The following is a 72,089-nucleotide window of genomic DNA, read 5'->3' on the forward strand; positions in this document are numbered from 1 at the left end:
ATAGCCGCTGCTGAGCGGCATCCCCCCGCCCGCTTCGATCGCCTTCGGCGATCTCCGATCAGGAAATCCCGTTCATGGAACGGGATTTCCTGGAGGGCTTCCCCCGTCGCCATGGCGACGGGGCGGGATGACGTCACTGACGTCGGGACGTCATTGGGAGTCCCGGGCCACCCCTCGGCGCTGCCTGGCACTGATTGGCCAGGCAGCGCTGGGGTCTGGGGGGGGGGCGCGCCGCAGCAGATAGCGGCGATCGGGCAGGGGCCGGCGGCGATCAGAGTGCTGGCGCAGCTAGCAAAGTGCTAGCTGCGTCCAGCAAAAAAAAAAATTATGAAAATCGGCCCAGCAGGGCCTGAGCGGCACCCTCCGGCGGCTTACCCCGTGTCACACACGGGGTTACCGCCAAGGAGGTTAATCAGATCACTGCTGCTACACCCCAAACGTGAAACCCATTCAGTAAATACTCAGCTGATGGGGCAGAAAAGTGAAAACCGATACAGACACCAAAAAAAAAAAAAAAAAAAAAAAAAAAGTGGTCTCATCTCTGGTTTAGGACACTGCCTAGCCAAGTGATCACTGCTCAAAGAAGGCAATCAACTGCCACCAGCTTACGTGCTTTGTTCTGACCCCTTTAGCAACAGCCTGGCAACACCACTGATAGGGCATTATTGCACTTACTCATACCCATTGTAAACGCAAATGTGAACAAGTGGAGAGCACAAGAGAAGGCGTGAGCAACAGTGGCCATTTTGACAGGACTGCATCTACCTCTAGACGTGCAAGGACCTGCACTATCAGGATGGAGAAGATCTTATCTGAAAATATTTGAAACTAAACAGGAAAAATGTATGGGATGCCAACGGTGTTTGTCTGTATTCTGGGTTTAGAGGTCTTGTTTGGTAACGATCATGTGACCAGGTGGATAATCCATTGGGTAGACCAGGTGGATAATCCATTGGGTAGAAGCCACTTTATTACAACTAAAAAAGTTTTTGTTCCCGGGCACCTTGTCAGGGCACATAAAGATGGTGGTCTCACTTGGCTGGATTTAAGCTTTTAATAAGGGGACTTCAAAATATCTTAGAAAGCTAATACTACCCAGTTCCCATTGTTTATTCAGCCACCATTTGCTTACATGTTCCAGGATTTGTGGCAGAAAACACTTCCCATCTCTGCCTACTACTGCCTCCAAAAACACGAATGTTGAGCAATGCGATAGCACAGTTCCATAGAAAGATCAGAAGTCCAATGATTCAGGCCTTCAACTACATCTGCTGAAACAGTGGTGCAGTGGATGGACAGTCTGGGATGTGTTACACTAGAAGCAGCTAGAGAAAAGAGGGAAGTCCTTTTAGTGTACGATTCTCACCCAGGCTCTCCCGTGGACTCCGAAAGCAGCACGCAGGGGTTCAGTGAAAGTGGTTGAGAAGACATGCAAGCATTTCCTAAGCTCGCCCAGCTGGTAGAAGGCCAGGTGTCCAGCATCATAATCTAGATAAATGCCCAAGATTCTACAATCTTTCCTACAGTGCAATGGTTGAGCATAATGTTCTTGGGAACCATGCAGAATGAAATATTCGGTATCGCAAACACCGATACACCACGACTTTTCACTTTCTTCGAAGCTGGAATTTTCACCCTTTCTTTCTATACTTTCGTAACACACTCCAACATCCACGTATCCAGATTCACTGACTTCCACTTCCCAGTAATGTCTCCCAGTGGAAAACTCTTCTAAACTCAAAACCTGTTGGTATCTGGAAAACCGCTCTTTCACATCTCTTCTGTTCTGGCCCGTGGTAGCGGAGGATGCGGTTTTCAGGTCATGAGATAAAGCCACCAAGTTATGGGCTGATTTTGCCTGCAGAAAGAGTTCATTCACCTTTTGTACAGGGTAGTTGGTTCGAGATTTCAACTTCAAGAGTAAATCAGTTAGCGAGGTGTTCAGCACAGTCAAGATCAGAAAATCATCAAGATCAGTGGCAGAAATAACCTCCATATCCTGGCAATCCCTTGCCGATTGCTCAAGTCGCAATTCATTTATTATTGTGGCAATCCTACCGGGACTCAAAGTGGCCATTCTACTCGGACTCCCAGCCGCCATCTTAACGGGACTCCCAGCCGCCATCTTAACGGGACTCCCAGTGGCTACCTCCTTGGACTCCTCATCCTTCTGAGCCTCCAGCTGCTGGATCTGATCAGAGATAGACAGCAAGATCTGCTCTTCCTGTCTTGAGATCTCACCCCGGACTTTGCCTTCCTCAATTTCCATACATCTCCCGAGGTCATGAAACAGAGTCCTGATTCTCTTCTTTTCATCATCGGCTTGTTCCTGTAATTTTTCCTTATAGCCCTGCATAATCTGAATTTTCTCCTCCACTGTTCCTTCTCCTAGACTCAGGTTTTGAAAACTACGCACAAGTCTCACCTCCTCTAGGACGCACATGATTAGTCCTTTACGTTTCCCAACTAGAGAGCAGGGCGCACCCTCACACACGTCGACCTTGAATGTCTTATAGGTGGAGTGTTTTTTAGAACACAAGTACTCCGAGGGTTCCACCACCATATGGTCCACTTTCTTGTTGTGGGCTTGCAAGTGTCTCTCACACATGGAGGTTTCACAATAGAGGCACATCTTAACAGCTGGAACGGGATAATGCGTACAAAACATACAGAGGATCTCCGTCTCCTCCTGCTGCCCAGGCAGGACATTTTCCAGCGTAGGGCGAGCCGAATACTCCCTTCTACAGTCTGGACAAGAGTAAACCCCTCCGACTCCCTCCTGTTTATCCAGAAGGGACACAATGCAGTTCAGGCAGAAGCGGTGACCACACATCAGTGACACCGGCTTTGTATAAAGGTTCCAGCAGATTGAGCAGCTCCGAACCTCTCCTTGAGCAGCAGATTCCATCCTGAAATACAATAAAGTGAAAGGAGTATGCATTTAATTTCTGGATGTGGAAGGTGAGGAAGTTTCTTGACTTTCAAACTGAAAAGCCAGCTACAGCCTGGTGCACACATCCAACTTTGATTGGTGAATTTTACCACCTCTATGAAGTAGGAGAACTTGCCGGCACAATCTGCTCACAGTATTCAAACTCTAGTCAAATGAAGAAAAGGATATTTGGGCACCAGCAGGTTTGCAGAGCCATCCCCATAACACAGACATGCAGATATACAATGGCCTAAGGACTCTTTCACACTAGAGGAGTTTTTCATTTTGTTTTTTTTTAAACACTGGCAATTTTTCAAAATCGCCCTGAAAGAGCTTACAACCTTATTTTCTATGAAACAGTTCACATGTCAGCGGTTGGTTTCCATTCCGCTCAGAAAAGTGGTGCATGGGCCATTTTTGAGGAGATTTTGCCTCAATGGAAGGTATAGGAAAACGCAAACGCTCACAAAAATCGCTTTGTGCGATTGGGTTTGCGTTTTTTTAAGAATAAATACATTGTATTTTTTTCTTTTCAGGATCAAAGAGAGTTCACTTCCTGACTGTTGTGGAAGGAAGTGTTAAAACGCAATCGCTCGGCAAAACCGCTTAGAAAAACAGTTCAGAAAACAAAACCCAAACCCCAAAAACCCCAAACCAAAAACCCACCAAAACACAGCGTGCAGGTAATCGGAAATAAAAATTGCCTCAAAAAACGACAAACGGACGGACACGCGAACGTAACGCAATGTGAACAAGGCCTCATTATCCCGTTCCTCTGAGGAAGCAAGATGTACTTGTGAAACGGCTGTTAGGCAATTGTATATCTGCATGTATCTGTGTGTTATGGGGATAAAATAAATTGGTAGATGGCTCTGCAAACCTGCTGGTGCCCAAATATCCTTTTCTTCATTTGACTACAGTTTAGGAGGCACAGAAGGTATCCACCTACCCCTCAAAGTTTGCTGGCAAGCATCTAGTGGTGATCAATCCCTTTTCTTTACTTTGAAAGTATTCAAAGTCTATTGGCCCTCATACTACATGAGGTGGTAAAATTGGTCAGAGATCGGCCAATAAAAATTAGATGTGTGTAGTGCATGCGCTTTTATACTTGAATAATATTAAACAGTCTAATTGCAGGCCTGAAATGCAGTTAGGGTCCATCCACGCTAGAAGTGCTTTAGCGATAAGCATTTTTTAAAATCGCTCCCATTTACTTTAAAAAAAAAAAAAAAAAAAAAAAAAAAAATAAATAAATAAAAAAATCGCAGTAAAAATTGTGGCAAAAATCGCCGCAAGTTTGTGTACGTGACCACGAAACCGTGGCGATTTTTCCACGATTTTTACAGAGATTTTAATGAAAGTGAATGGAAACGATTTTAAAAACGCTAACCACAAAACGCTCAGAAAAGCGCTTCTGGTGTGAATGGGCCCTAAAGGCTGGTACACACACCCAATCAGTAGCGGATACCCCTTTTACGTGAGAAATCTATTCCTTTTCACAAACAGACCATCAGGGGGCGCTGTATGACTGATATTGTGGTGAAACCCCTCCCACAAGTAAAATTCGAACTTTTGGCAGTTTCCGATCTGTGAACCTTGTATTGTGGGAAATAGCCATTTCCAACTGCCAAAAACCATGCAGCAGCTACATCACCTGCCAACAGTAAAATGTTCACTGGAGTTCCTCTTTAACTTTGATCATACTACATGAAGGTGGTAAAATTAGTGATTGGCTAATCAAAATCAGGGATGAGTGATGGATTAAAAACTGATTGAAATCCGAATGGGTTTTATTCGGATTTCATGCAGCTTGGAAGGCAGCGTGGGAGGGATGACAGAAGGCGCATGCTTGGCAAGTTTAACCCCCTCCCTTACACACCCGTTCAGCTACAGTAAGTAGGAGGATGAAATCCATTTTTAATCTGTCGCTCATCCCTGATCAAAATTGAAAGTGTGTAGCCTCTTTTCCATGGACTGTTGAGTTGTGTGCTCAGCAAGCAGTTATCAGGCAACAGTGAGCAGTTACCAGGCAGTAGTGAGCAGTTGTAAGTGTTTGAGAGGCATTTCACTGCCTATCAACAGTCTGTGGAAAAGAGGCCTGCATCAGGCTTTAGTTTGTAAAACAACTCCAAGGGAAAAAAATAGTTCTGTATAGAGCGATACAGAGTTGGGTATCTCTTTTAAAGGATACCCGAGGTGACTTGTGACATGATGAGGTAGACATGTGTATGTACAGTGCCAAGCACACAAATAACTGGGTTGTTCCTTTTTTTTTTCTCTGCCTGAAAGAGTTAAATATCAGGTATGTAAGTGGCTGACTCAGCCCTGATTCAGACAGGAAGTGACTACAGTGTGACCCTCACTGATAAGGAATTACCTTTTTTATCCCTTTCTTGCTCTCAGAAGCCATTTTCTGCTAGGAAAGTGTTTTATAGTCGGAATTTCTTATCAGTGAGGGTCACACTGTAGTCACTTCCTGTCTAATGCTACGTACACACATGCGACAACGATCGTTCGTTGAGAACGACGAACGAGCTTTTAATTGATGAAAGAACGACCTGAGTAAAGTTAGTTTTTAAATGTGTGTAACGATCTGATCGTTAGAACGAACGTTACATCACGTAAAGCAACTATTGCGCCTGCGCATAAAAATGAGAAGTTTCAGGGAGAAATAGTGAAATGCGCATGTCAAGCCTAGTACGAACGACCGTTTGCAATGATGTACTACTTTTGCAAACGATAGTCATTGGTTACAATCCGCCGAGACAGAACTTTCTTTTGTAGCGATTTGGCTCGTTTGTCGTTTGCCTTAATAGTCGGTGGTTCGTTTTTTGTAACGATCGTCGTTGGTAAAGATCAGGGAACGATCGTTACAAACGACTATAGTCGCATGTGTGTACGCACCTTGAGTCAGGACTGAGTCAGCCACTTACATACCTGATATTTAACTCTTTCAGGCAGAGGGGAAAAAAAAAAAAAAAAAAAAAAAAAAAGGAACATAGCATAGTTATTTGTGTGCTAGGCACTGTACATACACATGTCTCTCTCATGTCACTTTGGGTATCCTTTAAGGGCCAATTACCCCTGAGTGTGTTTTATGATGCAATTCAAATTGTAAAACACTAAGGAAACTTTAAACTAATGGAAACCACTGGGGAAGGTTTCCATTACGGCCAGTTCACACAAAACATCACAATTTGCCACCATTTGCATTTTTGATTCCTGTTCAGGTTGCATTCATAGTGGGACATTGCGGAGCTGTGTGATAAATTCTTCTGAAACAGCTTACGGGCAGCACTGCAATGCTAATCCTATGGGATGTTCACAGTGCAACGTTAGCGTTGCATTGTAACATATAGCGTTATGGTAATGCACTGCTGCAGTGCGTTCCCTCTAGACGCAGATGTTACCAGGTACAGGAAAGCATACTTTACATTGCCTGTATGCTTTACTGCTACTACTGTATGCGACTGTTATGAAGCATTAATGTGCGTTACAACTTTTGTTGCGTTGTAATACTGCGTTGGGACTTTAACATCACTAGAATAGAAAAATCTTTATTGTCATTGTAACAACCGAAATTGTACAACGAAATTCTTAAGTGCAATTTTCCAGCAAAAGCATTACAACGCAACGTCCCACCGTGAATAAGCCAAAAACGAGAATAATCGCCTCCAAAGCGCTGCATTGTGATTAATACAAGTCACAAACGCTGCAGAGAGAATGATCCCATAGGCATACATTATTAGCAGCGCTTTGCTTATTGCTGGCGGCCAGCAAAGCGATGGAAAGTGCTTAAATGTGAACCAGCCCTAGTTGGGATTGGCATGCCTGCCGCATCAACTTATGCTTGACTAATAGCCTAGGCTGTAACATTACCAGGAGGCAGTGTTGCTCAAATCTGAACTTTGGGTGAATCCAGATAGTTGCTATCTGGATTTCACCCAGTTACCTGTGGGGGGGGGGGGGGGGTGTCAATCTTACCGGTCTGACGTCTTCTTTGGTTCATCCCTCGGTGCCTCTCCTACGATGCGTTCCACGCGCGTCACCTGAGTACAAACACTTCCTCCTTCAACCTGGAAGGAGGAAGTGTTTGTAATCATGCGAGAGCCGCGTGGAACGCTTCGTGGGTGGCGCCGAGGGAGACACCGAAGAAGACGTCAGAGAGGTAAGATTGACACCCACGCCCAGGTGATTGCAATTAACAGGGTGAAATCCGGATAACAACGATCCGGATTCACCCAAAGTTCAGAGTTGAGCATCTCTGCCAGGAGGGCGGGGTTTACATACCAATATATAGATTTAGGGCTGGTGCACACCGAGCGGCTTTTTGGGCGTTTTCAGATCCGCTTGCGGCTGCGGATCCGCTTGGTCAATGTATCTCAATGGGGTGGTGCACACCAGAGCGGGAGGCGTTTCGCAGAAACGAATCCTCCCGGGGTGAGGCATTTTTTGGATTGTGGATGAGTTTCTGCCTCAATGTTAAGTATAGGAAAAACGCAAACCGCTCTGAAAAACGGCAGTTCAGAGCGGTTTTGCAGGCGTTTTTGTTACAGAAGCTGTTCAGTAACAGCTTTACTGTAACAATATATGAAATGTACTATACTGAAATCCGCTGCAGCAATCCGCAAAACGCCATAGAAAAATTAAAAAAAAGCATTTAAAAATCTGCTAGCATTTTGCAGATCTGCTAGCGGGTTTTGGTGTGCACCAGGCCTGAGAGCCAATGCACACCAAAAACCTCTAGCAGATCCGCAAAATGCTAGCAGATTTTTAAAGCAGATTTCAGAGAGATTCTAGGCATGTATAGAGACGTTTCCTAAACATGCCTAGCGTTTTTTGGAGCGTTTTTGTGTAACAGATTTCATATATTGTTACAGTAAAGCCGTTACTGAACAGCTTCTGTAACACAAACGCCTGGAAAACCGCTCTGATCTAGCGCTTTTCAGAGCCATTTTCCACTGTCCTATACTTTAACATTGAGGCAGAAACGCCTCAGAAATCTTTAAAAAAAAATGCTGAAGGACTGAAGTTTGCATTTGGGGGGCAAAACGAGCCGCTCTGGTGTGCCCCATCTCATTCACTTTCATTAGCCAAGCGGATTTTCACCTGCAAGCATTTTAAAAACGCTTTACAACTGCTCTGGTGTGCACCAGCCCATAGGGAGTGTTTCCGATGCTGAAAACGGGATAATTAAAGTAAAAATGGGTTTCTTGAATAATTTACTACATACTTTGACATGTTGCTGCAGTTGCTCCCACTGATCTATTTTCAATGCTGTGTATATTTGCATACAAAGTTTGCATAGCGCTACATCAACTTGAATTATTTGCATCTTATTGACCACCCTTAAGGCCACATACACACATCAGACCATAGTCTTTGGAAAATGAAAGATCACAGACCAATCTTACCACCCTTCATGTAGTATGAGAGCCATACCTACACAGTCTTTTCTATGGAGCTGAACTCCCCATCAGATACAAATCTTAGCAACATGCTGCACACACAGATGCGGTACAGACACAAAAGATCTATAGCTGCAAAAGATCTGTTCCTGCCAAAGATCCGTTCCTGAAAAATGCATTCATAGCCTATGATATCTGCCAGGGCCGGGCCGAGGCATAGGCTGGAGAGGCTCCAGCCTCAGGGTGCAGTGTAGGAGGGGGCGCAGAATTCATTCAGCTGTCATTCCTAATTGTGTATGAAGCAGAAAGAAATAAGAAAAGGGGATACATAGCAGTGACTGCAAGCCAGATAACTAGATATTAAGGTGTTGGGGAGGTTGTGGGCCCTGTGGCACCTCTTAGTCTAATAGCAATCAGTGTGTGACAGCTGGGGTGGGAGGGATGGAGGGGCGCACTTTGGTGTCTCAGCCTTGGGTGCTGGAGGACCTTGTCCCTGCTCTGATATCTGCAGATCCTCATACACACCTTGTTTAACAGACATTCATCTGCAGATCAGACAATCATCTGCAGATCTGAAAATCCATCCTGGTGGATCTGATCTGCAGATGAATGTCAGTTAAACAAGGTGTATATGATGATCTGCAGATATAGACTATGAATGCATTTTGCAGGAACAGATCTTTTGCAGGAACGGATCTTTTGCAGATACTGATCTTTTGAATGTCTACAGCATCTTTGTGTGCAGCCAGCATCTTGCAAAGATTTCTGTCTAATGGGGAGTTCAGCTCAATAGAATAGACTGTGTAGAGTATGGCTCTCATACTACATGGAAGGGGGTAATATTGGTCTGTGATCTTTCATTTTCCAAAGACTATAGTCTGATGTGTGTATGAGCCTAAAGACTATGGTCTGATGTGTGTATGTGGCCCTAGACTGGAGTAGAGCTCCAATTACAGGGAACATTGGACAATTTTTCCGTAAAGGGGGAGAGGGGAGAGGGAAGTAATATTGGTGCAAAATTGAAAGTCGGAATCTTTCCTCTGTACATTTGCTCCTCACATATGTATGTTCCAGATCATCTTGCACATAAAAGTGAGGCCTGGAAGCCACTACAGCGCTTTTTTGAGCCTTTAGGGAGCGCTTTCAATCACTAGCGATTTCCATAAACGCTCTGCCAATGTAAATGGATTTGACAGATTCCACAGTAGTGATTGCGATTAGCAAAGTCGCAGTCGCAGGGCATGCAGCATTTTGGGAGCATTTGTGCTGCAGTGTAAATGATTGAAACGCTGGAAAAAAAATCGCTCATGAAACGCTACACAGCGATTTGTGTGCAATTTTAAATTACTGAAAAAAATTAGAATTAAAATCCCAAATCGCTATCACAATCGCTGGCAAAATCTTTACCACTTTTTTTTGTGTTGCAATGCTGCCTTGTGACTGACCAACCTATTGACAGTTTACAAAGATTTTTATCTGATGTGTGTAATCAGTTTACTAGATTAGACTGTGTAGGTATGGCTCTCATACTACAAGGAGATGGTAAAAATTGGTCTGTGATCTTTCATTTTCCAAAAACTTCTCAGGTGTTTACTTAGCTTCAAGCTGCATACGTTTGCATAATGTTGCATCAACTCAAAATTATTTGCATCTTATGGACCATCCTTCCTGACAAGTGCTGAATTAAGGTGCGTACACACATGCGACTATAGTCGTTTGAATTGATCGTTCTTCGATCATTTCAAAACTACGATCATTTAAGAAAAAGCAGCCAACGACCATTAAGTCTAACGACGGACGAGCTAGATCGTTAAAAACGAACGATCTAGATTGGCATATTTTTTCCAACGACGATCGTTTGCAAAAGTAGTACATTGTTGGAAACGGTCGTTCGTACTAGGCTTGACATGCGCATTTCGCTATTTCTCCATGGAACTTTTTATTTTTATGCGCAAGCGCAATAGTTGCTTTATGTGATGTAACGTTCATTCTAATGATCAGATCGTTACACACCTTTAAAAGCTAACTTTACTTAGGTTGTTCTTTCCTCAATTAAAAGTTTGTTCGTCGTTCACAACGAACGATCGTTGTCTCATGTGTGTACGTAGCTTTAGGCTGATCACTGAGATGCAAATAATTCAAGGTTTATGCAAATTCTGTATGCAAATATATGCAGCTTGAAAATGGACCAAGCAATTTAAACCATGATGGGGCTTGATTGGTCAATTTTCAAGCTGCATATTTTCGCATACAGAATTTGCATAAACCTGCTTGAACTCAGAATTAGTCGCAACTCATTGTTCTTCGTTATGCTACCACACAATACAATTTTCTGTTAGATTTCCATTTCCCTGCCAGATCGATATTCCAACACATCCAATCTTATCATTTGATTTTCTGATCTATTTCAATTCACTATATCCATTCATTGGAATCTATTTACATTCAATATGGAATTCCACCAGAAAAAAAAAAAAAAAAAAAATAATAATATTCAATCAAAACTAAGATCAGGCATGTTGGAAAAAAAAATTCAATCTGGCAGGTAAATCTAACAGAAAATTGTATCGTGTGCACCTAGCATTAATGATGGATAAAAAGATACTAGTTTTCCTCACTTGGATGCAAGTTTACTACAAGCTGAGCACAGTTTGGAATTGGGCAACCCAAATACCCTTGCAGCCAATTTTGCAAATCCAATCTGCAGGCAAGTTAAGAAAAAAATAGCATCTGATTGATCCTCTAGCAGTTTATCCTTTTCACATCCAATGACATTACTAGCAGCCACTAGAAGAGAAAGAACTTATACAGAACCCTCTCCAGCCAGTATAAAACCATAAACCACTCACCTTCTCTACAAACCACTCGATAATTCCTGCAAACACTACACTCGTGACCTGCAGGCAGCTGGACACTGAACATGTTCATAAGAGTTGAGGGGTGGGGCTAAACACCTGTGCACAAGAGGGGGTGGAGCTCAACATAGGTGAACAAAGACTGGGCAGGCTGGGCCAGTGGCCACATACGCCTCCATTTACAACAACATGTGCAGTAATGAAATGTAGTTCCAAAAATTACAGCCATTGGTAATTACTGTTCCCTCCGAATTCACATAAATTTTACAGAGTGTAAGTCCAGCAAACAAAGTTCAAAAGGCTCTATACTATGGGCTTTATTCTCAAAGCATTACCGCATTCGGTAATGCTCTATCACCGCACAGAAAAGCAGAGTTCCGGACCAGTGAGGCAAATTACCGACTTGTGTCATTTCACAAAGATTTCCGCATTTAATTTACCAGGGAAAAGCGTTGGGTATTTTGCTCCAGCTCACAGCAGCTGATAACTGGCTCCCCCCCCCTGCTGTCTCTGTGCGGAGGATTTGACAGACAGCCTCTCTGGGGAGAGCCAGGCAGCCAATAGGGAGAGCCACACAGCCTACTTCTCCCTGTGATTCGATGCGAAGGTGTATTATCAGGTGGGTCTTTCAGTGTAACAAAACAGAGGAAGGAGAATTTTCAAAAGCCATCCATGTATCCCTTTAGATGTGCATATTTGTATTGTAGCATACAGAAGAGCTCCCCCTGGTGGCTGCAGCACATCTAAAGGGATAACTGGGATGCACAGGACATAAAACCTCATGCAGATCCTTGCCTGCCCACTGCCCTGATCCACACTGGTAAGTGACACTTAGGGCTCATTCACACTAAGGGCGTTTTTGCCCTTCTTGACCTAAAACCGGTTACACCATGCGTTGCTATGGTGTAGTTCACATTAGGGTGTTCGGTTCGCTGTCAGGGCACAAAAGTGGCGCTTGGGCCATTTTTGAGGCGATTTTGCCTCAATGGAAGGTATAGGAAAAACTCAAAGCACTCACAAAATGCTTTGTGCAGCGACTGCATTCGCGTTTTTACAAATAAATACATTGTATTTATTCTTTTCCGGATCCAAGAGTTCACTTCCTGACTTGCGTCAGGGAGCGAATTAGAAAACCGCTTAGCACAAAAACGAATCACCCACCCAAGCTCTGGGAATCGAAAAAAAAAAGACGCCCAATGCTAACAACCACGCAAACGAAACGCAATGTGAACGAGGACTTACCGAGCAGGGCTTAGTGAATTGAAGCATGTTTGTTCGGTAAATTACCAATCTTATGCCACATGTGGGAAAAATTTTGTGAATTTGGAAAAAAAGTGTAAAATACCGCATGAGGTATTTTACCAAAATGGCCATTGGGCTCTATTCATAATAAGCAGTTCGGTAAAAGCATTTTGGACGGTAAAATACCTCATGCGGTACTTTACTTCTTTTTTCCTAAATTCACAGAAGTTTTCCCCTCATGAGTCAGAAGTTCAGTAATTTACCGAACAAACATGCCTCAATTCACTAAGCCCTGGTTGGTAAGGCTGGATCCACACTATATGCGCTTTTCTGAGCGCTTTCTGAGCGCTTTTTCAAAAATCCCTCCCATTCATTTTCATTGAAATCAAGGTAAAAATCACGTAAACATCTAAAAAAAGAATCACAAGCGCTCAGGCTGGATCCACACTAGAAGCACTTTTGTGAGCGATTGTGATTGCTGAGTGCTTGCTGAGTGCTTGCTGAGTGCTTGCTGACGCTCTTACCCATTCATTCATCAAAATCATGGTAAAAATCACATAAAATACAGGTAGTCCTCGGGTTACGTACGCCCGACTTACGAACGTCCCGCCGATACGAACGGCCGATCCTGTTGCAATGACGTCATTTTTCCGCATGGGGGAAGTTTGAAGAAGCGGATTCAAACTTCCCCCAAGTGCCGGCGCATGCAGCAACAGCATTAGACTCACCTCGGAATGAGTCCAACGCTGTCTGTCCTCCTCTCGCCGCATCCAGCTCCCTCTAGCCGCGTACAGCACCGCTTCCTGTATGTCATGTGACATACAGGTTCCTGTAGGTCACATGACATACAGGAAGCGGTGCTGTACGTGGCTGGAGGGAGCTGGATGCGGCGAGAGGAGGACAGAACAGACACCGTTGGACTCGTTCGGAGGTGAGTCTAGAGGGACAAAGCAGATGCACAGGGGGGCAGAGAGAGGCGTACGTACAAAAAGGGCGCGGGGTGTAAACGCTAATTAACAATTAATCTTTAATAGCGTTTATAAGAATAGTGTGCTATATTTCGTTTACAAATAATGTTTAACAAATTTATAAATCATTAAATAATGTTTATGAAATCGGCAATTGTGAAAACTTTAATCTTCCCTGTTTCAAAAGTGAAACTTATAATTACGTTTATTAAAATAACGATAATATATGATTAATTGTTATAATTGTATATTATTGTGAATAACCTTCATTTATGGTTTGTTCTTATAATAAAATCTGAAAATATTCTTTATAACGATGATATAAATATAACTACGTTCGTAATAAGTGTTATAAAACATTAGTAAATATTACTAAAATTGTAGTAAAACTATACCTAAGCCTACTCTCACACAGAACCCTCTCTGTACCTATCCCTAACCCCTAGACCCCCCTGTTGGTGCCTAAACCTAAGACCCCCCTGGTGGTGCCTAAACCTAAGACCCCCCTGGTGGTGCCTAAACCTAAGACCCCCCTGGTGGTGCCTAAAACTAAGACCCCCCTGGTGGTGCCTAAACCTAAGACCCCCCCCTGGTGGTGCCTAAACCTAAGACCCCCCCTGGTGGTGGCTAAACCTAAGACCCCCCTGGTGGTGCCTAAACCCAAGACCCCCCTGGTGGTGCTTAAAACTAACCACCCCAAAGCCCTCCCTGTACCTATCCCTAACCCCTAGACCCCCTGGTGGTGCCTAAACCTAAGACCCCCCTGGAGGTGCCTAAACCTAAGACCCCCCTGGTGGTGCCTAAACCTAAGACCCCCCTGGTGGTGCCTAAACCTAAGACCCCCCTGGTGGTGCCTAAACCTAAGACCCCCCCTTAGTCATCGCTTTATTATGTGGATAATAATGTTTTACAAATTGTGACTCCAAAAATATATTCCAATTTACATTACGTACTGATCGCTTTATTTTGTGAATAAAGTTTTAAAAACAGTAAGGGATAAAACTTTAAATAAAAAAATATATTGCAATTTACATTACGTACTGATCGCTTTATTTTGTGGATAATGTTTTAAAAACAGTAAGGGATAAAACTTTAAATAATGTTTTAATTATTTAAATAAGATAAATATGTTTAGTATTTTCATAAACGTTATTCGGCACGGGTGCATTTTAAAAAACGTAAATCACCACAAGCTCAGTTATAAATCATTAAACATCTCCGGGCGCCGTTTGTAAACTTTATTTAGCTCCGGGCGCCGCTTGTAAACTTTATTTAGCACCGGCGCCCTTTTTTCCCGCTCGGCGCCCATTAAACGTTATTTATTATGGGAGTGAATGGCGGCGCCCTTTTTGTCCACTAGCTGCCTGCGCCCTTTTTTCCCAGCTAACAGAGAGAGGGCAAAGAAGCACAGAGGGGGAAAAGAGGCACAAAGGGAGCACAAATGGGGCAAAGAGGCACAGAGAGGGCAAAGAAGCACATAGGGGGCAAAGAGGCACAGAGGGAGCACAAACGGGGCATAGAGGGACAGAGAAGGCAAAGTGTGGACACAGAGGAAGCACAAATTGGGCACAGAGGGACAATGCGGGGGTAAAGAGGAAGTACAAACAGAGGGGGTCAGGCCCGGCCCTAGACTTTTTGCCGCCTGAGGCAAACTTTGAAGAAATCGCCCCCCCCCCCCCTCCTGCCAGCCCCTTGCAGCCATCCTGTTCCGCGCCAGTCCTCAACGATCCTCCGTTCCCCACTGCGCGCTAGTTTGTGTCCCCAACAGGCCACTGCACCTGCGCAGCTCTGGCCACTTGTATCTTTGCTCGCGTTTCTGTCTGCAATAGTGTCCTGCAAAGGCGCAGGCTGCTATTGTGGACGGGTAGGCAAACAAGGCTACGTGTGGCAGGGCCGCGCAGGCGCAGTAGTCCATCAACTTACAAGTCGACTGGATCGAAACTAGCTGGCGGCGGGAGAACAGAGAATGGTGGACCGTGGAGGACCAGCACAGGACCGGATGGCTGTCCCCAGGTAAGTGAAACACTTTTTTTTAATTTTCAGGTCCGCTTTGATGGCTCCTAATGGCTGACTGTACTGTCTGTAGGCAGAAGGCATGTAATTTGATGGCCAGGCCATGATGGTACAGCCATTATGAGCAATCATATCTGAGGAGACAACGCATGTGCAGGAGCCGTTTCCTGCACGCGTTGAATAGGCTGCGGCGTGTCGTCGGGAATCTGCGGTGCGACGCTGAGTAGCGGCGGTAGTAATTCATTAACCCGACGGGAAAACGCCAATTTCCGGCGATACAATGCTCCCGGGTGCGTCGTACCGCAACGCATCGAAACGCAGCGCCAGGTGTGATAGGTAAAATGAAAGTCTATAGACTTTCATTTTATCTTCGTCAACGCAAAGTCTCCATGCTTAAAAAGGGCTCTACTGTGAAAGAGTCCTACCAATTATGACTAGAGATGTTGCGAACAGTTCCCGAACCGTTTGCCGGCGAACATCTCAGTCTCCCTGTGCCCTGTACTACTTCCGGGTCGCTATGACCCGGAGTAGTACGCCTGCGCTGGCGCGCGTCCTAGATCGCGCTCCTGTTGCCGGGCACTTTCTGCGCATGTGCGTGATGTCATAAGTGACGTCACGCTCATGCACAGAGAGTGCCTGGCAACAGGAGCGCGATCTAGGGCGCGCACCACCGGGCCAGTACAGGCGTACTTCTCCGGGTCATAGCGACCCGGAAGTAGTACAGGGCACAGGGAGATTCGCCCGGCGAACGGTTCAGACCATCTCTAATTATGACATGACATGCATGATGCATGATGCATGCTAAAGGACAGTGTCACTTACTGTGGATTTCTGCCTCTCTCTGGTCTGTGTCACTGGCTGAGTGCCACAGCAAGTTGGTCTCACCCTCAATTCCAGGGGACCACCAGGAGCCAGGGGGCACTGTGACACATACACACTGGCACTGTCTCTGTCTGTCACACACGCAGGGCCGGCCCGCCCATGAGGCGGGCTGAAACTTTTGCCTCAGGCGGCACTTCTGGGGGGGCGGCACCCGCCCGTCCTTGAGTGTGGGGGGCCGCCCGAGCTGGAGGGGATAGCGGGCAGGAAGGGGGTATTGGCATAGTGGCGGGGAGGGGGGGTCGGACCCCCCCCCTCCCTCGCCTGGGTCCCCCGTCCTCTGCTCCCTTCCAGCTTTAAAAAGTTAGACAGTCCTTACATGCCGCTATCCAGTCCTCGCCCACCGGCAGCCGTAATCATGCCTGCACGCAGCGCTGCAACTTGACAGCAGCTGCTGCGTGCATAGGCGGCGGGGGGCGGAGCGATTGTCTCTGCAGCCCGCTGGAGATCTGAGGCTCTGACCACGTGGGCGTCCGCCCGGGTGCACTTATCCGGCGAAATTATCCTGCCTGTGTGATCGGGGGACAGAGAGGAGGACAAGTTGTCCTGATGCAGCCCAGTCAGGTAGGAAGAAGCTCCGCCCCGCCGACCCCTGGCTATCCATTAAGATAGCCGATGTGTTTTGAAGTGACAGGCTGGGAGGGGGCGGAGGCAACAGTAGGACACGGGAGATAGCCCTGGCTGGCTGCACTGTCTGTATAGTTACAGCTCTGCCCCGCCCCCCGTGTGTGTAGTGTTGGGGGTCTGGAAGCTGTCTGCACACGTGTGTGACAGACAGAGACAGTGCCAGTGTGTATGTGTCACAGTGCCCCCTGGCTCCTGGTGGTCCCCTGGAATTGAGGGTGAGACCAACTTGCTGTGGCACTCAGCCAGTGACACAGACCAGAGAGAGGCAGAAATCCACAGTAAGTGACACTGTCCTTTAGCATGCATCATGCATCATGCATGTCATGTCATAATTAGAGATGGTCTGAACCGTTCGCCGGGCGAATCTCCCTGTGCCCTGTACTACTTCCGGGTCGCTATGACCCGGAGAAGTACGCCTGTACTGGCCCGGTGGTGCGCGCCCTAGATCGCGCTCCTGTTGCCAGGCACTCTCTGTGCATGAGCGTGACGTCACTTATGACATCACGCACATGCGCAGAAAGTGCCCGGCAACAGGAGCGCGATCTAGGACGCGCGCCAGCGCAGGCGTACTACTCCGGGTCATAGCGACCCGGAAGTAGTACAGGGCACAGGGAGACTGAGATGTTCGCCGGCAAACGGTTCGGGAACTGTTCGCAACATCTCTAGTCATAATTGGTAGGACTCTTTCACAGTAGAGCCCTTTTTAAGCATGGAGACTTTGCGTTGACGAAGATAAAATGAAAGTCTATAGACTTTCATTTTACCTATCACACCTGGCGCTGCGTTTCGATGCGTTGCGGTACGACGCACCCGGGAGCATTGTATCGCCGGAAATTGGCGTTTTCCCGTCGGGTTAATGAATTACTACCGCCGCTACTCAGCGTCGCACCGCAGATTCCCGACGACACGCCGCAGCCTATTCAACGCGTGCAGGAAACGGCTCCTGCACATGCGTTGTCTCCTCAGATATGATTGCTCATAATGGCTGTACCATCATGGCCTGGCCATCAAATTACATGCCTTCTGCCTACAGACAGTACAGTCAGCCATTAGGAGCCATCAAAGCGGACCTGAAAATTAAAAAAAAGTGTTTCACTTACCTGGGGACAGCCATCCGGTCCTGTGCTGGTCCTCCACGGTCCACCATTCTCTGTTCTCCCGCCGCCAGCTAGTTTCGATCCAGTCGACTTGTAAGTTGATGGACTACTGCGCCTGCGCGGCCCTGCCACACGTAGCCTTGTTTGCCTACCCGTCCACAATAGCAGCCTGCGCCTTTGCAGGACACTATTGCAGACAGAAACGCGAGCAAAGATACAAGTGGCCAGAGCTGCGCAGGTGCAGTGGCCTGTTGGGGACACAAACTAGCGCGCAGTGGGGAACGGAGGATCGTTGAGGACTGGCGCGGAACAGGATGGCTGCAAGGGGCTGGCAGGAGGGGGGGGGGGGGGGGCGATTTCTTCAAAGTTTGCCTCAGGCGGCAAAAAGTCTAGGGCCGGGCCTGCACACACGTGTGCAGACAGCTTCCAGACCCCCAACACTACACACACGGGGGGCGGGGCAGAGCTGTAACTATACAGACAGTGCAGCCAGCCAGGGCTATCTCCCGTGTCCTACTGTTGCCTCCGCCCCCTCCCAGCCTGTCACTTCAAAACACATCGGCTATCTTAATGGATAGCCAGGGGTCGGCGGGGCGGAGCTTCTTCCTACCTGACTGGGCTGCATCAGGACAACTTGTCCTCCTCTCTGTCCCCCGATCACACAGGCAGGATAATTTCGTCGGATAAGTGCACCCGGGCGGACGCCCACGTGGTCAGAGCCTCAGATCTCCAGCGGGCTGCAGAGACAATCGCTCCGCCCCCCGCCGCCTATGCACGCAGCAGCTGCTGTCAAGTTGCAGCGCTGCGTGCAGGCATGATTACGGCTGCCGGTGGGCGAGGACTGGATAGCGGCATGTAAGGACTGTCTAACTTTTTAAAGCTGGAAGGGAGCAGAGGACGGGGGACCCAGGCGAGGGAGGGGGGGGGTCCGACCCCCCCTCCCCGCCACTATGCCAATACCCCCTTCCTGGCCGCTATCCCCTCCAGCTCGGGCGGCCCCCCACACTCAAGGACGGGCGGGTGCCGCCCCCCCAGAAGTGCCGCCTGAGGCAAAAGTTTCAGCCCGCCTCATGGGCGGGCCGGCCCTGGAGGGGGTACAAACAGAGTGGGGGACAAAAAGAAGCACAGAGAGGAGATATAGTGAGGCACAGAGGACAAACAAACACAGAGGGGACACTGGAGGCACAGGGGGGCACATAGGATGCAAAGGGAACAGAGATGGCACATTGTTTCGACTTAAGAACAGATTCAGGTTAAGAACGAGCCTACAGTCCCTATCTTGTTTGTTAACCGGGTACTACCTGTACACAAAATTCATAAAATAAAGATTTTACGTGATTTTTACCGCAATTTTAGTTAAAGTGAATGGAAAAAAGCACCCGGCAAGCGCTCAGCAATCACAAGCGCTCAGAAAAGCGCTTATAGTGTTGATCCAGCCTAAGGCCTCACTCACATTGCATTCCCATCGCGTTGCCGTTCGCGTTGGGCGGTTTTTGACATGTGCGCTGGGTGTTTTTGCTAAACGTATTTGTAAGCAGTTTTACAGAGCGGTTTTAATTCACTCCCTGACGCAAGTCAGAAAGTGAACTCTTTGATCGGAAAAGAATAAATACAATGTATTTATTCTTAAACGCGAAATGCAATCGCTGCACAAGGCGATTTTGTGAGCGTTTGGCGTTTTTCCTCTTCCATTGAGGCAAATTTCCTCAAAAATGGCCCAAGCACCGCTTTACTGAGCGGATCGTAAATGAACTACTCAGATGTGAACTCTGTCATAGAGAATCATTGCACAAGCGGTTTCAGGGTGATTTTGAAAATCGCCAGCGCTTAAAAAAATGTCAAAAACGCCTCTAGTGTGAACGAGCCCTGATGCGTTCTGTTTGCGTGGCTGTCCGCGTTAGGCAATTTTTTACACACTTTTTTAAGCGTTTTCCGGTGAATGCTGTGCGCTGGGCGAGCGTTTTTTTAATACACTCCCTGACGCAAGTCAGGAAGTGAACTCTTTAATCCCGAAAATAATAAATACACTACTTATTCTTAAAAACACGAAGGCAATCGCTGCACAAAGTGATTTTGTGAGCGTTTGGTGTTTTTCCTATACCTCCCATTATAGCAAAAACGCCCCGAAAATGGCCCAAACACCGCTTTTCTGACCTGACAGTGAACAAAATGCTCCGATGTGACCTACCCCATAGCAAAGCATGGTGTCACCGTTTTAGGCCTCTTGCACACTGCATGCATTTCCGATTCCGATTTTTAATCGGTTTTTACCTCCGATTCCAATTTTTTATTTTTACTGCATGCTGCGTTTTTTGATCCGTTTTTCTGTTGAATGTATTCAGGGAAGATCGGAATTGAAAATCGGAATCGGAAACGGAATCGGAATCAGAATCAGAAAACGGATTTGCAGTGTGAAGGGACCCTTAGGCTGGTTTTGAAAAAACTGACGCGGTGAAAAAAGGGCAAAAACGCCCTCAGTGTGAATTAGCGTCACTTACCAGCCTTCTAGCCGGGCTGCGGCAGGCAGGGAGCTGTGTGTGACGGAGGTTTTCTGACCTGTGCATACTGTCATGCCTTTAGATGTGCTGCAGCCACCAGGGTAGCTCTTCTGTGTGCTACAATACAAATATACACATCTAAAGGGATGCAGGGATGCCCACAGAATTGTCAGCTTTTTCTACACTGAAAGACCCACCAGCATTCCTGTCTCATCCAATCAGAGTGAGAAACAGCGATAAACCAGCAAGGAGAAAAGCGCTACACCATGAGAAAAGGTGCCTATTGCATCCACTCAGTCGGAGCTGCCCTTTCTTATTTTATGATCACTGTTGTCTCTGCAGAAGGTAGCGCATACACAACTGTCACTATATGGGCAATGTCACAATGTTTATGCTATAATGCAAAGCAAGTCCACATCTGCCAAAGATTAGGATGGTCAAAACTTCTTATCTTCCTGTCACCTCCACCCTGTGAGCAGACACTCACCAAATTTAAAGACCTCCACTCAGGTCTATTAGCGCTTTGGGACTCTTGGGGCCGTCCCTCACCACACCAAGAAGATGTATGTCACCACAGGGTCACCTCGGATACTCCTTCTCTTTGCAGACCAGATTCCAGCTTCCATACAAGCATTACTTCAAAAACAAGTTGCCTCATAGTGTAAAACCAGCGACATTTATTGTATTAAAAAATTTAATTACACTCACAGATTTCTTTCTTGAAATATTCAACACAGAGTTTGGTTACTGGCTCTCCCCCGTATACTCTGGCCTCGGCTGGCACTTGTAGATCCTCCACTGCTTACGGGATGGTGTGCACATCCAATACCGCCGCAGGTCAGGACGCCATTCGATCACCCACGTGAACCTCCGCTCTTACTTCCGCATTTAAACCCCGCCTTTCATGTTTCGTCAAAACATGTTTCGTCATACAAGTGCCAACAGGGGTCCAACTACACGGGGGAGAGCCCATAACCAAACTCTTGTTTTTGAGGTAATGCTTGTATGGAAGCTGGAATCTGGTCTGCATAGAGAAGGAGTTCCAGTGGTGACCCTGTGGTGACATACATCTTCTTGGTGTGGACGGTGAGGGACGGCCCGAAGTGTCCAGAAGCGCTAATAGACCTGAGTGGAGGTCTTTAAATTTGGTGAGTGTCTGCTCACAGCGTGCTGGTGGAGGTGATAGGAAGATAAGAAGTTGTGACCATCCTAATCTTTGGCAGAAGTGGACTTGCTTTGCATTATAGCATAAACATTGTGACATTGCCCATATAGTGACAGTTGTGTACAGGGCAGCCATCAGGGGGGGAGAACTGACACTGCAGTGAGGGGCCCAAGGCTTCTGGGGGCCCTGGGCCCACCACCCAAAAGTGCTGGAAGGGCCGCATGTGCTGGCTGCGGGCCTGTGGCTCACTAACCAGCACACCGCGTTCTAGCACTGAGAGAAGAGTGACATCAGCGCTTGAACGTGGGGAGTAGATGAGTGAGCCCGCTACAGCGGACTTTCTATACTGGGGCACCACCTATATCTGGCTACAGGCTACCTATACTGGGCCATCACCTATACCTGGCTACCTATACTGGGGCTGGAACCACCTATACCTGGCTACCTATACTGGGCCACAACCTATACCTGGCTACCTATACTTAGGGCACCATCTGTACCTGGCTACCTATACTGAGGCACCACCTATACCTGGCTATCTATACTGGGGCACCACCTATACTTGGCTACCTTTACTGCGGGCACCACCCTTACCTGGCTATCTATACTGGGGCACCACCTATACTTGGCCACTTATACTGGGGCGCCTATAGCTTGCTCCCTATACTGGGGGCACCTGTACATGGCTAACCTATACTGGTGCACCACCTATACCAGGCTACCTATACTGGGGGCAACTATACCAGGCTACCTAAACTGGGGCACCACCTATAGTTGAATACCTATACTGGGGCACCTGTATCTTACTGGCCTATACTGGGGCACCAGCTAGACCAGGCTACCTATACTGGGGGCATCCACACCAGGCTACATATACTGGGGGCACCACCTATAGCTGGCTACTTATACTGGGGGAACCTATACCTGGCTACCTATACTGGGGGCATCTATGCCTGGAGACCTATACTGGGGGCGCCTATACCTGGCTAGGGCAGGGGGACGAGCTGAGACAGAAGAGGACAAGAGGTAACACATGGGGGAACAGAGGCAGACAAAAGAGGCACAGGGAGAAAAGAGATTAGACGGGAACATGAGGTCACACAGAGGGACACAAACTGAGGTGAGACACGGGGACAAAAGAGGCACAGGAAGAAAAGAGGGGGACAAAAGAAAATGAATAAAGGTTAAAAACGGACCTACAAGTCCCTCTCTCATTTGTTAACCGGGGACTACCTGTATTTTGCTAGTATTTGACTCCACCCACAACATGCCATGGTCACACCCACTTTTTGCAGCATCATGCTGTGCATGCCGCTTTCTTCAGTGTCGGAGCCATGCACATTTTTCGCCGCAGCGCACTTCGCCCACGGACATGGGGGTGGGGTGGCTAGTGGGTGGGCACAGCAACCAGTGGGTGGGCCCAGGGAGGGGGGGGCAGGCCTGATGATGTGTGAGGGGCCCCAAAATTTCAGATGGCGGCCCTGGTTGTGTATGCGCTACCTTCTACAGAGACAACAGTGAGAAGCAGGCTGTGTGGCTGTCCCTATTGGCTGCCTGGCTCTCCCCAAAGGCTGTCTGTCAAATCTACAGCACAGAGACAGCAGGGGGAGAGTCAGTGATCGGCTGCTGTGAGCTGGAGAAAAATACGAACACTTTTGGCCGGTAAATGACAGGCGGAAAACTTTGTGAATTGACATTTCTTAACAGCACAAGTCTTTAATTTACCTCACTAATCGGGAACTGGGATTTTCTATGCGGTGATGAGTTTAGTGAATTGTAACTTGGAAAGGTGATGGGTAAAATCAGCTGTTTACAGCATTACCGAATATGGTAATGCTTTGTGAATAGAGTTCATTGTGAACAGAGCCCTATGTCTGATCAGATGTGATGTGAAAAATGACAACTAGGGATGATCAATGAGATGCAAAAAGAGATGGCTAAAACCTGCGATTTTTGGTTGGCGAACCTCGAACGCAAACTTCCGCAAAAGTTCGGGTTCGCGCAAACTTTGCGAACCGCAATACACTTCAATGGGCAGGCGAACTTTGAAAACTTCAAACACTAATTCTGGCCACAAAAGAGATGGAAAAGATGTTTCAAGGGGTCTAACACCTGTAGGGGGCATGGCGGAGTGGGATAGACGCCAAAAGTCCCGGGGAAAAATCTGGATTTGACGTAGAGCAGGGTTTTAAGGGCAGAAATCACATTGCAATGTTAAATTGGAGGCATAAAGTGCTTGAAAACATCTTGCATGTGTATACATCAATCAGGGAGTGTAATTAAAGTTCTGCTTCACACTGACACACCAAACTCACTGTGTAACGCACCGCAAACAGCTGTTTGTGTTGTGATGGCCGTGCTGGACTGGTGCGCACCATGGCGAGAGTGCAGGCAATGGCGGTTTTCAAGCCCAAATGGTCGCCGGGCTGTGGTAGCTCAATGACAGAACAACAGTGACTGTCCAGCTGATCAAATTTGGTCTGTCCACAATGAAGCAATGACCTTATTATCTTGGCTCAGGTGTGCCCCCCAACACACTCATATAGCCGGTCATTGTTCATTGTGATACGCAAGCCCTTCACCGTGGCAAGTTAAAGATCACGAAGGGGAATTGACACATGTACATGCCTTTTGTTTTGTTGTTGCAGCCGCCGTGCAGCCAGAAAAATTAGGCAGGCATGTACACGTACCAGAAAAAAATTATTAATGTTTTTGTTAGTGGCCGCTGTTAGCAGCGCCTTAAAAATTCAGGAATCCGCCTGGAGTCCTGGACCCTGTTGGTGGTGGTGGAGAAGGCAGTCAAGCAGCCTGCAGGCAGAGATGCTGTGTGGGGACCGACTTAGTTTTGAGGCAGGCAGTCAGACGGCATGCAGGCAGAGATGCTGTGTGTGGGGACTGACTTAGTCTTTGAGCAGACAGTAGCCCTCCGGGATCCATGCCTCATTCATTTTGATAAAGGTGAGGTACTGAACACTTTTGTGACTTAGGCGACATCTCTTCTCAGTGACAATGCCTCCAGCTGCGCTGAAGGTCCTTTCTGACAGGACGCTTGAGGCAGGGCAAGACAGAAGTTGGATGGCAAATTGTGACAGCTCTAGCCACAGGTCAAGCTGGCGCACCCAGTAGTCCAGGGGTTCATCGCTGCTCAGAGTGTCTATATCCGCAGTTAAGGCCAGGTCGTCGGCTACCTGCCAGTCGAGTCGTTGGTGGAGGGTAGATCTGGAAGGGCTAAGGACTAAAGAATGTCCGCATGTCCGACATCACCATGAGATCGCTAGAGCGTCCTGTCCTTGCCTGCGTGGACATGGGAGTAGGATTACTGGCAGTGGCACCTTTATTCTGTTGTACTGTGACATCACCCTTAAATGCACTGTAAAGCATACTTGCCAGCTTGTTGTGCAAGTGCTGTATCCTTTCTGCCTTCTGGTGATTTGGTAACATCTCCGCCACTTTGTGCCTATATGGAGGGTCTAGTAGCGTTGCCACCCAGTACAGGTCATTCCCCTTGAGTTTTTTTATACGGGGATCCCGCAACAGGCTGGACAGCATGAAAGACGCCATCTGCACAAAATTGTATTCCGACGCAGTAGCCATCTCCTCTTGCTCTTCCTCAGTGATGTCAGGTAAGTTCTCCTCCTCCTCCCAGCCATGAACAATACCACGGGAAGGGTGAGCAGGACAAGCCCCCTGCGAAACCTGCTGTGGTTCTTCTTCCACTTCTTCCTCAAGAAAAACACCTTCCTCATCTGACTCCTCTTCTCCACATGACATGACTCTGCCTCCTTCTCCCCCCACCTCTGAGCTGCCGCAGGTGTTGAGGAAACATCTGATTCTGCTGATGATTGTTCCCACTCTTCCTCCTCTTCCTGTTCATGCTCCTCCACAGCTTGATCCACCACTCTACGCACGGCACGCTCCAGGAAGAAAGCATATGGGATCAAGTCGCTGATGGCACCTTCACTGTGACTCACTATGTGTGTCACCTCCTCAAACGGACGCATTAGCCTGCAGGCATTATGCATGAGTGTCCAGTACTTCGGACAGAAAATGCTCAGATTCCCAGAGCATGACCTTTCACTGTAGTTGTAAAGATAGTCATTGACGTCTGTCTCCTGTTGTAACAGGCGGTCAAACATCAGGAGGGTTGCACTCCAGTGAGTTGGGCTATCGCAAATCAAGCGCCTCACCGGCAAGTTGTTTCTACGCTGAATAACGTCCAAGCATGCCATGGCCGTGTAGGACCACCTGAAATGCCCATACACCTTCCTGGACAGCTTCAGGACCTCCTGTAAGCCTGGGCACTTACACACAAATCTTTGAATTACTAGATTCAGCACATGTGCCATGCAGGGTACATGTGTCAACTTTCCCAAACTCAAAGCCGACAAGAGATTGCTGCCATTGTCATATACCATGTTGCCGATCTCCAGTTGGTGCGGGGTCAGCCACTGATCCACCTGTCTGTTTAGAGCAGCCAGGAGAGCTGCTCCAGTGTGACTCTCAGCTTTGAGTCAAGACATGTCCAAGATGGCGTGACACTGTCATACCTGGCATGCAGCATAGGCCCTGGGGAGCTGGGGTGGGGGTGTAGCTGGAGAGGAGATCGCAGCACCAGTAGAGTAGCACTGCCACTCAGCCAAGGAGGAGGACAATAGTGAAGAGGATGTAGCAGGAGGAGTAGGAGGAGGAGAGGAGGTGGCAGCAGGCCTGCCTGCAAGCCGTGGAGGTATCACAACTAGGTCCGCTGCAAAGCCACGTACTCCCTGCTTGACAGCGGTCACCAGGTTGACCCAATGTGCGGTATAAGTAATGTACCTGCCCTGACCGTGCTTTGCAGACCAGGCATCCGTGGTCAGCTGGACCCTTGACCCAACGCTGTGTGCCAGAGAAGACACCACTTGCCTTTCAACTTCATGGTACAGTTTGGGTATCGCCTTTTTAGAGAAATAATTGTGGCCTGGTATCTTCCACTGCAGTGTCCCAATCACCACAAATTTTCAGAAGGCCTCAGAGTTCACCAGCTCGTATAGTAATAGCTGGTGAGCTAACAGTTCCACCAAGCCAGCTGGCAGAGGGCGGGCAAGGGGGTGACTGGCAGACATTGGCTTCTTCCGCTCAAAGATTTCCTTTACAGGCACCTGGCTGCTGCTGTGGGAAAAAGAGCAGGTACTGCTCAAGGTGCGAGGCAAAGTGGAGGAGGGTGGCTGTGAAGGTGCAAGGGATAAAGTGGCTGAAGATGCTGCACCTGAAGGAGAAAGAGGAGGTGGAGGGTGGCTTTGCTTTTGTGTGCTGATATTCCTCAGGTGATCATCCCATTGCAGTTTGTGCTTTTTCATCATGTGCCTTCGTAAGGCAGTTACACGGGTCTTAGTCTTTCCATGGCTCAATTTTTGGTGGCAGAGAGTACAGATGGCATTGCTCTCATCTGAGGCAGACACACAAAAAAATGTCCACACCGTTTAGCCCTGGAATTATGGCACTTTGGTGGTGGCGTCAGCAGCTGATCTTGAAGGGCATGTTGGCTGGCTGTCCATAGGTGGCAATACATGCTGCCGGACACTGCCATGAGCTGTTTATGATGACGAGCTTCCCCTACTTCTTTCAGCAACTCGTCTCCTCCTACTCCTCTCTGACTCCCCCTCTGAACTGTCCCCCTGGTCATCATGTCTATTGGGATCCCACGTGACATCCATGGTAATATCATCGTCATCATCATAATTATCCTCCACAGCTTTGCTTGTATCAGACACCTCCAAAACTGCACGAACAGCAGGTACTTCATCATCATCCTCACACCTTACGTCCATAGTGACGCCTAACTCAGACATATGAGGTGGTGTAACTTGCTTAGCGCTTTCATCTTGTTGTAACAATAATGGCTGTGAATCAGTTAATTTCCCACCAAATAACTCTTGCGAAGTGTCAAATGGAGTGGATGTGGTGCTAATAGTAGCGCTGGTGGCTGCGGAAGATGAGGTGTTCTGTGTTAAATAGTCAACTATGTCCTGACAATCTTAGGAGTTGATGGAACGTGCCTTTTGAACACTGTAGTTTGGTCTAGGGCCGCATGAAATCACGTCAGCACGACCTCAAACAGACCTGCCGGGTGGCCTGCCTCTGCCTGTTGTTTTGTCCATATTTGGGGAGATGAAGTGAAAGGTATGCACTGACTTGACTAATACAATGTGCAGTCACACAGATGCAGTGAAAGGTATACATTGAATGCTGGTATAATACAATGTGCAGTCACACAGGTGCAGTAAAAGGTATACACTGACTGCTGGTATGATACAATGTGCAGTCACAGATGCAGTGAAAGGTATGCAGTGACTGCTGGTAGAACAATGTGCAGTCACACAGGTGCAGTGAAAATGGATGCACTGACTGATGGTATATAAAACAGCGTGCGGTCACACAGGTGCAGTGAAAGGTATGCAGTGACTTGTATTACAATACAATGTGCAGCTGTCACACAGGTGCAGTTCAAAGGTATGCACGAACTGGTATATAAAACAGCGGACGGTCAGTCACACAGGTGCAGTGTAAGGTATGCAGTGACTGGTATTACAATACAATGTGCAGCTGTCACACAGGTCAGGTGCAGTGAAAAGGTAGGCACTGACTGTGTTGGGCCTGGTACAGTATAGCAATTAGCAAGGGCCAGCTGCGACTGTGTCAGTGGGCCACGCACACACACAAAAAAAAAAAACACATCACAAGAACATTAGCTCTCAAAAGAGCTGTTTTGGGGTGCTTTTTAGCAATAAATATCAGCAAGGAGCAAGCTAACAAGAGCCCAACTAAGCTTTCCCTATCTCTGCAACAACCTCTCTCCCTTCTCTCACTGACACAGCAGCAGACTGAGTGAGAACATGGCCAACGCTGCTGCCTTTTATAAGGGGGGGGGGGGGGGGGCTTCAGGAGGGAGTGCAGCCTGATTGGCTTCCATGTGTCTGCTGACTGTGATGTAGAGGGTCAAAGTTTAGCCCAATTATGTAGGATAGTGTTCACCGTGAACCAGCGATGTGAGCAGAGTGGTGCAACTAAATATTTTGAATAAAAAATATGTTTGGTTTGGGTCCATTTTAACGTTGACATTTTTGTATATGTAATTTGGATGTAGAGGTTTATATACAGTATATATACTAGTAAAAAGGCCCGCCCAATAAAAAACAGGCGCTAGGCCACAGCAGAACAGCCCCCCTGCAATGCATGCACAGACGCTTCCCGATTGCCCATCCACCATCAAATATGATTACTGTATTGTTTTAAGAATTATCATAATGTAACCAAATGAATATGGAGCTCAGTTATTGTGCCAAGTTTTCTTATATCCTTACAGAGCCATTCCACTTTCCAGAGGACAAAGGAGAATCCAGGAGGCAGTCTAAACCAGATTCCAGGGCTGGCTTTCTCTGAGGTCATACTGAGGAATAGAAAGTTATCTAAAAGTCAGCCATAGCCTGGGGGCAAAAACAAACTAAGGTCTCTTGAAAGACACAGTGGACCCAAAGAGCTAGAAACAATCTCCAAGATTGAACTCTCCTGGTTTAGAAAGATTGCCGCTTTTCAAATGAAAACTCTACCCAAACTACTGTACCTTTTCCGAACAGGTCACATCCCAGTACCCAATAACTTCTTCCTCAAACTACACAAAATTATTGCAAGTTTCTTATGGAGTAAGAAGAAACACAGGATAGCATATAACAACCTAACAGTACCGAAACAATCAGGAGGAGTAGGGGTTCCCTGCTTAAAAACATACTTTTATGCATGCCTCCTAGATGCTTCTAAAGACTGGTGGAAAATGTCTTCTCCTAAAAAATGGCTTCACATAGAAAATTCCACATCTCCCTCTAGTCTTCTGCACCTCCTATCGCTTCAGCTTCTAGGGTTTAAAACAGCAAAAACAAACTACCCCCCAGTTTTGGCCTCCTTTATAGCTTGGTCTCAATTCACAAAAATTCCCAAAATCAATTCAGATACTGCTTAGCTCAAATTGCCTATAGAAACGCTATCTTCACTAACCCCTGACCTCGATCTAAAAGAATGGAAAGAAGTAGGCTTATCTCATATAACAGATCTGTTTATCCCTAACACTTCTAAAATTATATCCTTTCCAGATCTAACAGAGAAATATTCAATCACAACCAAAGATATCTTTAAATACATACGCATTAAATATATCCTAACGGAACACAGTCTCCCTCTACCGACTACTTCTAAAAAAGTGGTAGCCTTTCTCTCCTCTCCAGTTGACATCAGAGGTGGTATTTCCCTGTGGTACAAAGAACTGTTGAAAAATGGATATACAAAGCTGAAAAAATACATACAATCTTGGACAGACGATTTCAAGTACCCAATTGACTACTCAGATATAGTCACCACCACCAAAAATATCCAACGCTTCTCTTCCTGTATCAATCATAGGGAAAGTTTCCATAAAATTATGTTGAAATGGTATTATACCCCTAGAAAGATCGCCAATTTCTCACCCAAAAATTCCCAACTCTGCTGGCGTAGCTGTACAGGAATTGGCTCCTTATTCCACCTCCTCTGGGAATGCCCCCTAATACAACCATTCTGGAAAGAAATCGCAAAATTACTAGGTGAAGTTATGCAATCACATGTGGAGATAACTCCACAACTAGCACTCCTCCACATAAGAATAACGTCCTTCCCTATTAGATACCGTCTTTTAATATCTCAGGTGCTCTGCACTGCCAGAAGCCTTATCACAGCGAACTGGAAGACTGCAGAAATCCCTACTCTTTTAAAGCTGAAACGACAGGTAGACTTCAATGTACAAATGGAAAGATCTATCAGATGCCACAGTCATGAGATTGATCCTCCCTACCTCTTACATATTGATTGGCCAAAAATCCATACCTAGCCTCCAATTTGGGTCAGCTTATCCCAGAGCTGGGACAAGGTGCTTCAGCACCCAAGGCTGAGACACCAAAGTGCGCCCCTCCATCCCTCCGCCCCAGCCGTCACACACTGATTGCTAATAGACTAAGAGGCGCCCCAGGGCCCCCAACCTCCCCAATACCTTAATCTCTAGTTATCTGACTTGCAGTCACTGCCATGTATCCCCTTTTCCTATTTCTTTCTGCTTCAAACACAATTGGGAATGACAACTGAATGAATTGTGCGCCCCCTCCTACACTGCGCCCTGAGGCTGGAGCCTCTCCAGCCTCTGCCTCGGCCCGGCCCTGGCTTATTCTACATCTCCCTCTATCCTGCTGCACTATCCACCAGCCATTGTATATTATTATTCAACACATGTACACCAACTCTGTTTTCAATTATGAAGATTAACTATTATATTTGTTACAACACTGCCAACCATGATGAGTTCAAGTTTATATTCTTGTTCTATTGTACCATCGGATGTTACAAGCTTGCCCTTTGCCAGTGTTGAAATGCTTGTTACCTTTTTATGTTCTTAAACATTAATAAAAATGTATTGATTGAAAGACACAGTGGAACCACCGAGCCAGGTGGTGCAAGCTGCCACTTGCCAGTGATGATTGGACTGACAGATTGAGACTGCCTAAAAGGAGGAATATATTAAAAGGGATATAAAATAAACTGTGAAGGAAAAGAAGGTCACTTTTTCTTTGTCAGTGAGGCTTGCAGTATAGGATTTATTTATTTTTTTACCTTATCAGATGACAATCATTCATAGGAAACCTTATGGGGCTATTCTGCTCTTGGTAGAAACTATGTATGAACTAATCATTTAATTATAACCGAAATCCAGCACAAATAGCTTAACGTATTCTTTTATTTATATAAAAAGAAGTAAATAGTCAAACAGTAACCTCATGATGACGAGAGACAGGTTGGTAAACACAGCTCAGTCAGATGCAGCCTCATGACTATCCTGTGACTCTGGCAAACAGCTAGAGGAAAAATCTTTCACACAGTAATAGGTGTATCTCCCTGGTGGTGTATGACTATAAAAGGGGAGAGCAGGTAAGTAGATTAGAAAGTGTGAAAACAAATTGAAGAATATCCTCTCACGATGGATTGTGGACCAAATAAATTCTACCATAAGCATGCATTCAATAGCAGAGCTTACATTGAGACATTTTTCTCAGACAAGCCAGACATGGTGTTTGCAGAAGATTCCTTGAAATTTCCTATGATGAATTTTCAATACATGTTCAGCTCTGGTACGTAAATCACAGCTAAAGTTCAGTTCACAGTGAATTCAGTGAACCAGCTTTTCCTGTTACTCATATAAATAAAACAAAGTTGTTGTTTTTTTTCCTTCGTGGTACTTCTAGCTTCTCTCTATTGTAATGCATATCCTTATGGCAAACTCTATATCTGCATTTAAAGAGGGCTTGGATGCTTTCCTTGCATTGAGAGGCATCCATGGTTATAATTTTTAGGGAATTCCTGGAAGAGTTGATCCAGGGATTTATCTGACTGCCATCAGGAGTCGGGAAGGAATTTTTCCCTTTTAAGGCTAATTAGCCCAGGCCTTGTAAGGTTTTTGTTGCCTTGCCCTGGATCAACTGGGATATGTGCAGGTTCAGGATGGTGTTTTATTTTTTATTTAATTTTTTTCTGGTTGGACTTGATGGACGAATGTCTTTTTTCAACCAAACTAACTATGTAACTATGTCTTGCTTTGAGAGAAAGGATAGGAACCACGGGATCATACAGGAAGTTTGAGAGAATTTCCATGGATTTGCAAATATGTGTAATTAACGCCTGTGTTTTTAATGACAATATTAGACCATAGTGGTTAACCATTTGGAGGTAACTAGTGGTAACTAGGTAACTAGTGGTGGGTGGGCAGAAATATAAGTCGCAACTAAAATCGTAATTGCTAACCGTGATTACGCATGCCAGTGTAATTTACGTGTAATTTCAGACCCAACTGTTTTTACACATACAAACGGATTTTTCCCATTTAATATTTAAATAATAGCCACGTGTGCAGTATACTGACTGATGAACGCAAATTTTTCCGCATACAAACACATTTTTCACGTTGAATATTTAACTAATAGCTGTGCATGCACAGTATACTAACAAATATATGCAAATATGTTTACGCATTAAACATGAATTACGCATCATTTCATGCGTAGTTAGGATTTAGAAACGTAGTATGCTGTATGTAACGTAATTGCAATTATGCAATACGTAATTGCAAAAAATATGTGAAATATGGAGTTAAAAGTCATTTTCTATAAAGTCTCCGGCATATTTACCTATTGCAATGCCTGTCCTGCACGGCACGGTGGCGTAGTGGTTAGCGCTCTCGCCTTGCAGCACTGGGTTCCCCCGAATCCCCGCCTAGGCACTATCTACAGGGAGTTTGTATGTTCTCCCCGTGTCTGCGTGGGTTTCTTCCAGGCACGCCGGTTTCCTCCCACATCCCAAGAACATAGAAATAAGCTAATTGTCTACTCCCTAAATTAGCCTTACGGTGGCCACACAAGTTACAATTTTTCTGTTCGATTTTACTCAGTGCTGGTCGTAATGGAAAAATCTACGCTTACGGGTCATTACGCGTAATTTTACGCTATTACGCATTATGTAATTATGGTTACGGCATAGGAAATTATCTACAGGTCATCACTGTAATTACGCGTTAACTTACGCAGTTACGCGTAAGGATACCGTAATGTAGGCGCTTACACTACGATGTTACGCGTAGTGCCGTAATACCCATTAATGCGTATTTTTTGACGCATACGGACAATGTGTACGCAATAGCCATCAATGTGACAGCTATTGCTTACACATCATTCGTATGCATCAAAACGTACGCTTATATACTGAAGGGCGGGAGAAGATACTATTGGTTGCTTAGGATGTTGACTGATTGGCTACTCGTAGAAAAGGGGAGTTTTTACGTTAGTAATTACGCGTAAAATTACGCGTAAGTCTTCGTAAAATTACGCATACCTAGCAATTACGGTAGACAGCGTAATTACAATACCACTTAACACGCGTAAATAATTACGCGTAAGACCGTAAGTTACGCGTAGCGCTTACGCGTAAATTTACATTGAATTACGATGCGTAATTACGCTCATGCGTAATTTCGGCCCAGCACTGATTTTACCCCAATTCAATTAAAACGATCGATTGTGTGAGAAAATCAAGATAAATGCTTTTAATTTGATCGATAAATTCGAACAAAATTGTTGTTTTTCTCGAATAAAATGGATCTGAAAGGTTAGAAGAATCAGATCAATTCTGTCAGCTATAGAATGGTGTGTGGTAGGTTGTAGGAAAGTCATTCGACCTTATTTTAAGCTTACATTCAAGAATAAAGACATTTTATTTGTCAAAGTCACACATTAGATAGAATATATTTCTTCACTGTAATAAATGTAGTGTTGTTGATTAAAATGAATGAGGAACTGATTTGTTAATATTAGGTACATTTTCTAAGGTTGTTTGTGTTGTGCGTTTATACATAGCAGTGATGTCACAGAGCACCCCATACACATTTATACATAGCAGTGATGTCACAGAGCAACCCATACACATTTATACATAGCAGTGATGTCACAGAGCACCCCATACACATTTATACATAGCAGTGATGGCACAGAGCACCCCATACACATTTATACATAGCAGTGATGTCACAGAGCAACCCATACACATTTATACATAGCAGTGATGGCACAGAGCACCCCATACACATTTATACATAGCAGTGATGGCACAGAGCACCCCATACACATTTATACATAGCAGTGATGTCACAGAGCACCCCATACACATTTATACATAGCAGTGATGGCACAGAGCACCCCATACACATTTATACATAGCAGTGATGGCACAGAGCACCCCATACACATTTATACATAGCAGTGATGGCACAGAGCACCCCATACACATTTATACATAGCAGTGATGTCACAGAGCAACCCATACACATTTATACATAGCAGTGATGTCACAGAGCACCCCATACACATCTATACATAGCAGTGATGGCACAGAGCAACCCATACACATTTATACATAGCAGTGATGGCACAGAGCAACCCATACACATTTATACATAGCAGTGATGTCACAGAGCACCCCATACACATTTATACATAGCAGTGATGTCACAGAGCACCCCATACACATTTATACATAGCAGTGATGGCACAGAGCACCCCATACACATTTATACATAGCAGTGATGGCACAGAGCACCCCATACACATTTATACATAGCAGTGATGGCACAGAGCACCCCATACACATTTATACATAGCAGTGATGGCACAGAGCACCCCATACACATTTATACATAGCAGTGATGTCACAGAGCAACCCATACACATTTATACATAGCAGTGATGTCACAGAGCACCCCATACACATTTATAAATAGCAGTGATGGCACAGAGCAACCCATACACATTTATACATAGCAGTGATGGCACAGAGCACCCCATACACATTTATACATAGCAGTGATGTCACAGAGCACCCCATACACATTTATACATAGCAGTGATGGCACAGAGCACCCCATACACATTTATACATAGCAGTGATGGCACAGAGCACCCCATACACATTTATACATAGCAGTGATGGCACAGAGCACCCCATACACATTTATACATAGCAGTGATGTCACAGAGCACCCCATACACATTTATACATAGCAGTGATGTCACAGAGCAACCCATACACATTTATACATAGCAGTGATGGCACAGAGCAACCCATACACATTTATACATAGCAGTGATGGCACAGAGCACCCCATACACATTTATACATAGCAGTGATGTCACAGAGCAACCCATACACATTTATACATAGCAGTGATGGCACAGAGCACCCCATACACATTTATACATAGCAGTGATGGCACAGAGCACCCCATACACATTTATACATAGCAGTGATGGCACAGAGCACCCCATACACATTTATACATAGCAGTGATGGCACAGAGCACCCCATACACATTTATACATAGCAGTGATGGCACAGAGCACCCCATACACATTTATACATAGCAGTGATGGCACAGAGCACCCCATACACATTTATACATAGCAGTGATGGCACAGAGCACCCCATACACATTTATACATAGCAGTGATGGCACAGAGCTCACCATACACATTTATACATAGCAGTGATGGCACAGAGCACCCCATACACATTTATACATAGCAGTGATGGCACAGAGCACCCCATACACATTTATACATAGCAGTGATGGCACAGAGCACCCCATACACATTTATACATAGCAGTGATGGCACAGAGCACCCCATACACATTTATACATAGCAGTGATGGCACAGAGCACCCCATACACATTTATACATAGCAGTGATGGCACATAGCACCCCATACACATTTATACATAGCAGTGATGGCACAGAGCACCCCATACACATTTATACATAGCAGTGATGGCACAGAGCACCCCATACACATTTATACATAGCAGTGATGGCACAGAGCACCCCATACACATTTATACATAGCAGTGATGGCACAGAGCACCCCATACACATTTATACATAGCAGTGATGTCACAGAGCACCCCATACACATTTATACATAGCAGTGATGTCACAGAGCACCCCATACACATTTATACATAGCAGTGATGTCACAGAGCACCCCATACACATTTATACATAGCAGTGATGTCACAGAGCACCCCATACACATTTATACATAGCAGTGATGGCACAGAGCACCCCATACACATTTATACATAGCAGTGATGGCACAGAGCACCCCATACACATTTATACATAGCAGTGATGGCACAGAGCACCCCATACACATTTATACATAGCAGTGATGGCACAGAGCACCCCATACACATTTATACATAGCAGTGATGGCACAGAGCACCCCATACACATTTATACATAGCAGTGATGGCACAGAGCACCCCATACACATTTATACATAGCAGTGATGTCACAGTGCACCCCATACACATTTATACATAGCAGTGATGTCACAGAGCACCCCATACACATTTATACATAGCAGTGATGTCACAGAGCACCCCATACACATTTATACATAGCAGTGATGGCACAGAGCACCCCATACACATTTATACATAGCAGTGATGTCACAGAGCACCCCATACACATTTATACATAGCAGTGATGGCACAGAGCACCCCATACACATTTATACATAGCAGTGATGTCACAGAGCACCCCATACACATTTATACATAGCAGTGATGGCACAGTGCACCCCATACACATTTATACATAGCAGTGATGTCACAGAGCACCCCATACACATTTATACATAGCAGTGATGTCACAGAGCACCCCATACACATTTATACATAGCAGTGATGTCACACAGAGCACCCCATACACATTTATACATAGCAGTGATGTCACAGAGCACCCCATACACATTTATACATAGCAGTGATGGCACAGAGCACCCCATACACATTTATACATAGCAGTGATGGCACAGAGCACCCCATACACATTTATACATAGCAGTGATGGCACAGAGCACCCCATACACATTTATACATAGCAGTGATGGCACAGAGCACCCCATACACATTTATACATAGCAGTGATGGCACAGAGCACCCCATACACATTTATACATAGCAGTGATGGCACAGAGCACCCCATACACATTTATACATAGCAGTGATGGCACAGAGCACCCCATACACATTTATACATAGCAGTGATGTCACAGAGCACGCCATACACATTTATACATAGCAGTGATGGCACAGAGCACCCCATACACATTTATACATAGCAGTGATGTCACAGAGCACCCCATACACATTTATACATAGCAGTGATGGCACAGAGCACCCCATACACATTTATACATAGCAGTGATGGCACAGAGCACCCCATACACATTTATACATAGCAGTGATGGCACAGAGCACCCCATACACATTTATACATAGCAGTGATGGCACAGAGCACCCCATACACATTTATACATAGCAGTGATGGCACAGAGCACCCCATACACATTTATACATAGCAGTGATGGCACAGAGCACCCCATACACATTTATACATAGCAGTGATGGCACAGAGCACCCCATACACATTTATACATAGCAGTGATGGCACAGAGCACCCCATACACATTTATACATAGCAGTGATGTCACAGAGCACCCCATACACATTTATACATAGCAGTGATGGCACAGAGCACCCCATACACATTTATACATAGCAGTGATGTCACAGAGCACCCCATACACATTTATACATAGCAGTGATGGCACAGAGCACCCCATACACATTTATACATAGCAGTGATGGCACAGAGCACCCCATACACATTTATACATAGCAGTGATGGCACAGAGCACCCCATACACATTTATACATAGCAGTGATGGCACAGAGCACCCCATACACATTTATACATAGCAGTGATGGCACAGAGCACCCCATACACATTTATACATAGCAGTGATGGCACAGAGCACCCCATACACATTTATACATAGCAGTGATGGCACAGAGCACCCCATACACATTTATACATAGCAGTGATGGCACAGAGCACCCCATACACATTTATACATAGCAGTGATGGCACAGAGCACCCCATACACATTTATACATAGCAGTGATGGCACAGAGCACCCCATACACATTTATACATAGCAGTGATGGCACAGAGCACCCCATACACATTTATACATAGCAGTGATGTCACAGAGCACCCCATACACATTTATACATAGCAGTGATGTCACAGAGCACCCCATACACATTTATACATAGCAGTGATGTCACAGAGCACCCCATACACATTTATACATAGCAGTGATGGCACAGAGCACCCCATACACATTTATACATAGCAGTGATGGCACAGAGCACCCCATACACATTTATACATAGCAGTGATGTCACAGAGCACCCCATACACATTTATACATAGCAGTGATGTCACAGAGCAACCCCATACACATTTATACATAGCAGTGATGTCACAGAGCACCCCATACACATTTATACATAGCAGTGATGTCACAGAGCACCCCATACACATTTATACATAGCAGTGATGTCACAGAGCAACCCCATACACATTTATACATAGCAGTGATGTCACAGAGCAACCCATACACATTTATAAAATAAACTTTAATATGTTATTACATCTGATTTATACAGATTTTAGTACATTAGTTAAAAAAGTCTAAATTTTAATTTGAACGCTTGAAATAGCTGGATGTCGAATAAAAATAAAAAATTGTGACGTGTGTGACCACCACAATTAGACTTCAATGGACCTTTGTACATCTATTCTGTTTAGTGACAAGACTATATACTCTGTAAAGTGCTGCAGAAGATATCAGCACTATATAATCATGTCCTGCTTTGGGACAGTAGGTACCATAGATCACACAGGAAGTTTGGGAATCCCCCCCCCCCCCACACACACACACAACCTATGGGGTACATAAAGCTGTGTATACATGTATGTTACTACAAATCATTGCCTCACCTCCAATAAAACTTTGATTTCCTATCCTTGGTGGCCCATTTTGAAACGTTAATAAAACAAGTGTGACCATCATGTTTTTCAGACACATAACAAGTTAGGCTAGTGCACACCAAAATCGCTAGTGTAATTACAAGTGCTTTGCGATTCCAGGCATGTGCCTAGCAGTTTTCTATTTATGCCTAGCGATTTTTTTAGAGCATTTTGGTTTATCGATTTTCTACTTTTTGTACACTTCGACTTGGAAGTGAACAGCTTTTACAAAAAAAAAAATTTGAAAAAAAAATTGCTGTCTTCAGTGCATTTTAGAGCGATTTTCCACTTTTTCTATACTTTACATTGAGGCATAATTGCCTTCAAAATGCTGCAGGAGCTGCGGTTGGGAAAAACTCACATCGCTCTGGTATGATCCTTCCCATAGAAATACATTAGCCAAGCGCTTTTTGAAGCACCAGCATTTTTAAAAGCGCTTAGAAGTGCTCTGGGTGTGCACCAGTCCTTACATACTTAGTTATAAAAAGACATACATTCATTGAGTTCAACCAGAAAATATGCTACAACACTAGCCTGCACCCTTGCATATTTAAGATGATCCAGAGGCCTCGACCAATTACCCCTACAAGGGAAACAAATGCCTTCCTGACTCCAGATGTCAGTCAGATAAAATCCCTGGATCAACACTGCCAGGGATTACCTAGTAATTATAGCCATGGATATCCTTCAATGCAAGGAAAGCATCTAAGCCCCCCTTAAATCATATCTTGATATTTGCCATAACTACTTCCTGTGGTAATACATTGCACATTTTAATCATTCTTACTGTAAATAACCCTTTCCAAAATGCAGTAAAACCCCCATCATCTGGCACCAACAGGGATTGGCTGATGCTGGATAAGTGTAGTGTTCTGGTTTCTTGAAATTCAATGTTAAAAATAAACCTAGCTAAAAAACAGTACTATCCCCCACACTGTCCACTCAGGGCCGGCCCTAGACTTTTTGCTGCCTGAGGCAAATTTAGAAAAAAATTGCCGCAGCCCCCCTCCCCTCCCCCCCCCCCCCCCCCCCCGTGGGGGGCCGCCGAGCCGGAGGGGTAGCGGGCAGAACGGGAGTATTGGGCCTCGCCTGGGTCCCCCAATCTGCGCTCCCCTCCAGCTGTAAATAGGAAGCAGCCGAAGCCCGATAGTAAGAGGCACGGGCGGGGAGGACTCACCTTTTCCGTGTTCCAGCGTGCGCTCCACTGACGTCACTTCCTGCATCGCCACCCACTGTATTGTAAGTGGACGGCGATGCAGGAAGTGACGTCAGTGGAGCGCACGCTGGAACGCGGAAAAGGTGAGTCCTCCCCGCCCGTGCCTCTTACTATCGGGCTTTGGCTGCTTCCTATTTACAGCTGGAGGGGAGCGCACATCAGGGGACCCAGGCGAGGGAGGGGGGGTCCGACCCCCCCTCCCCCCCTCCCCACCGCTAGGCCCAATACCCCCGTCCTGCCCCGCTACCCCTCCGGCTCGATGGCCGGCGCCCCCCCCCCCCCCCCCCCCCCCGCACCCACGGACAGGTGCCACCCCTAGAAATTTGCCACCTGAGGCAAAAGTTTCACCCGCCTCATGAGTGGGCCGGCCCTGTGTCCACTTATATACTCTGTATTAATGTTGAAATACAATAATCAAAAACAAATTAGGACAAAGGACAGACTTAACTTATTTAACATAGGTGTATTACTGTACAAAGAAGTGTAAAAGTAGATTTCTGCATCCTGCAAGGCCAGGATTTTTTTCTGGTTGCTTGAGACTTTAAGTTAACTGAGTTCTGGATAACAGGGGTTTTACTGTAGATGACAAAAACGTTTTGTTCCTCTGTGGGCAGATCCTGTACCCTGGTCCTTAGCAGAAGCAAAAAGCTTGGCAAGAATATGTCAAGCTTTTAAATTGTCCTCTGATGAATTTATACATGTAATTATTACTGATGATCATCAGAATCAGAATCAGAATTAGAATCAGAATAGGTTTTATTCGCCAAGCACGACCCAAAGTCGTGCCCGGAATTGGGGTTGGCACAGAAGATGTAAATACAGCTCAGAAGGGAAGACAAATTGCTATGACAGATTAAGAACTATAGACTAAGACAGAACAGACATAATAAACAAAAACAAATCGTTATTGTCCGTGCAGAGCTTGGCGGCTAAGCACTGTGACGCTGGAGGCTACGGCCTCCGTTCTAGCAGAGCAGTCGTTCTGACTGCAGGCCTAGGGCGGCAGCCATTTAAAAGAGTTCAGAAGGTTGACAGCCGAGGGAAAGAAAGTGTTCTTGTGCCTAGCTGTCTTGGTGGATATGACCCGAAGTCTCTTCCCCAGTGGGAGCCGGCTAAAGTAGCGGTGGCCTGGGTGTGAGGGATCACTTGCAATTCTTTGAGCCCTGGAACGCAGTCTGGAGTAGAAGAGGCGGTCAAGCGGGGGGGGGGGGGGGGGGGGGGGGGTTCCCTATGATCCTCTCTGCTGACCTGATGACTCTCTGTAGCTTATATCTGTCGCTGTATGAGGAGCCAGCGTACCATACCAGTCAGGGCCGGATTTCTGGAAAGGTCAGAAAGGCCACGGCCTAGGGTGATAAAATTAGATAAGATAAGAAGGGCGGCATGACTTGGAGAGAGAAGAGGTCATATGTCAAAGTAAATCATCTCTTCTGGTCCCGCAGCGCAGCCAGCCAGCGCCCTGCTCTGCACTAATAGCTGAATTCCACAATTCCCCAATCTCTCTTACTTCCTGATGTGTTAAAACAATCAGGATCAATCATAACGGTCACCTGATAATCCATTCCTTTCTTTGTATGATAGACTTACAGATCGATGTGAGAAATACCAGGGATTTACATTACAAAGCAGATAGAACTAAGTTCCGCTGAGTTTTAATGCAGGCATTCCCAAACATCAGAGAGCTCTGCAGTTTCTTCACCGCTTTTACAGCTTTGACACTGACCCCAGCAGTAGTTAATTTAGCTAATCCTAATTTATGACTGTTTTAGCAGTGGTCGCTTCTCTTCCTTAGTTAACTCTTTCCTGACTCATTTTCTGTCTTCCAGCTCCTACCATCTATGAGACTGCAGGATAAAAAAATGCTGTTTTCTTCCCTTTCATTGCTAAACTGTCATTTTAAATACACCTGAGCAGTGGTGCTCATCCAATATTTGGGTATCCGAACTACCCAGATAATCTGAACTTTTTCCACTATCCGAACTTTGAATAGCAATTCGGATATTTTTTAAAATCTGAATGGCACGCACTATCCGAGCAAACTCAGATTTCCCATCTGAGAGAGAGGGGGATTTTAAGTCCCCACATCATTAAAAAAAACATGATGCTACATGCCTCATTTACCCTAAAAAAAAACGTTTTAAAGGCAATTTAAATAAGCCTTCTTCAGACTTTGTTCCTGTATACTGTCAATATGTTAGAGCACACCACCATATGTACATTCAGCATTCAAAAGAGATGCATAGATTTTTCAGCAAATATAAATAAATGTCATTCAGATGCTTTAAAGTGGAGCTGAACTCTTGCACAGGACAGAAGGAAAACAGAGAAATGTACCATTTATGTATTTAGAGAGCCTGTCTAATTCCCCCTCCTCTGTGTCACAAGTTTGTAATTTGATCTCTACACTGTGTCACCCGACTGCCACAACAGCTAAGCTCATTTGAAAGCACAGGATGTTAAAAAAATGCCTGCTTCCATAAAAGCAGGAAGTAGACACACTGCAGATTTATTGCAGGATTTGTATCAGCTGTAACAAAAATGTTTTTATTGAAAGGTTATGTTGTTGCGTATCTTTTAGAGCAGAGAGGAAGTTCTGAGTTCAGGTCCACTGTAATTACAACAGAACATCCAAAGTGGGTCTTGACAGGATGTTTGCTACTTACCTGTTCTCTGATTTGGATGGGCTTCTCTCCATTGCACTGCCCTGCCACCTGTTGGTGGCTCAGACTGCAGCCAGTCGCACAGAGGACAAAGAAGCAGCGCATGCTCTGGCCACTCGCACTCCCTGTAATTTCTGGCTCCTGCCCAGATGTGCACAGCAACCAAGGCCGGTACAGTGTTATGCATTCTTGACAAGTACCGGTCATACATCAGCGTCATTTCTCAAGTATGCATGCCCAGAACACTATCGGCTGCTGTGCACATTCGGGCAGGAGCGCAAATTACAGGAATTATTTATTGAATGGGAGGCAGAGCAGCACAACTGAGATGAGCCCATTCAAACCAATAATCGCTAGTCAGAGTGTTGGACAATTTTTTTTGGGGGGGCGCTTGGTGACAGCAGGCCTAGGACACTGGAAAGTACAAATCCGGCCCTGATACCAGTATGGATGAGCAGATAACAGATTCTATGGTAGCAGTATAGAAGTTAGACATAAGCTCCTGGGCCATCCCGAACTTTCTCAGTTGACGTGAGAAGAAAAGTCTTTGTTGTGCCTTCCTCTGTAAGGTGACAGTGTGGGCGTGCCAGCACAGGTCGCTGGAGATGTGAGTTCCGAGGAGGCGGACGCAGGGTACCCTTACGACCTCAGTGCTGTCGATGAAGATAGAAGGCGGTGTTGGTGGATGCTTCCTGAAGTCTATGATCATCTCCACGGTTTTGGCCATGTTGAGGATCAGATTGTTTTCCTTGCACCATATGCAGATGTTGTCAACTTGCTGCCGATAGGCCTGCTCATCGTCCTTGGTTACGAGGCCTACGATGGTGGTATCATCAGCAAACTTGATGACCTTAACCGAGTCAGCTGATGACCTGCAATTATTGGTGTAGAGGGAGAACAGCATCGGGGATAGGACACAGCCCTGTGGGGCACCTGTGTTGGTTACCCTTGGTTGAGAGGAGATCTTGTCCAACTTGACAATTTTGGATCTGTTGGTCAGGAAGTCCGTGATCCAACGTTGCAGTGTCGGGTGGACCTCGAGTGCCGCCAGGTCGTTCTGGAGAATGCTGGGGCAGATTGTATTAAACGCAGAGCTGAAGTCCAATAGGAGGATTCTGGCATACGAGTCTGGTTTGTCTAGGTGATCATTGATGAGCTCAAGGCAGATATTGATAGCGTCATCAGTGGACCTGTTTGGCCTGTATGCGAACTGAAACGGATCCAGCCGGGGCATCGTGGAGTGCTTGAGGTCAGCCAGAATCACCCTTTCCAGGGTCTTCATAATGACGGAAGTAAGAGCCACAGGCCTGTAGTTATTGATGTCGGAGATGCCTTGCTTCTTGGGGACAGGGATGATTGTGGACCTCTTGAAGCACTCCGGGACTCTGCCCTCCTGTAGGGACTTGGCATAGATAGAGGTGAGGATAGGGGCTAGCTGCTGCGAACATGTTCTTAGGCATGCTGGTGAGACGCCATCTGGTCCCGGGGCTTTCCTGGGATTTAACGTGGCTAGATGGCGTAGGACCTCAGCCTCTCACACCTCCGGCGGGTGTGGGCTTGGATTTGGCTCAGCCTCAGTGATAGGTAAATGGGCGGGAGGAGTAGGGGGCCCTGCCGGAGTCGACTGCTTCTCAAACCTACAGTAGAAGTCACTGAGCTCTTCTGCTAACTTGATGGTTGATCATAATCTGCTAATTACAATTACACAAAATTTTACACAAAATACACAAAATTAAATTTCACAAAATTACAGCCCAACATAATTACACTTTGGAAATGTACCGTATTTTTCGCCGTATAAGACGCACTTTTTCTCCCCCAAAAATAGGGAGAAAAAGTCCCTGCGTCTTATACGGCAAAGGCAGGGAATCCCCGACTTACGAACGCCCGCCGATACGAACCGCCGACCCGCCGCCATGTCGGGGATTCCCTGCCTTTCAGTGCCTGCTTGGGTGCCTTCCTTCCTCCCTCCCTCCCGCCCGCCCGAGTTTTCTGATCCCCCCGTCCGTCCCCGAGTGTCAATAGCGGCAACTTACCTTTCACATGCTCCCACGCCGATCCCACATAATTGTGCTGCCCCCCGCTAGCATGCGCTCCCTCCCCCTTGCGGATCTGGCCCCCCCGGGTGTGTGAAGTAGCGGCAGCTTACCTCCACGATGCGCCCGCGATGACTGGAGACATCCCTCTCCCCGGCACTTCGCGCTCTAGTGACTGGCTTGAACTGTGCGTCATCAGTTCAAGCCAGTCACTAGAGCGCGAAGTGCCGGGGAGAGGGATGTCTCCATTCATCGCGGGCGCATCGTGGAGGTAAGCTGCCGCTACTTCACACACCCGGGGGGGGCCAGATCCGCAAGGGGGAGGGAGCGCATGCTAGCGGGGGGCAGCACAAATATGTGGGATCGGCGCGGGAGCATGTGAAAGGTAAGTTGCCGCTATTGACACTCTCGGACGGGGGGGGGGGGGGGGATCAGAAAACTCGGGTGGGAGGGAGGGAGGGAGGAAGGCAGGGGGCCACAGGAGGACACATGGGGGGACAGAGGCGATATGAGGGGCAAGTGGAGACACATTGGGGGCCACAGGACTGGAGGACATGGGGGGCACAGAGGCAACATGAGGGGCAAATGAGGACACATTGGGGGCCACAGGAGGACATATGGGGGGCACAGAGGTGACATGAGGGGCAAATGAGGACACATTGGGGGCCACAGGAGGACATATGGGGGGCACAGAGGTGACATGAGGGGCAAATGAGGACACATTGGGGGCCACAGGAGGACATATGGGGGGCACAGAGGTGACATGAGGGGCAAATGAGGACACATTGGGGGCCACAGGAGGACATATGGAGGGCACAGAGGTGACATGAGGGGCAAATGAGAACACATTGGGGGCCACAGGAGGACATATGGGGGGCACAGAGGTGACATGAGGGGCAAATGAGGACACATTGGGGGCCACAGGAGGACATATGGAGGGCACAGAAGCACACATGAGGGGGCACATAAGGACACACAGGACACATGGGGGGGGGGCACAAGAGGACACATGGGGGGCACAGGAGGACACATGATGGGCACATGGGGGGCACAGGAGGACACATGGGGCACAGGAGGACATATGGAGGGCACAGGAGGACATATGGAGGGCACAGAAGCACACATGAGGGGGCACAGAAGGACACATGGGGGGGCACATGAGGACACACAGGACACATGTGGGGCACAGGAGGACATATGGGGGGCACAGGAGGACACACAGAAGGACACATGGGGATATGGAAAGCACAGGAGCACACATGAGGACACACAGAAGGACATGTACAAGACGCTCCTGGAATATGGACGCACCAGGTTTAGTATTTTTTTTCCCTGGTTTTTGCCCTCCAAACTTGGGTGCGTCTTATATTCCGGAGCGTCTTATACGGCGGAAAATACGGTAATTTATTTCACATAATCTATTTGTTATTTGGTATAATTACGCACAATTTTGCATTATTTTGTGCCGACATTAGTGGTTAATAGCAAAGCCATCATACATGCTATTGTCACCGAAATGGCTACATCTGTTAAAGTAAATCTGTACAGAAAAAAGTTCCCCTGGAGGGTACTCAGTCACCTCAGTAGGGGGAATTCTCTGGACCCTATTGAGGCTTCCCCCGTCCTCCTCTGTCCCACGGGGGTCTCGCTGCAGCCCCGGAACGCACAGCCGACGAATCCGACAGCCTGTTCAATATTTACCTTTCCAGGCTCCAGCGGCGGCGCTGTTGCAGCTCTTCTGATGGAGATAGGCGAAAATAACCGATCTCCGTCGGGTCCGCTCTACTGCGCAGGAGACTTGCGCCTGCACAGTAGAGCGGCCCGACAGAGATCGGCTATTTTCGCCTATCTCCGTGGGAAGAGCGGATACTGCGCCTACGCTGGAGCCCGAGAGGTAAATATTTACATCGCCGCTGCTCTGGGAGGATTTTCACTGCCGCCGTGGGACCGAGGAGGACGGGGAAAGCCTCAATAGGTTCCGGAGGCTTCCTCCCACCCAAGGTGAGTTCCCCTCAGGGGAGGTTTTTTCATTACAGATTTTCTTTAAGGGGAATAATGGGAACAAGACTATTTTTTAGTTCAAAAATACCTTTTAGTTTTTGAGAAAAAAGAAAAAGAGAATTTTTTTAATGCAAAATGTAATTTTGCAGAGTTTAAAAAAACATTTTGCCTTCAAATTTTTTAAACTACAAGGTCTTTTTGGATTTTTTTTTACTAGTTTCCATTATTCCACCTCAATATGTGTAGCAATTTTGGTGACAATAGCATATATGGGGGCTTTGCTATTAACCTATAAATTTGGCACAAAACTAAGTGAAATTACACGTAATTGTTAAATTATGGCTCTTGGTTACGGTTGCAAACTAAATTCATTAAGTTTTTTCCAAAATTTTGCATTACAATTTTACATTGTAATCAGTGTTGCCAACCGTCCGTCAAAATACGGGCAGTCCGTCTTAATTACCTCAATTTTCACTTGTCCGTACTGCCCGTATTTTTCAATCACGTGTCCGTCTAAAAAAGTTTATTTTTCCCAGCTTCTTTTGTGCGCATGTGTAGCTCACACCATGATCGCGCAGCAAGTCCTGAGAAGCCACAGCGAGAAGCATCGGGCTGCCTCCTCCCTCCTGCAGTCAGTAGCCTTCTCTTCCTGGTTGGTGAGTCTCTCCAGCCAATCAGTGAGAGAGACAACCGAGTTATCCCGCCCACACAGCCCCGGCATCCACAGTTCCCGGCCAGCAAATAGAGGAGACAGCTCAGCTGCACTGCAGTGCAATGCTCTTTCTGACTCTGATACTCCTAGCTGTAGCCTCTCAACAGATAAGTGCTTTTATCCTCCAGCTGCTGCATTAATCTACGCTCCTGTCAGCTATGAGGCAGCCGATGTAATGATCAGCTGGGTTCTGGAATGCTTTCCTGGGAAACTTAGCGTGGGGGTTGCAGGAGGGATGGGAAAAGGGCATCGTTTCTCCAGGCAGGGCTGAGGGAAGGGGGAGGAGGATTTATTTACATTTGTATATGCCCTGTGTGCTACATGTTTCTTACTACCTTAGCTATGTGCTATTTACCACCATTTCCCTATATGTGTTCCACTGCTGTGCATGCTCCCCCACAAGACACTGCCTTATCATTCCTCCTGCATATCTCCTGTATTATCCTATCCAACCTAGCAGTGGATCTGTGGAGTCACTGATTGGACATGGATCAGAGAATGTGAGGCACAAGAGACAGAAGCAGCAGTATAAAATGTGGCAGCATGTGACTGATCAGCTGGGATCTGGACTCAGCATGGGAGTTGCAGGAGGAATGGGAACAGGACAGTTTCTCCAGGCAGGGCACAGGGGTTACATTTAAAAAAGCTGCCTAGCATAACAGTCTGACAGGGTCAGGGAGAGTGAAGCAGGGAAGCCCACCTAGTGTATTTACTGGTGAAATGTGCTGCCCACATAGCTTCAATAGCTGAAGCTATGTGGGCAGCACATTTCACCAGTAAATACACACCTCCCGAAATTCACAAGAAGTTTCCTAAAAAGGCTGCTACTGACTCCGCCCCTGACTCCGCCCCCTGTCCGTCCAAACCTTGGGGTGTCCAGATTTTTTGCTCATTTTGTCCAGAAAAAATAAGAATTTGGGTTGGCAACCCTGATTGTAATTATGAACTACGATGCAAAATTACAATTATGTGAACTTTGAAATTTGTGCTCATCACTATTCATTTGGCTTCTTATCTCCAGACTATATAAATCCAGTTAATCTAACCTTCCCTGGCAAGTGAGACCTTCCATCCCTCTGATCAACTTTGTTGCTTGTCTCTGCACCTGCTCTAAATGTCCACTGTTCCTCCTTTATTGCGACTCCTAAAACTGGACTCCATGTTCCAGATGCAGTCTTACAAGATAGCTAAACAGGAGCAATATTATGCTAGCATCCTGAGTCATTAATACATTAATTAAAGAGCACTGGACCCAGCACTGACCCCTGTGGGTCCTCTTTTTCAGTCAGTCATTTTGAACATGATTCACTGACCACAACTCTTTGCTTTCTGTCCAATAGCCAGTTCCCTATCCATGCACACAGATTCCTCCCCAGTCCTTGCATCCTCAACTTTTGCACCAGACTGCTGTGGGGAACAGTATTGCAAGCTTTTGCAAAGTCCAAGTTTATCACATCTATAGCATTCCCTATATCCACACTAGCATCCACCACCTCATAAAACTTGATCAGTTCTTCTTAAGCCTAAGAAAAAAAAAATCAGTTTTATTCACCTGGGGCCTCTATCAGCCCCCCCCCCCCCCCCGCAGCTGTCCCATGTCCCATGACCTCCCAGTCACTCTTTGATCCTCATTTCCCCTGTAGGCATCTACTTTTGTTTTACAGGCAGGCCCGGACATGCATCTTCTACGTCAATAGCATCCTGTGCTTGCGCAGGACACTAATGTGGACGGGAACATGTAGAAGGAAATGCGTGGCCAGGCCTGCGCAGGTGCAGTGAGCCTGTCGGCCGAAAATGAGAGTGGCTGGCGGTGGGGGACAGGAGGATCCGCGAGTGACTTGGAGGGCACGGGACTGCTGCAAAGGGCTGGTAGAAGCTCCAGGTGAGTAACACTGATTTTTTTTTTTCTTAGGCTTAAAGCGGAACTGTAAATACATTTTAAGCACACTGTTTCACTTACCTGGGGCTTCTGCAAGCCCCCCGCAGCCGTCCTGTCCCGTGCCAGTTCTGCCCGTGAGGCCATTCTCCCGCCGCCGCTGCCGTTCCGTTCCTAGACTTCAAAGTCGACGCCAGCGCAGCCCTGCCAAGCGTATCTTTTCATCGCATTCCCCTCTGCAATAGCAGGGGTCGCATAGAAAGGATACACATGGCCAGAGCCGCACAGGCCTAATGGCCCAGCAGCGAAAACGAAAGTAGCTGGCGGCGGGAGAACAGCGGCTCGGACAGGACAGGCGCGGGACAGGACAGCTGCTGGGGGCTTGCAGAAGCCCCAGGTAAGTGAAACAGTGTGCTTAAAATGTATTTACAGTTCCGCTTTAAGTATCCCTTTAGCTCTGTGATATTGATATGCAGTGACTTTCTTCTTGTAGAAGAGAGAACAGTAAGTAAGGGACTGCCATGGGTCTAGCCGCAGCCCTGCTTACACCAGCATCAAGCTGCTTGATACCGAGCATCGGTTTATCCCACAAACCATTCCATTTATTGCTACAATTCAGCACTAAAAGGTGGCAGACAAACTAAAATGACTTTAAAACCTGCTCAACTATATACTTAACATTTCAATTTTTTTTAACACTCCTGCAGGTTTTGTTAAAGGAAATATATTAATTGATCTCAGTATAGCTTCCATCATTCATCATCTCTATTCAGTCTGTGATATCTATAAGGACATAATTATACTGAAGCTCACTGAGAACTGTAACATGGAGACAAGCAGATGGAAGGACTCTCGTACTGGAGCTTTTAGGTGGACGCACGCATCAGCCCATGTCAGCTTGTTGGATGGACAGAGGTAAGGAGTTGTGTAATTTTAGTCTATGAAGGTTTCTTGCTCATTTTTCCATATCTTATGCATGGGAGGTTCTTCCATGAAGCAATGTAAATCACGGGCTTCAGGGCCGCAACAATTAGAGGGCAGCAAGAGGCAGCTCCCCTCCCTAAATGTCCTCCTCCTCACACTCCTAGTCTCCTCCTCCCTAGATGCGCGGTGCCGCTTCACCCACCAGCTCTCGGGGTTTCAGCGATGGGATCGCCATCTGCTTGTCCAGTGTTCTGTATCCATGGCTACAGAGGTGCTCAAGTGACCTGTTATATGCTGCTGTCTCACACAATGCACTGCTGTAGTCAGAGAGGAAGCAGGTGATCCCATTGTTAACCTGCTGAGAGCGGGTGAGTGATCTGGCACTGGTGCAGCTCATACCCAGTATTCTGGGGGTCAGATGCTGCGGGCCAGCAGGGAGGAGATGCTGTCTTGGAGGAAGCAGAGGGAGGTAAGCATTGTGCCAGTGCCTGAAATGCACAACCTGACGTGTCTGTCCTCTCCGGTCCGGCTTTGCGTACACGTATCGGGGTAGCAGGAAAAAAGGGCGCCAGCTGAGGGTGGACGTAAAGGGCACCGCCATAGAATTTAATGCAATTATCGTTAATACGGTGAAAAAAAGCAGAAAAGAAGGTGTCGCAAAAAATTTCGTTAATAACATTGTAACATTATAGTTTTTGAGGTAGTTATCGTTTTAGAAGTTTACAACGTTTTTGTCATATTATTTCGTTAATAAGTACAGATTTTACGTTTTCAAAGTTATTATCGTTAATATATGTAAAAGGGTGTTTCTGCAGTGGGAGTGGTTAGGGTTAGGCACCACCAGGGGGGGGTTGTTAGGGTTAGGCACCACCTAGGCGGCGGTTAGCTTTCGGCAACACCAGGGGTGGTGGTTAGGGTTAGGCACCACCAACAACAAACAACAACAACAAATAACATTTGTAAAGCGCTTTTCTCCCATGGGACTCAAAGCGCATAAGCATGGCTCCGACCATCATGGTACAGAGGAAGAATTTTATAAGTCTGGAAATGCCAGGCTAAACAGGTGGCTTTTCAGTCTGGATTTGAATAGCTCCAGGGATGGTGCTGTCTTTACAGGGTGTGGCAGGGAGTTCCAAAGAGTAGGGGCAGCATGACAGAAGGCTCTATCTCCAGATTTTTTGAGGTGCACTCTGGGAGTGACCAAGTTTATAGAACTTGCTGATCTGAGGTTGTGAGAGGTGTGGTGCAGCTTCAGCAGGTCCTTCATGTATCCAGGGCCCAGATTGGGCAGGGATTTGAATGTCAGCAGTTCAATCTTGAAGAGTATTCTCCATTCTACTGGTAGCCAGTGCAGTGAGCGAAGGATCGGTGTAATGTGACAGTGGCGAGGCTGGTTTGTTAGCAATCTGGCAGCAGCATTCTGCACTAATTGCAGGCGACGCAGGTCCTTTTTGGGGAGGCCAGCATAAAGGGCATTGCAGTAGTCCAGCCGTGATGTGATGAAGGCGTGGACTAGGGTTGGAAGATCCTCTGGGGGAATCAGATGTTTAATCTTTGCAATGTTCTTCAGATGAAAGAAGGAAGATTTAACTACAGATGAAATTTGGTTTCTGAAACTCAATTCCCCATCGATTAGTACTCCAAGGCTGCGTACAAGGTTGGAGCTGTTTATGTCTGAATTCCCAATCCTGATTGGTGTTGCTTTAGGATAGAGCTGTTTTGATGGCGAGTGCTGGCTTTGGACAAACAGGACCTCAGTTTTGTCAGCATTCAGTTTCAACCAGTTATCATTCATCCATGCCTGTAGCTCAGCTAAGCAAGAGTTTATTTTTGGGGTAGGGTCTGTTCCACCAGGTTTGAAGGACAGGTATAGCTGTGTGTCATCGGCGTAGCAGTGGTACGTCAGGCCATGACGTAGGATAAGTGTACCGAGTGGCAACATGTAGATTGCAAACAGCAGAGGGGATAGGATTGATCCTTGTGGCACTTTGAATTGTAGACGTGCAGGTTTGGACATTATAGGACCTAGGGATACTCTCTGTGTTCTGTCAGTCAGGAATGATCTGAACCACTGGAGGACTGATCCACTGATGCCACAGTACTCCTGCAGTCTGTTAAGCAGGATTTCATGGTCAACAAAAGCCGCTCAGAGATCCAACAGGATTAGGATGGAGCATTCCCCTCTGTCCCTTGCCATGAGCAGGTCATTGCAGACTTGGATGAGGGCTGTTTCACAGCTGTGGTGTTTCTTAAAGCCAGATTGTAGAGGGTCCAGGATGTTGTTTACTGACAGCCTGGTTTCAAGTTGCCGATAGACAGCCTTTTCAATAACTTTACCTAAGAAGGGGAGGTTGGAGACAGGTCTGTAGCTGCTCATAGCATCTGGATCCATGTAAGGTTTTTTAAGAAGGGGCTTGATGATTCCTTCTTTTAGAGAGGTAGCAAACCAGGGGGGGGGGGGGGGGTTAGGGTTAGGCACCACCGGGGGGGGGGGGAGTGGTTAGTGTTAGGCACCACCAGGGGGTGGTTAGGGTTAGGCACCACCAGGGGGGTGTTTAGGTTTAGGCACCACCGGGGGGGGGGGGGGGGGAGAGGGTGGTTAGGTTTAGGCACCACCGGGGGGTGGTTAGTTTTAGGCACCACCAGGGGAGGGTTCTGTGTGAGGGTAGGGTTGGGTTAAGCAGTATTGACGAAAAATGCAACGACATTTAATGTTAATATTTATTCGTTATTATTATATCTCATTTGCTTTTTGCAACAGTAAATATCGTTAATAAAGCTTGACAACAATGGTTCTCGTTATCAAATTTCGTTAATACCTGGCGCCAAATTCGTTAATAAGTCAGGCCCTTTTTCACGGCGCCCTTTTATCATGCACGCCACATCGGATAGCAGCCTCACAATATATTGCTTCAGGCGGCAAAAAGTCTGGGACCTACCCTGATCAGACGAGGAGAGTAAGGCCTGGGGTCAACTAGAGCACTTTCAGCGGTGATTTGGAACCTCCAGTATTTCCAAAGGAGCTAAATAAATGAAAGTCAATGGAGCTGATCCCACAGTAGCGATTGCGGTTTCCTGAAATTTCAATTGCGGTTTCTGCAGCATTTTTGCAGTAAACGATTGCTGCAAAATCACTTTTCGAAACCCTTTTCTTGCACTCCTTGCACTAATCTAAATCACAATTATTAAACAATTTGCTAGCTCTAATTTCAAAACCACTTCAAAATCACCAGAAATCGCTCAGGGAAATGTTGCAAAAATAGCTTCAAAAGTACTTAAAGTGATACTTAAAGGAATACTATCGATACCCAAGTGTTCTAAAATGACAGTGTGCAAATAATGTCTAAGTAGCTGTGTAAACATTTTCCTACTTTTCATGTTAAATATCAGAGGCAAAAGCTGTGATTTATTGAGGGTAGGATTTAGCTATATTGGGACAAATCAATTGCAGAAGGGGTGTCTGCTTCAATGCACAGCCAGAGCTGCATATCAGACTACAGAAAGCAAATATCAAACATATCAAACTCTGAAAGCAAAAACAGTATGAAAAAGCTGTGACAATTAGTTACATTTCCTCTGCTCTCTTCAGACAGGTCAGTCAGAAGCACAGGACACAGGAGCTGCAGCTCTTCTCTCTGTCACACACTGAGCTACACATAGGGCCTGATTCACAAAGCGGTGCCAACAGTTAGCACGCTAGTGAAAAGCCCTTTATCACGCCTAAACTCAGTTTAGGCATGATACGTTTAGGCGTGATAAGTTTAGGTGTGATAAGTTTAGGCATGATAAGTTTAGGTGTGATACGTTTTTAGGCGTGATAAGTTTAAGCACCAACTGGGTTAGCACCGCAGTGCACAGCTGATCAAAAGTTTATTTTTTCTGCCTTTTCATACTGATCGCCCCCCTGTCGCCCCCCACAAATTTACCGCCCCCCTTAGAACCCAAATTGCCCCCAGGTTGGGAACCACTGGTCTAATGCTGGGTACACACGATGAGATTTCCCGTTCGATTCCCGGATCGATTCGATTAAATCAAACATGTTCGATTGGATTTTGATCGATTTTTTCATGATAGGTATGCAAAATCGACGGAAAAAACGATCGAAATCCAATCAAACATGTTTGATTTAATCGAATCGATCCGGGAATCGAACGGGAAATCTCATCGTGTGTACCCAGCATAAAGCCTGGTACACACCATGCAATTTCCCGTCAGATTGACATATCGAATAGATAATTTCTGATAGGTCTGATCTGATTTCCAATCATTTTTCTGATTGATTTGCATAGAAGTGATCAGAAACTCAATCAGAAAAATGATCAGAAATCCGATCGGATCTGTCAGATATGATCTATCGACCCATCTACCTGATGGGAATTTGCATGGTGTGTACCAGGCTTAATGCCAAGTACACACAATTAGATTTTTATGCAGTTTTTTACAGCCAGATTGATTATTTCAAACATGTCCGATCTGATATCCAAACGATTTTCCATAGACGTGAACGGAAAGTCGATCGCAAAATCGATTGGAAATCAGATCAGACATGCTGGAAATAATCGATCTGGCAGGAAGTCTGCCAGAAAATCTCATTGTGTGTACCTAGCATTACTGGGACCTGAATGGAGAAAAATATCAGTTCCATAGCTTAATGTTAACTCCTTCAGGCAGTGAAAAAAGAAAAGCAACACAGCCTAGTTATTTGTGTGCTATGCACTGTACATACACACGTCTATCTCACACATGGCACTTAAGCTCCTCTTTAAGCAATTTCCATTGTGATTCACAATTTCTGGTGGGCCCCAGCCCTTAGATGCGGAAGAGGAGAATTAGGTGAGGAGTCCACCAGCAGCTCAGAGGATTTCAGAGAAAGTAAATTAGGTAACGGAAGAAGGGGAGTGAAGAGGGGAGTCAAATGAGTCAAATCCAGGTGGCATGAGGTAGAGCAGTGCTAAGCTCAGAGCAGAGTCATCCATAAGGCCACCTAGGCAGGTACCTGGGGCTAATAGGTGTCAGGGGGGCCAACTGCCACCTTCTCTGACCCTTCTCTCATTTTACCAAATTACCAGATTCTTACCAAATTACCAAAAAGACCATAAGGAAGAGCCAAATATGCTAAGGTGCCTAGTGTCCGATTTTATATCAATCCATCTCTGGCCAAGCTAAATCCAGAACATGCATCTTCAGTTCCGACTGGTTACCCTTAAAGCTAATGTTACCCCATATTTAAAAAAACAAAAGTCAGATACTCACCCAAGGAGAGGTAAGGCTCGGTCCTAATGAGCCTTCCCTCTCCTCTCCCGGTGCCCTCAGTGCGGCGCTGGCTCCCCCGTTCGCATCCGCCACCGCAGGGACTTCGGAAGTCTTTGGGAGCCGAGTCCTCCAGGCGGCGCACACGCGAGTGCGTCATAGAGGGCACTCGCGCATGCGCAGTGTAGAGCGGCCCGCCTTCAGGAGCGCTCGGGCTCCCGAAGCATTTCCGAAGTCTCCCTTCGGTGGGGGAACAGCGGTATTTGACTGAAACGGTCGAATACCGCTACAGGGGAGCCAGCGCAACGACGAGGACCGGAAGAGGAGAGGGAAAGCTCTATGGGACCCAGAACCTCCCTCTCCTTAGGTGAGTATCTGACTTTTTTATTTATAAATGGGTTCCCATTAGCTTTAAGGGCGTGGCAAATCAGTGTACTATATTTAGCAACTATAACGATATCTAACAGGTTGAGACGACTGCAACCAGGGCCAGATTAACAACTCAGAGGCCAGGCGTTCTGGTGGCCTAAACTCCGCCCCTGAACCTACAGGCCACACCCCCAAGTAAAAATATTCTGAGCTCTAATTCCTGCCTTATGTCCCTAGAATCTTACACTCCAATCACTGTTTTATAATATCCACAGTGACATGAGACAAGATTTAGGGTGTAAGTGCCTGAGGTCAGTGATCTAAGGAGGAGGCACCTCTCCCACATAAGGCGCCTGTAGACACATGCCTACAGTGCCTTATGGAAAACCCTTCCCGAGTGCAACACACTATAAAAATACACTTTCCTCAGTTCTGCTTAGTTGCAATTCAATTTCAAAAGCCTCTGTTTTTTATTTCTCCCCTTCAGTGCCCAAATTGAGGACAAGGATCAGCAGCTAAAGGCATCCATCAGTCACGTTATATCATGTGACTTTGATAATGAGAACATAACTTATCCTGTTGTGCTTCCACTCGCCGACTGCATCACCACTTTAGGGATCATTGAAGCTATCAGCGAAGATGAAGATGATTATATGGGGAATCTGGAAAAGATTTCGAAGCTGCTGAAGCCTGGAGGCCACCTGATGCTAATTGGGTTACTAAATGCATCTTATTACGTGATTGGAGGAGAGAAGTTTCATATGTTTACATGCGATGAAAGCTTTGTGAGGAACGCCCTCTGCAAGCTGGGCTTTGTTATTGATTACTGTGCTGTGAAGAGGAGGAGGAATGAGAGCACAGCTATTGATTATAAAGCTATCATGTTTCTCACAGCTTGCAAGACCAAGTAGGTCAAGATATCCTTCAATCCTCACTTTAAACTGAATGCTGGACTACAATTTTCAAATTTAATAAACAAATCAAACCTCAAGCTTATGAAATGTGTTCATTAAAGAGGAGCTGTCAGCCATACTATCTCAGAAAAAAACACATACATAAGTAGATAAATACTTGCTCTACTTACATAACATATTGTATGTATTGCACTGTCCATGTTTTGATTTTAGTGATTTTTCTACAGTAAAAAAAAGAGAAAATCCTTCTTAGCGTTTCCCATTTTAACTGTGGCTATTTTGAAGCCAATCCTGATTCATTTCCTCCCTTACGTTCCTCTGCCTGATTGTGTATGCATTGCCCGCCCTGCACTATAGAAAGTGCATTGGCTCAGCATGAGAAATATTGGGCGATGAGAGAGGAACAGAGGTGTGGGAGGGGAAAACAGGAGGGAAAGAGGCTTCAGCCAGTCAGGCTGCATTAGTAAAGTCTGAGGGGAATGTAGAGAAGCAAAAAAGGACAACCAGGATGCCCTGCAACTTCCTTTGTTCGGCAATGTACCAAATAAGAGTCAGGTAAACCGAGGAATGATCATTTATCAACAAGAAAAGTATTAGTGATTTTAACTTTTGGATTGCCTGGTTAGCATCCTTATTACTTGTTTACCAGATAAAAATAAAGAATTGGTTTTTGATTTTATGCCCGACAGTTACACTTTAAACTACGCAGCCTTTTTGGGTTATCTTACTTATATTAATTGTCAGTGTCTGTGGCCCTCAAGGTCTCCCCACATTTTCCAGTCTAGTATGTTTATCCATACATATGTGTACGCCGCCAGTTAGTTGGAGCGCAGGTGAGGTGAATGACGGCTCTCTCTGCTGTCGCTCAAATTCCTGGAGGTGTAAAATACTATTCCGAGTCATAGTAACTCAGAGGGAGACGCAATTTTGAGTCTGGCGGTTTCCGGAACACTGAATTACCCATGTGCAGGGCATGCAGTATAGCACTAATGCTATAGCGGTGCTGAAGTCAGGTGCTATGTGGCCAGCACCTACTTCATATATTTACTCCTTACACAGTGCTGGAAGTGGTAGTGGTGGCGAATGAGCTTATTTGAAGGAGTCCATGAGCCACACAGGCCTAGTTGAAATGTTCACCTTCACAGCACCTTGAGGTGACTGGCTCTCAGTCAGAGAAATAAGGGGAGCCAGGATGAAGGGAAAAGGGGACCCTAGAGCCCACAGACCCCTCCACATGCTATTAATAGGGTAACCCAACAAGGCCCAGCAAATGAATTAAAGTTTGTAGTTGAGTGGAGGTACCCTTTAATAAAGATCATTTGCCATGGATCCCCCTCCGGCATGCCACAGTCCAGGTGTTAGGCCCCTTTAAACAACTTTTTCCATCACTTTTGTGGCCAGAAACAGTCCCTATAGGTTTTAAAATTCACATGCCCATTGAAATCTAAGGCGGTTCGCCTGTTCACAAAATTTGCATTTGCAACTAGAAAATTTGATGTTCAGGCCATCACTAATGGACGATGGAGTGACAGGTGCCTGAGCTCACGTGGTGGGTGTGGGAGCGGCGTGAACAATGAAGTTGGCCGTTACTGGAGGTGAGGTGATCCGCTGGGTGGATCATCACAGGTCGGGGATTGGACGCCTCTGTACACACTCACTCAGAGAAGTCAGTATTTAGTTGAACTAGTCCCATGAAAAGATAAAAATAAAAACCCTTCAACATCTTCAAATAAAACATTAGTGGAAAAAAGAGGCAAGGCAGAAGCAAGATTATCGATGTGACGGAAAATGTCTAAGTCAATATGAGTTTCCCTTAGTCTTCAGGCAGGGTTCACACTTGTCAAAATTGCTATGCCTTTTACTGCATGCAATTTCACATTTGTGTTTATTTCTTAACATTTTGGGGTTTTTACTGCGTAAAGTTCGAGACAGTTTTGGCATTTTAGCCATGTTGCTTTTGATACAGTAATATTTTTTTTTCATCACTTATGTGTAAGGGGTAGCGGAGATGCCGCCGCAACAGGGAGTGGCATGGCGGCTGTCTCCGCGTCTCAGCCGGCGGTTTCCGCCGCGCAGGTACATGATGGAATTGTGCCTGGTACAGTGGGGAATGAGGGGGAGGCCGCCGCAGCGCTGAGCGGCATGGCGGCTGTCCCCGCGTCTCAGCCAGCGGCCTTCGCCGCATTGTTACATGATGGAACTTTGCCTGGTCCCTCAGTCGCACATAGACTGAGGTCTACGCGCGCGCGTAGACCTGCTCCATTACCTGGGAGGGTTGGGCCACGCCCACAGAAGCATTTGTAGACTCTTTTATAGAGAACAGATTATGACTTTGTCAAAAAATTAGGGATTCCCTTACTCCCGTTAGACCATCAGATTCTGATCACGGCAGTAGATGGCTCTCCATTACAATGTAGACAGCCTCTTTCCCAGACGCCCTTGTTATTGTGTGAAATAGGGGTTCTACATAAGGAGAAACTACAGTTCTTTGTCCTGCAAATGGCAACTTCTACCATAATCCTCGGTATGCCTTGGTTGCAACTACACTACCCTCAGATTGACTGGGCTTCAGGTCAGCTACAGAGCTGGTCAGCCCATTGTCATCATCATTGTTTGGAGAAAGTTGCTGTTTGTGCCACCAAGGTTCAGGTGAAAGGAGTGCCAGTGCAGTATGCAGAATATTCTGACGTGTTTTGCCCCAAATCAGCAGATAAACTCCCGCCACACCGGAGTTTTGACTGTCCCATAGAGCTGAGATCAGATTGTATGCCCTCTAGAGGTCATCTTTATAATCTGTCGGGGCCAGAGAAGCTGGCAATGCAGGAATACATTAAGGAAAACTTTACCCGTCCTTCCCAGTCACCTGCTGGGGCTGGGATCTTTTTTGTACAGAAAAAGGACGGTGGGCTTCGACCCTGTATTGACTATCAGGGGTTGAATAAGATCACAGTGAAGAATCGTTATCCACTGCCGGTGATTGACGATTTGTTTGCCCAAGTTACCAATGCCAGTATTTTTTCTAAGTTGGACTTACGAGGGGCATACAACCTTGTACGCATTAGGGATGATGATGAATGGAAGACGGCATTCAACACGCCCCACGGGAACTACGAGTATCTGGTCATGCCCTTCGGGTTGTGTAATGCCCCTGCTGTCTTTCAAGAGTTGATCAACGAGGTTTTCAGAGACGTTCTGGGAAAATTTGTGTTAGTGTATCTGGACGATATACTGATTTTCTCACCCAATCTGACAGAACATCAGAAGCACGTGAAGTTTGTGTTAAGAAAATTGAGGCAGAACTCCTTGTATGCAAAATTAGAGAAGTGCCTCTTCGAAGTCACTAAAGTCCCTTTTTTGGGATATATTATTTCCACTTCGGGTCTCTCCATGGACCCTGAAAAAGTCTCTGCTGTATTGGAGTGGCCTCAACCCGTAGGATTGAAGGCACTCCAAAGGTTTCTGGGCTTCGCCAATTACTACAGGAAGTTTATCAAAGGATTTTCTTCTTTGGTGTCACTCCTTACCAACCTCACCAAAAAAGGCGCTGACACTTACCATTGGTCAGCAGAGGCACAATCTGCCTTTGCTACATTGAAAAGGTTATTTTGTTCTGCTCCCATTTTGAGACACGTAGATGTCACTTTCCCCTTCATCTTTGAGATGGATGCATCTGAGATTGGGGTTGGGGCTGTGCTGTCTCAGCGCTCTGGCCTTCAAGGTAAACTGCATCCCTGTGCCTTCTTTTCTCGTAGGTACTCTCCAGCCGAGAGGAACTACGATATCAGCAATCGGGAGCTCTTGGTCATTAAGTTAGCCTTTGAGGAATGGCATCACTGACTTGAAGGGGCAGAACATACAATTACTGTTTATATTTCATAAAAATTTGGAGTACATCGAGGGGGCCAAAAGGCTTAGCCCCCGACAGGCTCGCTGGTCCTTGTTCTTTTCAAGATTCAGATTTATTATAACGTATACTAAAGGCAGTAAGAATGTCAAAGCAGATGCATTATCTAGGTGCTTTGAGGCCGAGACAGTTCAGCCAGCAACCCCTGAGACCATTTTACCTCAAAGATTGGTGGTGGCCGCCACGGAAACCTGGCAGGATTGGGCGCTGACCTTAGGACCCTATCAGCAGGATATCCCAGAAGGGAAGCCCGAGGGGGTACTGTTTGTGCCACTTCCCTTTTGCTTACAACTCCTACAGTTGTTTCACGCCCATAAGAATGCAGGGCATCCCAGGGCTCCTCGAACTCAGGATCTACTGGCCAGATGTGTATGGTGGCCTTCTTTGCCACTTGATTGCAAGGAGTTTGTGAGAGAGTGCTCTGTGTGTCCCAGAAACAAGCCCTCTCGTCAAGCACCAGTAGGTATGCTACAACCGTTGCCCGTGCCAAGTGAACCATGGACTCATTTGTCTATGGACTTTGTAGGAGAACTCTCCAGGTCTGAGGGCAAGACGGTCATCTGGGTGGTAGTTGATAGGTTCAGTAAAATGTCTCATTTCGTACCATTGAAAGGACTCCCCTCGGCTCAGGAATGGGCGGATCTCTTCATCCAGCACATTTTCCGGCTGCATGGCATTCCGGAGAATGTGGTGTCAGATAGGGGAGTCCAGTTTGTGTCTAAATTCTGGAGAGCCTTTTGCCAACAGCTCGGTATGGACTTGTCATTTTCATCAGGCTACCACCCACAGACCAACGGACAGACCGAGAGAGTTAACCAGTCCCTGGAGCAATTTCTCAGGTGTTATGTGGCAGATGCCCAGTCAGACTGGGTGAAGTTCTTGCCTTTTGCGGAATTTGCGCATAATAACCTGAAGAGTTCTTCTTCAGGTTTTTCTCCTTTTCAGGTAGTCTCAGGGAGATCTCCCAAATTCTCTCCTTTACCTGTGGCATCCTCCCCTTTCCCAGCTCTAGAGGATTGGCAAAGGGCATTGAAGGAAGTCTGGGTGCTGGTAAAAGGCGGTCTGTTGAATGGAAGTTTTCTCCAGGAGACATGGTGTGGGTGTCTACTCGGCATCTGGCGCTAAAACAACCATCACCCAAGTTGGGACCCAGATTTGTAGGCCCATATTCGGTGTCCAAAAGAATGAATGATGTGACATATATGATTGATCTCCCAGCCAGCATGAGAGGTGTGAGATCATTTCATGTTTCCTTGTTGACGCCTGCTGTGCAGGTGGATTCCTCCCCCCCCCTGTGATGATTGATGATCAACCTGAGTATGAGATTGAGAAAATTTTGGATTCTCGATTAGTGCAGAATTCTGTACAGCACCTGGTCCATTGGAAGGGGTATGGTCTAGAGGAGAGAACTTGGGTTCCGGAGTACCGCATGCATGCCGAGGATCTGAAAAGAGAGTTTCATGAGCGATACCCTGAGAAGCCGTGTAAGAAGTGTCCGGAGTCCACTCCTCGGGGGTGGGGGGGGGGGGGTACTGTAAGGGATAGCGGAAATGCCATGGCATGGCGGCTGTCTCCGCGTCTCAGCCGGCGGTTTCCGCCGCGCAGGTACATGATGGAATTGTGCCTGGGACTGTGGTGAATGAGGGGGAGGCCGCCGCAGCGCTGAGCGGCATGGCGGCTGTCCCCGCGTCTCAGCCAGCGGCCTTCGCCACATTGTTACATGATGGAACTTTTCCTGGTCCCTCAGTCGCACATAGACTGAGGTCTACGCGCGCACGCACAGACAGGATCTTTATGCAAGCAGAAGGGGAGTCAGCTGATCAGCCGATCAGCTGACTCCAACACTGATCCTGATTGGCTGAGTGACTGGGGCGGTGCTAAGGAGGAGCGCTACCAGTATATATAGAACATGCCTGTCAGTTGTTCCTTGTCTGCTGTTGCATATGCTACGTGTTAGCACTCAGACCCATAGTCAGATCCGAAAGTGTGCTAGAACCAGCAGGAGCTGGGGATCCACACTTAGCCAGATTCTGTTGATAGCTTAAAGTACTAATTGAATTGTATTATTTGTTATGACGCTCTGCTAGCCTTGACTACTCTTCTGTCTTTTGATTCTGCGCCTTTGGCTATCTGATCCAGTTGCCGACTTAGCTTATCCCTCACTCTGATTCTGTCTTCTACCTTTGTACTGTATCTGTCCGTGTGTTGCCGAACCTGCTTGTCTGACTCTTCTGCCCTCACCAGGGAGCTTAGTCCTGGTGAGGGACTCTCAGTTTAGTAATCACCTGCTCCTCAGGTTGATAGCTGCAGTATAGTCTGAATCACCTGCTCCTCAGGTTGATAGCTACAGTATTTTCTGAATCACCTGCTCCTCAGGTAGATAGCTGCAGTACAGTCTTAATCACCTGCTCATCAGGTTGATAGCTGCAGTACAGTCTTAATCACCTGCTCCTGAGGTTGATAGCTGCAGTACAGTCTTAATCACCTGCTCCTCAGGTGACTAGCGATTACAGTACTGTCTGAATCTCCTGCCCCTCAGGGGATCACCTGCTGCAGTACAGTCTGAATCAGTCGCTCCTCGAGTGATCACTCTACATTGTCTTACTGTGCATCACCCGCTCCTCGGGTGAACCTGTCACTACTCCTCTGTGTCTCCAGCCTGCTGGAGTACTGATTACTGTGTTCGTTAGAGATACCCTCTTCTACCAGCTCCTCTGGGATAGTGGCTATCTCTATCAATATTTACTGTTGCACCAAACACTATCTTACACCTGAGTGTCCTGTGTCTTGCTATACTTACATTATTGGTGATTCTGCAGATCCCCACATAATCAGGTATAACATCTGCATTATTGGTGATACTGCAGATCACCAATAATCAGAAAATCTGTTCTTGCTGACACCAATCGTTACATTATGCCATCAAAGTGATACATACTGTATATTCCGGCGTATAAGACGACTGGGCGTATAAGACGACTCCCCAACTTTTCCATTTAAAATATAAAGTTTGGGGTTTACTTGTTGTATAAGACTCCCCCCTCTTCCATTGCACACCAAATGAAAATAAAAAAAAAATCATATACTGGTGCTATGTATGAACAAATACTGGTACTGTACTGTATGTGGTACCCAGTATATAGGCAATTGACTGGTTGGATTGGTCCACTCTCCCTCCCCCTAAGTGGATTGGTCAGCTCTCCATGTCTACCTGTCTGAGCGATATGGAAGAATAGATTGCGCTGTGCCCATAAAACACGCCTCTTTCACCCTTCTGGCCCCGCCCTTGTATCCTATTTACCTCCTTCTCTGCCTCTTAGATCTCGCACATGTGCACCTGCGCCGTTTCACTACAGTCCTCAGCAGCCTGAGAGTCGGTAACAGGATAGGGCGTATCACCCGGCATCAATGACACCCGGCGTATAAGACGACCCCTGACTTTTCTGATGATTTTCAAGGGTTAAAAAGTCGTTTTATGCGCCAGATTATACAGTATATCTTTTTTTCGGAACAACCTAGGCTTTTTTTTGGGTAATACACACTTTATTTTTAATGTTATACTGGATATGCAATTAACTATTTCTACTGAGTTTTCACCTAGGTGATGATTTTTCATCTTTTCTTTAGAATAAAGTTTCAGCATTTTACAATTCAAAAAGTACCAAAATACCAAATATGTAATACAATTAAAAGATTCCAGCCGATTTTACCATTTTAGCCATGTTGCTAGCGATAACGGCAATAACGATTTAATTTTTTCTAGGTGATAACTTTTCAGGTTTTCTTTAACCGGTTCAGCGCCGCGGTCCGAAAATCTCATGCATCCGAGCAACGTTCACCTCCCATTCATTCGCCTATAACTTTATTGCTACTTATCACAATGAATTGATCTATAGCTCGTTTTTTCCGCCACCAATTAGGCTTTCTGTGGGTGATACATTTTGCTAAGAGCCACTTTACTGTAAATGCATTTTAACAGGAAGAATAAGAAAAAAACGGAAGAAATTCATTATTTCTCAGTTTTTGGCCATTATAGTTTGAAATTAATATACGCTACCGTAATTAAAACGCATGTATTTTATTTGCCCATCTGTCCCGCTTATTATACCATTTAAACGATGTCCCTATCACAATTTATGGTGCCGATATTTCATTTAGAAATAAAGGTGCATTTTTTCAATTTGCGTCCATCACTATTTATAAGCTTATAATTTTAAATAATATAATAACATATTCTCTTGACATGCATATTTAAAAAGTTCAGACCCTTGGGTAACTATTTATGTTGTTTTTTTTTTTTTTAATTGTTGTTTTTTTTTTTTTTAAATAAAAAAAGTGTATGTGGGTAATTTTTGGTGTGGGAGGGAAACTGCTAATTTTAAATGTAAAATAATGTTTTTTTTTTATCAAAAATGTATGTGGGTGCAGTTTACTATTTGGCCACAAGATGGCCACAGTGAAAAAAGTCCTAGATGCGAACCAGCTCGCATCTAGGAACTAAAATGCTGAGAAGTTGTTTCCTGGGGGCAGAAATACCGCGCTCTCTGGAGAGAAAGCGTCGGTATTTCTGCGGGGAAGTTAGATCGGTGAATGGGAATTATATTCCCATTCACTGATCGGGGGGCTAGCGGCGGGCAGCGGGAGCGCGCGCGGGGGCGCGCCCGATCGCGCGCACGAGCCGGCGGCAGCACCAGTGCCTATCTGGACGAGGAAGCTCGTCCAGATAGGCCGAACTGGTTAAAATAACTTTTCAGCATTTTACAATTAAAAAAGTATCAAAAGTAGTAGAAAAAGTACTATCAGAAAGATCTTGTGCACTTTCTTGCTCGCTGGGGTTTAAAAGACATTTTATTGAAAAGGTGTGAAAATGTCAACTTGAAGAAAACGAAGAAGATAAAGTGAATTGCATTTGCATATGGGCCCTTGCCAATGAAATGACTTCTAAAACACCAGAAAGCAAAAAATACTCAACATAGATTTGACCGTACATTTTCACCTCACAGCAGTGCAGTATCATTTTTCACAACACATTCATTTACTCATTGACAATCACCAGCTACTGTGGCAAAACATATATTTCTACCGCTAGGCTAGCTACATGATTTAACCACTTGATGACCCAGCCTTAACCCCCCTTTAAGGACCAGCGCTATTTTTTGTGATCTGTGCTGGGTGGGCTCTGCAGCCCCCAGCACAGATCAGGGTGCAGGCAGAGCGATCAGATCGCCCCCCCTTTTTTCCCCCCTATGGGGATGATCGCTCCTGCCGGCTGGCATGTTGCGGGGGGGCACCTCAAAGCCCTCCTCCGCGGCAAAATCCCCCCATCCCTCTCCTACCTGCTCCCCCCCGGTGATCGGGGCTGCACAGGACGCTATCCGTCCTGTGCAGCCTGTGACAGGATGTCCTCTGTCACATGGCGGCGATCCCCGGCCGCTGATTGGCCGGGGATCACCGATCTGCCTTACGGCGCTGCTGCGCAGCAGCGCCGTTCAATGTAAACAAAGGAGACAAACGTCTCCTGCATTTACATTTAGTCTGCGAGCCGCGATCAGCAGGTCGCAGGCTATTCACAGAGACCCGCTCCGTGATCTAACAGGAAACGGCCGCTCGCGCGAGCGGCCTTTCCTAATTAATTAGGGAGGCACCTGGCGACGCAGATGTGCGTCGCTGGTCCTCCAGCTACCACTTTGCCGCCGCACGGTATGAGTGTGCGGTCGGCAAGTGGTTAAAAAAAACAAATTAAAAAAATGTGCTGCGCCGCCGCCCTGGCCGTTCTAATAGAACGCCAGGGTGGTTTTTAATGTAATGTCCTTAAAACAAGACAAAATGTGGCTCGGTAATGCTTGTGACCTCTATGTGCCTTTGTTGACCTCCCTACAACCCCTAGGCATGATGAGGTTGTGCATGGTCTTCTGAGGGATTTCCTCCCAGACCTGGACTAAAGCATCCACCAACTCCTGGACAGTCTGTGGTGTTGGTGGATGGAGCAAGACATAATGTCTCAGATGTGCTCAATTGGGTTCAGGTCTGGGGAACGGGCAGGCCAGTCCATACCATTAATGCCTTCATCTTGCAATAACTGCTGACATACTCCAGCCACAGGAGGTCTAGCATTGCCTTGCATTAGGAGGAACCCAGGGCCAACTGCACCAGCACATGGTCTAACAAGGGGCCTGAGGTACCTTGGTACCTAATGGCAGTCAGGCTACCTCTGGTGAGCACAAGGAGGGCTGTGCGGCCCCCTAAAGAAATGTCACACCACACTATTACTGACCCATTGCCAAACCGGTCATGCTGGAGGATGTTGCAGGCAGCAGAATGTTCTCTATGGCATCTCCAGACTCTGTTGCGTCTGTCACATGTGGTCAGTGTGAACCAGAGCTGGGACTAGGTCATCCAGCACCTGTCACACACTGATTGCTAATAGACTAAGAGGCACCCTAGGCGCCCTAGGAACACCTTAATCTCTAGTTAACTGGCTTGCAGTCACTGCCATGTATCCCCTTTTCTTATTTCTCTCTGCTTCAAACACAATAGGGCATTGATAGCTGAGTGAATTGTGCACCCCCTCTGACACTGCACCCTGAGGCTGGAGCCTCTCTCGCCTCTGCCTCAGCCTGGCCCTGGTATGAACCTGCTTTAATCTATGAAGAGCACAGGGCGCCAATGGCGAATTTTGCCAACAGTGAGAAGAAACGGTTCAGCAGTGATGAACCAGTTCTTCATGACTGAAACCTGCGGTGATGGCTGACGCTGCTGAGAATCCTGATTGCTGACATCTGGCATCTGTCAAAAGGTACAGTATTGTACATTTCTGTGGTGGGTCCTGACTACTGGGCAGCATTCGGCACGGCTGGAGAAGATAATCTGGTTGTCAAAGAAGCGTCCGCATCGGAATGCGGAAATCGTTCTCGGAAAGCGGAATCGGTAATTGGCAATGGCGGAAAGCGGACTTTCGGCGGAAATGGAAATTGGCATTTCCGACCATCCCTACCTGGGGCTTCTTCCAGACCCTAGAAGTCTGTATAGTCCCTCACTGCAATTCCGCTGCTAGGTGCATTTGTGCAGTGCTACTGCCAATGCACATAACACTCCCAGCAATAGAAGTGCAATGGTGAAAGGCGATCCTTATGGAGAGGACAGTGGAAGACTGCAGCACACCCAAACTGTGGCGAGGGAACAAACAGGCTCCTAGAGGCTGGAGGAAGCCCAAGGCAGGTACAAGAAGTGAATATTCAATGAATTACCACATGACAAGAGATGAGTTGGTGATCACAACTCAGTCAGCTGAATCCCTTGTGACTGTAACAAACAGTGATAGTAAAATATTTATTCACACAGTAATATGTGTATCTACCTCCTGCGGTATGACTATAAGTGGAACTCTGAAGGGAGTTCAGTAGAGTAGAAAGAGGGAGAAGTTCCTTTCACGATGGATTGTGGACCACAGAGATTCTACCATAAGCATGACTTTGATAGCAGAACTTTCATTGAGACGTTTTTCTCGGACAATCCAGACATGGTGTTTTCTGAGGATGCCTTGAAATTTCCTATGGTGAATTGTCATTACTTGTTTAGCTCTGGTATGTACCATATTTGCAGCCATATAATACACTCTGGACTAAAGACGCACCTAGAGTGCAAAAACACGGGGAAAAATATACTAAATCTGGTGCGTCCTTGTTCCAGGAGCATCTTGTACGTGTTGCCCTACTCCATGTGGCCTCCTGTGTCCCCATGCGTTCTCTTGTGTCCTCATGTCTCCCTCATGTGTCCACCTGTATCACCATGTTTCCTCCTATAATCCCCATGTGTCCTCCAGTATCCCCATGTGACCTGTGTCCGCATTTGTCTTCCCCATGTGTCCCCCATCTCTCCCCATGTGTCCTCCTGTGTGCCCCATGTGTCCTCCAGTTTCTCCAAGTCTCCCCCATGTGTCCCAGCATGTGTCCCCTAATCTCCCCAAAGTGCCCAACCCCCATGTGCCTCCGCTTCCTCCCCCTGTCTCCTGCTTCCCCTGTGTGTAGCGGCAGCTGGTTTACCTAATCCACCACGCCCATGGGGATTGCAGACCTTCTTCTCCTCCGCCCAACTCGCCCTAGTGAATGGCTTGTGCTCTGATCACATCAGTAGAGTTGCTCAAATCCAAATTCGGGTGAAACCCGGATAGTTGCTATCCGGATTTCACCCTGCTAATTACTATCACCTGTGCGGGCTGGGCGGGGTCAATCTTACCTAGCTGACGTCTTCTTAGGTCCGTCTCTTGGCGCCTCCCACGATGCGGTCCAATCCGGCGTCACATGAGTACAAACACTTATTCCTTCCGGGTTGAAGGAGGAAGTGTATAGTCACGTGACGCCGGATTGGACCACATCGTGGGAGGCGCCGAGAGACGGACCTAAGAAGACGTCAGTTAGGTAAGATTGACCCCGCCCAGCCCGCACAGGTGATAGTAATTAGCAGGGTGAAATCCGGATAGCAACTATCCGGGTTTCACCCGAATTCGGATTTGAGCAACTCTGGTCATCAGCACAAGCCAACACTAGAAGGAGAAACAGGGGAAGGAAGCTGAGGTACACAGGGGGTATGGGCACACATGCAGGGAATCCCCGATGTGGTGACGGGTCGGCGGTTCGTTCCCACGGACGTTCATAAGTCGGGAATTCCCTGCCTTTGCCGGAATGTTCAATTCACAGTAAATACAGTGAAACAGCTTTTCCTGATACCCGTATAAACAGGGCCGGCGCTACCATTAAGGCAAAGGAGGCAGCTGCCCCAGGACCCCAAAGCTTGTAGGGGCCCCCAGTGGCTACAAGAGGAAAAACATTTTTTCAAATCGGCCTTATAGTTTTTGAGAAAATCGATTTTAAAGTTTCAAAGGGAAAAAAAAACACATTTAAAAACCTGCCGACTTTAATGGTTAATAGCAAATCCACCTTAAATGCTAGAAACCCTAAATTTGCAGGATATGTTAAGGAGATCATTAGGAATAAGAGGAAAAAACAATTTTCGAAAAAGACCTTATAGTTTTTGAGAAAATCGATTTTAAAGTTTAAAAGGAAAAAAGTATAGTTTTAAATGCGGTAAATGTCACTTTTAGTAGCAAACCTAACGGTAGTGTAATTTTACATGCATCAAACGAAAGCGCAATAAATTTCCTGACGGGGTTTCCAGGGGGTCCATACGCAGCCGCAGCGCTTTGGCCAGGGATCGCTATACAGCCGCAATATGGCTGTATGAAGATCCCTGGCATTTTTTCCTATTTTCCCAATTTTTTTTTATGTTTAGAGTGTGGGATTTTTTTTTACAAAAAAAATTATGTGGGGTCCCCCCTCCTGAAACATTTTAACCCCTTGTCCCCCATGCAGGCTGGGATAGCCAGAATGTGGAGCTCTGACCGATTGGGACTTCACACCCTGACTATACCAGCTGCAAAAAAGGTCCCTTAGGGCCCTTTTCCACCAGCGCGTTTGCGCTGACTGAATCGCAAAGTCGCAAACCGCTAGCGATTTTACAATCGCTACGGTTTGCTTTTTAACATAGGAATCGCAGTAGGTCATTTCCACTACCGCGATTTGTTTTTGACGGGAACGCGAACGCGCGGTGGAGCGATATTTGCCGCGATTTTGCTATGCAGTCCATAGCATAGCAAAATCGCGGCCGCGAACGTCGGGGAATCGCCGGTAATTGCGATTCAGCAATCGCAAGCGTTCAGCGTGAACGCTAGCGACTACTAGTGGAAAAGGGCCCTTAATGCCGATTTTTGTTCCGGGGTATCTGTTGGAGGGGCCCCCCAGGTTTATTTTGCCCTGGGGCCCCATTGTTGCTTAAACCGGCCCTGCGTATAAAAGAAAAGGATAATGCTTATCCTGCTTTTAGAGAAAGGATAGGAACCATGGGTCAGACATGACGTTTGATATAATTCCCATGGCTTATTGTGTATTTGCAATTATGTGTAACTAATTCCTGTGTTTTTAAAGGGGCACCATTGCGAATTCCCTTGTTTTTAGTACCTTTAACATAAATATGTGTAAGCGGAGCGATGTTATTGCCACTTATTGTGGCTGATCAAAAGTATTTTTTACATTGCCACTAACCATTCAGAGCTAGTGAGTCACGTCGGAAGATTTACCTTTCTGACGCGACTTGGCATAATCCATTCTGCAGTAGGAGGCATCTGTATTTGTAGATACTGCAGCCGTTACATCTCCCCCCCTCTGATCAGCCCAGCTAAGTTTGATCCAAATTGTAACTGCACTATCGTGCAGTTACGGAGATCTGTGTGGGCTGCAGCCGCCGTACGGGTCTACAGTTACATGCTGCCCGCTGAGGACCTCTTATTTAAAGCTGGCACAGGGACGGACACCTATTGGTGTCCGTTGCTGTGGTAACCAGCAATCGGCTTTCTATTTGCGCAAGACAGCGGCGGCATCAGCGAGAAGACACAAACACATCTTGTGTTTGTGTCTTCTCGCTGATGCCGCCGCTGTCTTGCGCGATAGTGCAGTTACAATTTGGACCAAACTTAGCTGGGCTGATCAGAGGGGGGGAGATGTAACGGCTGCAGTATCTACAAATACAGATGCCTCCTACTGCAGAATGGATTATGCCAAGTCGCGTCAGAAAGGTAAATCTTCCGACGTGACTCACTAGCTCTGAATAGTTAGTGGCAATGTAAAAAATACTTTTGATCAGCCACAATAAGTGGCAATAACATCGCTCCACTTACACATATTTATGCTAAAGGGACTAAAAACAAGGGAATTCGCAATAGTGCCCCTTTAATGACAATTTGCAAGCAGGCACCGTTGAAAACCTTTTAAGCAGTGGTGGGGTAATGGCCAAAAAACATTGTTTCACAAATTTCGGGAAGTTTTTTGCATCGAAAAAGTTTGCATTAAACTTTTCGTAGTATTTTACGAAATTACAGGTATAGCGTAATTACGGCTACGGTACTACGCGCGTAAAAATTGCGTAACGTAATTACGTGTGAAAATATGCATCAA

The 72,089-nt window shown here is 46.4% G+C and overlaps 3 protein-coding genes across 4 annotated transcripts in view; 2 read left to right on the forward strand and 1 right to left on the reverse strand.

The window, feature by feature from the left end:
* Nucleotides 1-1,348: 1,348 nt before the first annotated feature.
* On the reverse strand, nucleotides 1,349-25,455 carry LOC137525945 (E3 ubiquitin-protein ligase TRIM21-like). The gene is made up of 4 exons (XM_068247155.1): nucleotides 25,206-25,455; nucleotides 11,190-11,254; nucleotides 6,917-7,008; nucleotides 1,349-2,909 (listed from the first exon to the last, which is right to left on the reverse strand). Exons 1-4 carry the CDS (start codon nucleotides 25,453-25,455, stop codon nucleotides 1,349-1,351), a joined length of 1,968 nt encoding a protein of 655 aa, XP_068103256.1.
* Nucleotides 25,456-31,683: 6,228 nt separating this feature from the next.
* LOC137525411 (indolethylamine N-methyltransferase-like) lies at nucleotides 31,684-57,249 on the forward strand. The gene is made up of 3 exons (XM_068246488.1): nucleotides 31,684-31,865; nucleotides 50,430-50,637; nucleotides 56,753-57,249. The coding sequence occupies exons 1-3, from the start codon at nucleotides 31,715-31,717 to the stop codon at nucleotides 57,174-57,176; spliced, it is 783 nt and encodes a 260-aa protein (XP_068102589.1). The 5' UTR covers nucleotides 31,684-31,714; the 3' UTR covers nucleotides 57,177-57,249.
* An 11,253-nt stretch (nucleotides 57,250-68,502) lies between these two features.
* The window catches only part of LOC137525412 (indolethylamine N-methyltransferase-like), a 9,438-nt gene continuing 5,851 nt past the window's right edge, over nucleotides 68,503-72,089 (forward strand). The window contains exon 1 of one of the 2 annotated variants that reach the window (XM_068246489.1): nucleotides 68,503-68,666. In XM_068246489.1, the coding sequence (XP_068102590.1) occupies nucleotides 68,516-68,666 (151 nt within the window). In that variant the 5' untranslated portion in view covers nucleotides 68,503-68,515. Of the gene's footprint in view, nucleotides 68,667-71,597; nucleotides 71,711-72,089 lie in introns of those variants that run through there. The other variant, XM_068246490.1, reaches the window with a different exon arrangement.

Source organism: Hyperolius riggenbachi, chromosome 7, assembly GCF_040937935.1.
Source record: "Hyperolius riggenbachi isolate aHypRig1 chromosome 7, aHypRig1.pri, whole genome shotgun sequence".
In the NCBI taxonomy this organism is placed as follows: domain Eukaryota; kingdom Metazoa; phylum Chordata; class Amphibia; order Anura; family Hyperoliidae; genus Hyperolius; species Hyperolius riggenbachi.

Bases quoted from the DNA above. Each gene is read 5' to 3' on its own strand.
- LOC137525411 (XM_068246488.1), top strand. From the start codon at position 31,715: ATGGATTGTGGACCAAATAAATTCTACCATAAGCATGCATTCAATAGC. The intron at 31,866-50,429 runs GTACGTAAATCA...ACACTCCTGCAG, and splicing joins TCAATACATGTTCAGCTCTG to GTTTTGTTAAAGGAAATATA. The intron at 50,638-56,752 runs GTAAGGAGTTGT...TCTCCCCTTCAG, and splicing joins AGCTTGTTGGATGGACAGAG to TGCCCAAATTGAGGACAAGG.
- LOC137525945 (XM_068247155.1), bottom strand. From the start codon at position 25,455: ATGTCATGTGGAGAAGAGGAGTCAGATGAGGAAGGTGTTTTTCTTGAG. The intron at 11,255-25,205 runs GTATAAAAAAAC...GAACATGTTCAG, and splicing joins CAGCCTGTTGCGGGATCCCC to TGTCCAGCTGCCTGCAGGTC. The intron at 2,910-6,916 runs GTAAGATTGACA...ATTGTATTTCAG, and splicing joins CCAAAGAAGACGTCAGACCG to GATGGAATCTGCTGCTCAAG.